General features: G+C 39.4%; 1 protein-coding gene across 1 annotated transcript; it reads left to right on the top strand.

Annotated features, from left to right (window-relative positions):
• The first annotated feature begins 26646 nt into the window (after window positions 1–26646).
• On the top strand, window positions 26647–60707 carry LOC128735414 (uncharacterized). Its single transcript, XM_053829901.1, has 3 exons — window positions 26647–29707; window positions 30851–31291; window positions 60460–60707. Exons 1-3 carry the CDS (start codon window positions 26647–26649, stop codon window positions 60705–60707), a joined length of 3750 nt encoding a protein of 1249 aa, XP_053685876.1.
• The last annotated feature ends 11382 nt before the right edge of the window (window positions 60708–72089 follow it).

The raw sequence follows: 72089 nt of genomic DNA, 5'->3' as shown, positions 1-72089 counted from the left end.
TGCTCAAATTTATAAGAAAAATATCTTTCAAGAAGCTATTTTGTGCTGTGAGATTACGCCAGTTAAAGTCATCCTTAAAATTAAGTTTGCTGCTTTTTGTATTTTTTTGGAATTCCCGTTAATTCACAAGAAAAAACATTCAATACCAATTAACTCGATTTATGAAGTTAAGGATAAGCTCGTAATAGCATGCAGCCTATATCGCCAAACAAATTCCACAACTAGCCTGGGGATCTTTGGCCGACATTCACCGATAAAAAACGAATGAATCATAAGCTTATGAAGTGCTCCCTCTCTAGCGGAGCTTTTCATATCAGGATTTTTCCTGAACCATCGAGAATGCAATTTGGCTAATGAACGTGTTAATCGAAGCGTAGCGGCTCGTTCTCTTGGCAGTCATTCAGCCGGCTCGTTTGACTTACCAACTCCGGCGTTCCTCCATATCGGAGTTGCAATTTTCACTCCGGGGACTGTAGATCGTCGTCCTTTCTCGCCGTGCACGCAGTCAGGCTGCCGCCGTGGTGCTTACCTTCTCTGCAGATGCTCTTTGCGGGCTTCGAATAATGAAAGAATAATGATAAGTATTCTCACTAGCCGTGATGGGGCGCTGCTGTACTGGCTGGCTGGCCTTCAATGGAAATAATGGCGAATAATTCTCTTAATAATTGTAATGGATTATAGGAAAGGAGGATGCTTTTAAATCAAGATTAAATATTTTGCGTCGGCTACCCTTTTCATTAGCTGAAGATCGGCTTTGTAATTATTCATGGATTACAATTTACATAATTAAGAGCATTCAATTTGAAGAAAACGTGTACAGGCTTTTGGTTCCGAGCAGCGTATTAAGAATTGATACAACGGATGGGTAGCACAAAAAGCGCATCATTCGAGGTTCTTCAAACAGTAACAGTTGCGATTTTCCTGATGATGCAAGCAATCCCACTATAAGAGCTCTATTTGCACACTATTCAACTCAACAAGATCTTGATTTACCAGAGCAATAAACCAAAGTGTCTCTAATCCAAATTTATGATATCGACAATATCTTACTCCTTCGTTTTTCTCTGCAGATGTGGCATATATTATCGTATTTACCAAAAAAATCATCCGCCAACCTGAAGTACAGTTGAAATATTAAATATTTCTCCTCAAAATACTAATGCTAATTAGCTCGACTTTCGAAGATTCTCCTGCACAAACTGGTTGCTGTTTGCCTTAAATTTGCCTTATTCTCTAATCCGCTGTTCCAGTCTGGCGCAAAACTTTGCTGACTGCCAAGCCGGACAGAAGAACAACTTAAGCAGATTCCAACCGGTGAACATCTCTTGCACATACCTACGTGTGTTTCCACCATCCACCCCGAAGAATGGGGATGTTTTCGGACTCAATTAACATTGATTGAATTTACTCCTATCGGTCCGGTGACTTTCGCACGGCAACATGCATGCATGCCGCCCCGTTTGTGGTCGGTTTGTTGTAGCGCACTGATTGGGCCCAAGAATACACTGCTTCAGCATGTTGTGTTCAATAATGAACACGGTTTGTTACACAGTTATACTTATTTCGGGCTTCAGCGAATCACATTTCTATTCATGATCACTTGCAACCACCACCGGCAGTTTGGGAAGGAATGTTAATCGAATCACTTTTCGCTTGAAAGCTTCATTGAACATCACACAAATCGGAAAAGTTTTACGTGTTTCGGGTTTGAATCCATGCAACCTTGATGATAAAACAATAATATCGGTTGGTTGTCTGTTCGACAGATTTGAATGAATTTATTTATGATAAACTTTATCTCAACCGTAGCAAATCAATAATCGTAAGCAAAATAAATAAATTTATTAAAGCAAATTATCTTTAGAGTTTAATTATGATTTGGGCTAAAACAAATCACGATGTAACGTCTTTCGTGCGAAGAAGATGGAATTCTTATGTAAACTTTGCTTTAGTTCCTTTACTTGTTCTCTCTTTATTCACCACGTCATGTCAGTTTTTCCCTATTTTGATTGGATACATTTTCGTAAATCGTGACTACAATAACAAAAATTTACAATTTACTGTACTGCACTCGATTTATAGGCTCGATTCATTCGAAAATATTCAAAATAAATTGGGATAGTACCAAATCAGAAACTTGCGAAAAGTAAGATACTGTAAATATTATCCAACAATATTGTAAATAAAAACTAGTTCTACATATAACTTTTCCAAATTTTTCTCGGCTGAGATGGTACTGTCACATGTATCAAAATTGAGTCAAGGTCAACGACCTGCAGCTGGCCATCCGTAACGACAAACAATCGAACAAACTTCTGACAAATAATTGAATCGCAGCGTAATGGCTCGTTCTTTTGGCAGTCATTCAGCCGACTTGTGTGACTTACCAACTCCAACGCTCCTCCATATCGGAGTTACAATTTTCACCCCTGATTGTTGTTTCTCCCCATGCACGCAGTCCCCGTGCCGCCGTTACGCTTACCTTCTTTGCGTGCTTCGTATAATGAAAGAATAAAGATAAGTATTTTCACTAGCAGTGATCCTATTTCATTTGCAGCTGACCATCCGTAACGACAAACAATTGAACATACTTCTGAATGAGATTGCCATTACCGAAGGTGGTGTAACGCGGAACATTGAAGTCATATTGCTGGTAAAGAAAACCGAGAAGAAAGCCCAAATTCTTAACAGTACCTTATCAATTACCAAAAATCGGCTCTTTTTCAGCACGCAACTCAAAATCCATAGTTTTTTATTGGAGTTGATGCGTAAAAGTTTTTCCGATCGATTAATGTAAATATCCCTGAAATCTATTGAAAATTGACTGAATTATAAGCGTGTAAAATATTATCAGTTTGATTATGTCTTTTCCAACCAATCACAAAACGAGGATTTCTTGTTGGACAATGCTTCAATAGAAAGCCCACATTAAGTCGTATGCATGTCATTTTTACACTGGAATCGCATAATGATTAAGGTATGTCACAGCGAAGTGTACAATAAGTTGTTTTGCAGTCGTACGGGTCGTCATATACAACTTATGGCTGTGAATTATAAAGCAGTACAGACGATTGTAACATTTAGTTATATCTTAATCGTATATTGAGGAGTATTAAGTTGCGTGTTCCAAAAACTGTTGTATAGAATACAAGATAGAATTACAAATGCTTGTCAAAATTTCAGTACGTATATTGCCTCTTATGTGATGTGAAATATAACTTTTTCGTGAGGATATGATTTCGTTTCTCAGAGTTACAACCGAGATATACTGGGATATTGCTGGGTAATAACACATTTCGTTGATTCTTCTCGGTGAATAAAAGACTCTTTTCCTTTTCTGCGTGACGTTTCAGGCTAGTACGCTTCGCCTGTCGTCAGATGTATTTTTATTTAATTATTTTCTTCTCAACATCTCTGACGCAGAGATCCACTCGCATGTTGATGAATGATCATCGTCTGTTTGTCCTGTTCCTACTATGTACCATTGCTTCATTATTTTCAATTTATCAAAAATTGTACATAACTAACAATCATTCGTTTTCTTTGCTTGGGTCGAGGCGTAGAAGATTGTCCGATCGATTGACGCTAATATATCGAAAATCGGTCAGGAAAAACACGAATTTCGCGTTAGATTTTTTGGGATGACACCCTATCCAGCCAAACCTACAAACCGGACTCTTATATTCTCTGCCGGAACAAGTTGCGGCAACTTCGAGTGCGGGAAGAAAAGACCTTGGGTTTTAACCGGATTGATTACAATTCTCCAGCTCATAAAATAGTCTGTTAGAGCATTCGAACCTCTCTGAAACTTGACTGCTGTGTCGTCCGTAAATTTAGACAATATACCACCCTCTGGGAGGGGAGAGATATCAGATGTATATATGTTATACAGAATGGGCCCCAGCATACTTCCTTGAGGCACACCTGCAGGGATGTTAAATATTTGCAAACATACACTATTCAGATATACTCTAATACTCTACTCTATAATACTAATACTCTATTGAGTAGCTAAGCTAGGAGGTGCGATGCTGCGTGGTTCCCGGATGCCTGATCTTAAAGCTGAGATTATGGGCAGACGGTTGAGCCGCACAGCCTAGTTATCGGGTAAACCTAATATGTTAATTTTATTATTTGTTTCGTTTTAGCTCATCAAGCACCTATACAGTAGAAATTTGTCCTTAATAAGTTTAAATAATGCACATGGATATCAGATGGAAAAATTAATTTAATTTTTGGATATTAGACGCACTGATGGAAACTCAAATGACGCGATAAATAAGAAAATGTAATATGGACCCAATCAGCAATTTGGTAAGATCGTTTCAAGTCAAATTTTTCTACATGCCACTATATACGGGTCGACTCTTTTGGCAATAACATACCAAACGAGTTGAAAGTCCGAATTTAATAGTATAATCCATATGATTCTAGTATTACCTTCTGGCGGGGCTTGCTGAATAGAAAATGAGTCCGGAATGCGCTGCAAGTACTGTCATTCTTCATGGGTCTTTGGATAGTCAGTAGAGCTAACACCATCTATAACCCGAAACTAAGATAATTGCATAGACTAACCATCAATGCAGTTAGTTTTTTTTCATAATATCGCTGCCGGACAGTGGGAGATAGATAGGTTATACACACACGCACACACACACACCTGGAATACTCTGCGAGACAGATAGTTGTACACCAGGCCGTCGTCGTGCCACGCATTGTCGAATGCCTTTTAGATATCCAAGGGCGCAATTGCTGTCATATTGAACACTGAATTGTACTGCTGGATTATGTTGGTAACTCGATGGAGTTTCCTTGCGGAGCCCAAACTGTTCCTCCAGGAAGACGCAATTCTCATCACCGAATGAAAACATCTGGCTTTAGATTGACCTCTCAAATAGCTTGAAAAGGACAGAGAGCTGATGGTTCGATAACTCTTGAAAACAGCAGGATCTTTCCCCGGTTTCAGCATTGGAATGACTTTAACTAATTCGCATAGTGAAGGGAAGTAGACAAGCTCCCAGCACCTATTGCATAGGTTTGCTACAAAAGTAATTGAGCCGTAGTTTAAGTGCTTGAGCTCGATGCTTCAATATGCTATCAAAACCGGAGGTTTTCATGTTTTTAGGCCCTTGGCAGGGCAGGCGCTAGCCAATTTATCGCTCTACGATAATTCTTAAAATGGCGCCCCCAGAACAAACGGAAAACAGCCGACATTGCTGTATGTGCTGTGACATTTTACTACCTACACACTCGCAAAGGCACAGTCTCGTAGCGTCTTTCTGCATAACCGCTCACGAGGTAAACAACTCGTGAGCAACTAGCTGCCCGTCAGGGCTAGCGGCACACAGGGATACAGATTTTGCATTAATTTTTGTTTTGTTCTTCATCTTACGCCCCCGATTCTACACGCGGGACACGCGGGTGGGAGTGCGAGACCTCGCGAGTGATCCTTATCAGTTGCTCAGGCTGCAATTACGCGCGAGAGCGACGACCGTGGCTGTTAGCAAAATACACACTCGCAAAGGTCGTTGCAGTGCATAAATAAACAAGAGCGGAAGTCCGGAAGGAATGCTCATGCCGCACGATGGGCCAGAAATTAAAATTTAGGTATTTATTTTGAAACGATGATTCTACAATTGATGAAGGGACGGTAAGGGAAAGTGATGAAGAAGGATTTTTTCGGGAATGAAGGGGAAGGGTGGAAAGGAAGGGGGGGGTAATAGGTAGCTATGGTTAACAAGTTGTCGCTGTGACTCCTATCTTTTGTCCAATGCTGGAAGGTGCATGGGTCGAACCAAGCTGTAATCAGAGATTATAACCGGATTACAGCTTGGTTCGACCCATGCACCTTCCAGCATTGGACAAAAGATAGGAGTCACAGCGACAACTTGTTAACCATAGCTACCTATTACCCCCCCCCTTCCTTTCCACCCTTCCCCTTCATTCCCGAAAAAATCCTTCTTCATCACTTTCCCTTACCGTCCCTTCATCAATTGTAGAATCATCGTTTCAAAATAAATATTTATATATGCCTGACCGCATTTCAAGGTCATGACTAAAGTCACGAGTTTGGTCAATAAAATTTAGGGACAAAAATATTTGCGGTTAAACGGCATGTCTCAGCTCAATGTGGTCTTCGGCAACTTTTTGAATAAAATAATGATGCATATTTTGAATGGGTCGTCCAATATTTAAGCGTTACTTAAACAACAATTTAAGTAATAACTTCTTGAGTAAACTTCTTTTCACCTTTTTGGTTTCAAAATATTGAAGATAAACTAATTACAAGTATTTTTTTCTGAATATGTCAAACTTCTACCTTTTACCCATTTTCAGCAATAGATCTTTGTTTATAAACGACCCCTCAAATCACATTTCGTCTTGTAACATGTTTAGTTCAACAGACAACTCAATATAATGTTCTAGAAAATATTTTGCACATAAAAGAGGAATATTTTTACTGAAGACTGTTTTGCTTTATATGCATTAATAATTAAGATATAACTGATTTTAGGTTAAAAACCGTCTGATGAGAAATCCAAATATCTTAGTCATCTGCAAGTATCTGCAATTAGTTTGCATACCAATTTGTAGGGAATTGTTAAAGTTGTAATTGTTAATAAATATGCGTCCTAGCGTCAAACGGTCTTCACAGAAAACAAAAGTTTGTATCACCCTAACAGGTGAATTCATGGTCACCCTAATAGTGCAGGAAGATGCGCTATATTTTATTATTTTACTTCTCCGAAGACACCACCCTTGAAAAAATACACATTTTTCATTAGACAATTTTTAAACTAAAATCAGTTATATCTTTTTAATTAATGCAAAAAAAGCAAAATGACCTTCAGTAAAAATATGCCTCTTTTATGTGCAAAATGTTGCCTAGAACATCACGTTGAGCTGTCTATTGAAACAAACATGTTACAAGACGAAATGTGACTTGAGGGGTCGTTTATAAACAAAGTTCTATTGCTGAAAATGGGTAAAAGGTAGAAGTTTGATATCTTCAGAAAAAATACTTGTAATTGGTTTATCTTTAATATTTTGAAACCAAAAAGGCGAAAAAAAATTCACTCAAAAAGTTATTACTTAAATTGATGTTAAAGTAACACCTAAATATTGGACGACCCTTTCAAAAGATGCATCATTATTTTATTCAAAAAGTTTCCGAAGATTACATTGAAATTTCAGCTAAATCGGACTGGGGTAACTGATGTCGCCCAGCCTTCAAAGTTTGACTTGTATGCAAGTTGAAAAATCACCAAAGGGGGGAGTACGTCAAATCAAGGTTTTCGAAAAAGTCGATTTTTGACAATGATTTTTTTTTTTTTTAGATAATACCAGATCTCGACGTTTCATGCATTTTTAAGTCATTTGGCATCAAAAAGGCGGCTTTGAAGTCCACGAACCAATAATGCGTGGAAACTGTTTGCCTTAGAGAACAAGTGTTCCAATTAACTAAGGGGAGGGTTTCACGGTTCATATTTGCTGATGATGGAGATTACAGCTTGGGGCTGCTTAGCTAAGGTTTTACAGGAACGCTTAATGGTGATTGCTTTCGAGATTAGTTGGACGAGCTTGTCCGTCGTGAGAAGGGTCACCGGCGGGTGCATCTCTAGGACCTTTCCTTACAAAGCTATCGCTTTTGGCTCGTGAAGTTAAGAAAAAATAAAGCTTAATAAGCGATAACCTTGTAAGGAATGGTCCTAGATATTTGCAACCTTCTAGCAAAACATGTGTCTTGAGTCCTTTAATAATCGCCTAGAAGCTTATATTGTTGTAAAATGTAACCAACATGAGCTAATTATGAAAAACTTACTTTCAAAGAATTTCCGAAGAAAATGCTCTTAGCTCTGCACTCGATAGAGATAGAAATGTTATTTCCTTAGCAGATGTGTTTGCCTTTATATTTTATATAACTTTGCCGAAGAAACCATGTGTCTATCTAAGAACACAAAAAAAGTTTTCCTGTATCGAGCCAACAGCGAACGCGCAACACATAAAACGGATGCTTGCCGTTCTCTCATTTGGGTGGGTGGTATCTATACAAGTTTCTAGTATTCGACCTATGCTTTAAGGTGAAGCACTGATTTTTATCCCACAGCTTTTTATCCCAATTTTGTCAGCCTAAATTTTGTTTAAGTTTTGTGGTTTTAAAGATGATTTATAATACTTTTCAACCTGCTTGATACTATTCTGATTCTCTGGAGAGAATTTTTGATTAGGATGATGCCTTCTTGCGAGTAATTCGGGGTCAAAATTAAGGTATTTTTATAGTAAAAGTTCTATAGTTCGTAAACAAGCAAAAATAGAGGTTTACTATATTCAGCAGTGTTGTGTATTTTTACTATTTGTACAACTTTGTAACACAATAAAAAGCCATACAGCAACTACAAAAACAGCTAAAATAGAAAAACTGATTTTAACGACTTTTCATTTATGAGAAATAGAATTTTTCTATATTTGCTGAAGAGATAGAAGGTTACTGTCTTCAGCAAAATTTCTTGTGATAATATGCTGTAATGCCAAGATTCAACATGGGGCTGTCAAAATCGGAACATTGCGATAACTAACTTTTGACACTTTTATAGGTGAAATCAGTCGTCATTGATTCTGCCAATTTCAAAAGCAGTTTTTTTGCTTGAAACAAAAATTCTGTTTATGAAAATATATTCGCTGTGTTCAGATTGGCAAGAAGAATGCAGTACCATGCTGCATCAATATCGGGACACTTAAGCAGGTCATATTTTTAAACAATAATTTCGCAACATTCTAGTATTTGATTAGTACTATAATCAAATATATAGCTTAAATTTGCAATAACACATCAATTTTACAATAAAAACTTAATAAAATACATTAAAATAAGAAAAATAAACAGGCTTGTCGTGTTCATAAATCCGGACACCTCACATCTCAGTGAATCAATATCCGGACACTTTTGAATCGTTTTCCGGACAGGTAAAACTTTATCATATTTTGTCTAAGAAATGTATGCCTATAATTAAACAACTTATCACTTGTTACATGTAGTATTAAATAATAATCCCTCTGCTCATTTTTTACTTTTAATTGCACTTTTGTGTCATTAACGATACGATTCTAGTCAAGTACGACACTGACTCACTGACCTAACCAGAGAATGAAAGTGAATAAGTACTTGTACATTAAATGCCTTAAAGTATTTTGGATTTCCAAATATTTTGCCGGTTCCATGGATCGAGGCTCCTTCTTGTACCACACCTTCTGCCTAGTTCAACGTGTCCTTTCGCATTTTTCAAGAAAAACGTTAGGCAGCTACCATCAATAGTCAAACATGTCCGGATTTAAAAACATGGTTTTGTATCCGAACAGCGTAATTATTTACAAAAATACACCTTATTTCAACACATTAATGAATGACACCGTCTCAATTGATTAAAATTTACCTTCTTTGTTGATGCTAAGTTAAAAAAAATGGTTTCTTTGAATAATAAGTTCCCAAAACCTTAAATTGCGAAAGCACTACTTTTTAGTAATCTAAAAAACTCGCAGAAAAAAACGCTGTTTGACAGCAACGTTACGTTTTGATTTATTAAAGTTATTTCGCTCAGCCTACTTAACCACCGATTATGTTTAAACGATCTTAAACATATTTGCAAAGTAAACCACATAGCTACATCTCATAAATTGGAAAAATTATTACTTAAGGTGAAATTAGCAGTCATCGATTTTACTAATTTCAAAAGCAGTTTTTTTGTTTGAAACAAAAATTCAGTTTATAAAAATATATTAGCTGTGTTCAGATTGGCAAGAAGAATGCTGTTTTTACATTTTTACAAACAGAATCCCGCTTTTGGGCCCAAAAACTGCTTCCGAAATTGGCCTCTCCGACGAAAAGTCAATGATTGCTAATTTCCCGTTAATAAGGATAAATTAGTGAAGGTGTCCGGATATGGGTACCGTCCAAATTTTGATGCAGCATGGTATTTACATTTTAATAAACAGAATCCCGCTTTTGGGCCGAAAAACTGCTTCCGAAATTGAGCTTTCTGACGAAAAGTTAATGACTGCAAGTTCCCCGTTAAGGATTCATACGAACAAAAGTGCTGAAGACCATAAATGAATGAAAGCCATGATGATGATGATTATGCTGATGATGATGCTGATGATGATGCTGATGATGATGCTGATGATGATGCTGATGATGATGCTGATGATGATGCTGATGATGATGCTGATGATGATGATGATGATGATGATGATGATGATGATGATGATGATGATGATGATGATGATGATGATGATGATGATGATGATGATGATGATGATGATGATGATGATGATGATGATGATGATGATGATGATGATGATGATGATGATGATGATGATGATGATGATGATGATGATGATGATGATGATGATGATGATGATGATGATGATGATGATGATGATGATGATGATGATGATGATGATGATGATGATGATGATGATGATGATGATGATGATGATGATGATGACGATGATGATGATGATGATGATGATGATGATGATGATGATGATGATGATGATGACGATGATGATGATGATGATGATGATGATGATGATGATGATGATGATGATGATGATGATGATGATGATGATGATGATGATGATGATGATGATGATGATGATGATGATGATGCTGATGATGATGATGATGATGATGATGATGATGATGATGATGATGATGATGATGATGATGATGATGATGATGATGATGATGATGATGATGATGATGATGATGATGATGATGATGATGATCATGATCATGATGATGATGATGATGATGATGATGATGATGATGATGATGATGATGATGATGATGATGATGATGATGACGATGATGATGATGATGATGATGATGATGATGATGATGATGATGATGATGATGATGATGATGATGATGATGACGATGATGATGATGATGATGATGATGATGATGATGATGATGATGATGATGATGATGATGATGATGATGATGATGATGATGATGATGATGATGATGATGATGATGATGATGATGATGATGATGATGATGATGATGATGATGATGATGATGATGATGATGATGATGATGATGATGATGATGATGATGATGATGATGATGATGATGATGATGATGATGATGATGATGATGATGATGATGATGATGATGATGATGATGATGATGATGATGATGATGATGATGATGATGATGATGATGATGATGATGATGATGATGATGATGATGATGATGATGATGATGATGATGATGACGATGATGATGATGATGATGATGATGATGATGATGATGATGATGATGACGATGATGATGATGATGATGATGATGATGATGATGATGATGATGATGATGATGATGATGATGATGATGACGATGATGATGATGATGATGATGATGATGATGATGATGATGATGATGATGATGATGATGATGATGATGATGATGATGATGATGATGATGATGATGATGATGATGATGACAAAAGAGGCAGGGAGGCCATAACTCCGAAACGCCTGCACGGTTCTTTATCAAACTTGGCACGCATGTTCGTCGATATGAGGGAATCGGCACTAAGGGGTTGGCAAAAGGGGATGGATAAAAGTGGTTGCGTTCCTCTTGCATTGCAGTGGCTCTGAGAAGGAAGAAGAGTTCCACCGAGGAGGGATCCACTCAACTCTTTTTTTACACTGTAAAATAAAACCGTTTAGACAAACCGCATCAATTCGAAAAATCTTGTAAAAAAATCGCGTTAATTCAAAAATCGCCATAAAATAAATCGTGTCAATTCAAAAATCAACGTAAATAAACCGTGTAAAAAAAACTTGAGTATATATGGAAAAGACCTACAGGCGGCCTTACCCGTTAAAGGGTTAAGGTGAAATTAGTCATCATCGATTCTGCAAATTTCAAAGCCAGTTTTTTGTTTAAAACAAGAATTCTATTCATGCAAATATATTCGCTGAGTTCAGATTAGCAAGACGAATGCAGTGAATACATTTCAATAAACAGTACCCCGCTTTTGGGCCCAAAAACTGCTTCCGAAATTGGGGTTTTCGACGAAAAGTTAATGACTGCTAATATCCCGTCAAATATGATTTAAATTCGAGTCTACGGATTTCTTTACATAAACTAGTTAGGTTTACAAGTTTTTTCTCAAATTCTTGCTTGGTGTATCCCAATACGTTTAAATATTGTTAAAACAGATGAAAATAAGCAAAATGAAGAGCTTTCCGTGTTCTTATGTTATGTTACGAGATGTATTTTATTGGCTGGCCGTGCCTGAATCGTATCTGTTTTTAGCTGCTTTTTCTCCACTACACAACAGAATGAGAATCCAATTCACAACCAAATTTACTTTTGGAAAGCCTTACAACCATTTTTGCAGACCTGGCTTTGTTTCTCCAGCCAGGTAACTATATTATAAAATTGCAGTGTTCCTGGCTATAGTCGTATGAAGACACTAACCAGCATATGATATGAGCAGCATCATATTATGTGCTCCTTCTGAGTTTCTTTCCATACACGTGATCATGAATTAATATTCCACACGTATAAATGCAACTGATCTAGCTGACAGTGTCGTAATCCTGCTGGTAAGTCTTTTAACCTTCAACAACAACTCTCTTAAATCATTTTTATGAACAATCGATGTTTTGCGTACACATGTCACTAAGCTTTTTAACTTAGACGTAAAGAATTTTTTTGACATTTTCGTTCCATTTATGATATTAGGAAATATTAGTTTGAAAAAGCTATGCTTTTACAGTAGACAATGATTTATAATAGTTATCAGGACGCTATAAATATCGTTTTCATTTTCCAAACATTTGCTAATAAATGTTATGGTAGTTAATATTTGAATCCTTCTACTAAATTTAGTAAAATTTAAAAAACCTAATAGTATTTTTAAACGAACAGATTGAATTCAATCACCGAAACCCATAAACCAAATTTCCCAAAGAGACCAAACCATCTTCAGTACATTGCATTGCACTATAAGACCGAACACATGATACCCACCAACGAAATTATTATTTCACTTGACTCTATTACTTCGCCGAACTTCCGTGTTCTATTCCGTTCTTTTTTTGTGGTCGGAACCAGATATTTTCTCCGCTTCAGCAAATAAGTTTTCAATCCAACGCTTTCCCCGGCATTGACAACCGGCAACCGGCAACGGTTTTGGTTGTACCTAGATAGGTGCTTGTCACATGTCACAGTTCCCAGCATAAACCTATCTAACCGATTGTCGTACCCGCAAACAAAGTTTCATCGCTCAACTATTGTCTTCCGATAAGTAGGTGTAATCACATAAAATCCGACGGTAAGAATAGAGATCCGAGTGACGGCAAGCAGAAGAAGAAGCAGAAGATGAAGAAGGTACCCTACCAGTCGATGCTGACGAAACTTTTACAAGGAAACCGTTTTTATGTGCCCCGTGTTGTAAATCGGAAAATCCGATCGCTCTCCGTTCGCTGAGTTCCAGTTTGGTCGGTAAGATCCTTGTACGAGCTATGCTATGCGAGCTTGTGTTGCTGATGATGATGATGATGATTGTGATGATGATGACGGTTCAAGAAGTCGAACAAGTTTATTTTTCTTACAGCTGCTTCCGTTGAACAAGCACGGATTGGTACATGGACAACAGCAATTACGACTCTAACTTCTGATGGCAAATTAAAAGTTTGTAATCCCATTCTCTAAATCCCTTTTTCTCTTTGCTTGACTTTGGTTGCATTTATGGTGGAATAAAATCCTTGTTCGAGTTTGATTGGATTCTTGCAGCAGCGAACGAAAGTTAGACAGCATTACTCGGGGTAAGAAGTTTGGACAAAAAACTAGGAGAAAAAAAATGAAAGGAAACAAGTGCCATGAAAGGAATTTTGCGAAAATGAATGTTTCCCGAAATGACAAAAACCCGGTTTCTTGTGCAATTGCTCTCGAATGAACTGCAGTGCAGTTTCGATTTGTTTGGTGGTGCTTTTAGAGGGGCTACTGAAGGCTAAGAAATGAAGCTGGTTAGCTTTCACTCGAACTTGTCGACGTCGATGCTTCTTAGACAATTGAAAGGGTCCCGAAAATTGGATCCTGATGGAAATGAAATTTTCACCGCTCTGAGCTCGGTGCACTACCAACCAAGTGATGGCATGCAGAGCAAAGAGAGCTTTAGCAAAAGAGCTCACTAAACTATTTCAGCTATTTTAATAAGAAACCGGTTGTCGAGAAAATCGAAAATGCAATCAAAGAAAAAGAAAAGAACTGCTATTCTCTGGACTAACGGAAGATGGTGCAGTGTGGTTGCAGTGTCGAAATATAAACGCAACACAGACACCAAAGCGAGCAATTTTATTCCAAACAGCAGACAGTGTCTTGTTGTACCGTACCTATTTATAATCCGTTACTGTTTTCTACTGTTGCCAGACATAGGTGGGCGATAAAACCGAAATTATACTCATTGGTTAACAGTAAAATTGGAAAATGCAGGAGATCCAATTTTTGTTAACTCGCGTCTTAAGAGACAGTCGCAAAGTTTAAATTCTGAAAATAAATTTTGAATAAAATTACAATAAACTTTTCTCTTCCGGTACTAAATTTCACGGTAATCTGAACATGAAAAACCAAATCTACAGTTTTATGAAGAAAATGCACAATCATTTTAAGTGAACAAGGAATAGTTTTACTCTCAACTCCAGTTGACTGCACGTGTAGGTATGATTCACTTTGTTTTGGGGGGAAAAAGCTTCCAGGAAAAGTGTCCTCCAATGCAGGCTAGCATAAAATTATCGACCAACTTCATCTATTCCGCAAGGTGCACCGGGATGCGATGTTGCAAAAAAACACTCTGCCAGCTGCTCTGCTACAGTTCAAGATAGCGCCTCAGATCCATGCAGCAGACAACCACTCTTTTATACACAGCTAAGATGATTTTCTTCAACAGAAATTAAATTCTTATCGTTTGGAACATGTTTCTGATTCGTTTAGTTGATAATAAAATATCCCATATTTGCCTCCTATGGATACTTTTTCTACCGTGTTTTCTTTGCCACATTCGCACTGATACGTTTCTTCAGTAGTCGATGCAGCTATTTCGCTGGGTTTGGCGCTTTTTCCCTCATTTCTTTTGAACCGTTTGGTTCAAATAGTCTATTGCAGAGCTTTTCTAGGCGAAACGAAACTAGAGACCCACCCACACCCGCCTTCTTTTACCCCCATTTGGTAACGCAGAAACGGTTTTCTATTTTCTTTTTTCTTGGAGTGTTGCCAAACGCTTTCAGAAAAGATACTTTTCGATACCCCATTCCCTATCGACACCCTTTTTATCAGCTTCAATTTAAGAAATGGAATTCGAATCTGCTGGCCTTCATTTAACTGATGCCGCGTTTCGGTTCTACAGTTTTGGGGACAGTGACGAATTTGGGGTTTTGCGGAAGCACGCTTTTTGGGTGTCTCCGCAAAAAAATTCCACCAAGTGCAGCACTGTACCTAACCAAAGGGGATGTGTGCAGCCAAACCGAGCCAAACCGTAAGGATCTATGCTAGAGTGACGCCGAAACGGAAACGAAGTGTGAGCGAGCACTGAAGAAAGTTTAATATAAGTTATCTCGGCAATTTCGTAAAGTTTGCCGTACTCTGCTGTGATCGGGGTTCACTCCTTTCGATTGCTCCCACATCCCGTCCGGTTCACTATTGAAATTCAATTTGAACGTTTTTTTTTGCGCTGGATAGAAAAAATATAGATTCTGTTCCAGAAAAATACTACCACCGATATCAGTGCAACCGATGTCACCAACAGGACAGTTGGCTAATTATACCAATTAATTACTTCCCAAGGCATTGCAGTGCGTATCCTTCCAGAGCTAGGAAGTTTTTTGACAAGTTTTTCCATTTATTTATTAGCCTTAAGCGTAGATTAACTCTAATTTTTATGCGTGAAAAATCTTGCGAATAAGATATTTCGGCTTCGTATTAAGGTACCCCGGGGCAAGCGAGTCCTAAAAATTGCAGACAGAAAATTTTGCATGTTATTAAACAGCAACGTGTAGGCATTCACTAGCGTCCCATGAACAAAAATGGGGCACCCGAACATTCAGAAGAATGTTGTAATTGGACTTCAAATCGGGCTTCACATAGGACATCATATTAGACTCAAATTTGTACTAATTTGAGCTAGGAACATTACTTCCTATTGAGCTGGAAACTGGACTTGTAATAAAATTAGACTTATAATAAAATAAAATTAGATAAAGAAATTAGACTTGAAATTGTGCGTAAAATCGGACATGCAATCGAACATGAAATAAAACTTGACATTGGAGATCAAATTAGACTTGAATATAGACTATTTTGAACTTGAAGTTCTATTTCAAACCGATATTTGACCAGAAGTTATGCTTGAAATTAGAATCGTTATTTTTCGTCATATTCTTTCACATACTTTACCTCTTTTCTATTGAATTTTTTCTCGTTTCCAGTCTCGTTTTTTCACTTTTTGATCCATTTGTTGTCCTTTTCTATATCGTTCTTATGGTATTTACTCTCCCGTTCCTTCCATTTTTCTCCTGTTCTCCTTGTTACTTGTCCCATGGTACCGTTTTTCTTCGTTTCCTGTCTATTTTTTCTGGTTTTCAGTGTTGTCTTTCTTTAGTTTTTTGTTACGTTATTTCCCGTTATCGATTTTTTCACTTCTCTTTCCCCCTTTTATTTTCGTTTCTAGTTTTCATATTTTCTAACCCTTCTTTTCCTTCTCGTTTCTCATATTCGTCTGTTCCATTTTTCTTCTTTTTCTGTCCTGTTCTGTCCCGTTTCCATGTTACTTCTGTTTTTGGCTTCCCATTCCTCTCTTACTTTTCTTTTTCATTTCCCGTTTTCGTCTTTTACTCTTTACGTTTTACAAATCCTTTTCCATTTTCCTAGTTTTCTCTCCTGCTTTTTTGTCTCATTTTTCTATTTTTTGTCCCATATTTCTCCTTTAGAATCCAATTTGCCTTTTCCCCCTTTTCTTCGTTCCTCTATCGGGTGTCTCTTTTCCATTTCACTATCCTGATGGTTTCTATCAATGAATATATTGATCCAGTTTCTCTTGGTCGTTCCTGCCAACAAAGTCGTACTGGCGCTTCGGTAGCGGGTGGTGACGAGATCTCCCGTAGACCTTTCTCAGGCAAGCATGCAAGTTCCAGTACCGTCCACCTGCCTAATTCCTTTTTACGTTACATCTGTAACGAACCCGAGCCACCCGACCAAGTCGAGTTTTCCGATACTTCCTGTCTACATATTCGTCAAGTTTCCGATGGTTCCTGCCAACAAAAACCGTCCTGGTCTTTCGGTTGTGGTTGGTGACGGAATCTCCCGACCATCACTCTCTCAGGCAAGTACGGTACCGTTTTGAACGTGACTCCTCCTGATCTTTCGAACGCTTCCAGGTCGTCGCAACTATCTCCTGAACGATCGTCACCTGATGACCATACGGGGCGCATTGAAGCTAACATTATAGAAGCCCTCGAGTTCCTACCGCACCCAACAGTCGTGTTGTTTTTCTCGCATGCAGCTCGGGATCTCCACGTCCTAAAGGAGTAGTATTTTGAAACTCTAAACGGATTACCTACGAATGGCCGAAACACAAATGGCCGAATCACGAATGGCCGAAACACAAATGACCGAAACACGAATGGCCGAATGTCATATTCGACCGAAAATATTCATAGCCTTCAACATGCGCAAACGTTGGGTACATGCTGTCCTTACTCGCTACCACTCGTTCGGACTTAACTAAGGGATAATCCCTAATAGACAGTAAACCTAGGAAAATGCATACACCTAAATAGTAGTGGTTTCTGCGGGGGGGCTGCCCGAGGAAAACCGATGGGATACTATTCAATAAAAACAAGTAGAAGCGGAATGCTTCTTATGCTTTTTTCATTTCACACAAAATATAATAAAACAAATATACGCGGCCCAAGCAGCACACTTTCCTCATTTCTGGTTACAGCAACTTATTTATAACTGAAATTATTCGTTAATCGGTTACCACAACTAGTTTATAAAGCTGTGCTAGACTAAAACAACATTACTCGACCAGCACAGACATATTCATGGCGGTAAAACGGCTGCAGGTTTGTTGATAAAGTACTTTTATTTAGTGTTTTTAATGTAATAAAAATTCCAGGCTTTGTCTTTTCTGCTGCAAAATCGGATACAGGAGGCGTACGACGCGATGGAAGGAACGATGCCTGAAGAATTGGAGAATTTCCTTACATATTTTCGGAATACTTACATAAGTGAGAGGAACCGGAACAACAGGCCATTGTTTCACCCCGCTCTGTGGTCAAATTTTAAGCCTGCCATTGACAAGCTTAGCCTCTTAGCCTCTTATCCAGCAACTCCGATCCCGACCTCCTCGTGGTACCAGCCGGAATACGAGCAACCTTAGCGGAGATCGGGTAACCAATCCCGGTGGAAACTAAGGTCGTATACTAACCGGGAAGGAGGTAGTGAGTCTCGGCACTATAAGATGGCAGCCCCATCACGAGACTCGGTAGTGTTGCCCCAGTACGGCTACACACCTAAACAACACAAACTAACAACATTCAAGCATATTCGGAGCGGAATATTCGGCATCGACCTAGGCGACGAAATAAGGACGACGAATGGAGACTCGGGACTTGGAACTGCAGATCGCTAAATTTCGCAGGTTGCGAGCGGGTGCTGATTGAACAGCTGGAACCCCGCAAACTCGGCATCGTAGCTCTGCAGGAAATCTGTCGCAAAGGGGAGAAGGTATGGAAGATCCGTGGCGGAAAGGCCCAGTTTTACCAGAGCGGTGGCGCTACCAACGAACTGGGAACGGGCTTTGTAGTGCTGGGCGGAATGCAGGATCGCGTGATAGATTGGAAGGCGATCAACGAGAGAATGTGTTTATTGAGGATAAAGGGCCGTTTCTTCAATTATAGCATCATTAACGTGCACTGCCCGCACGAAGGTAGACCCGACGATGAGAAAGAAGCGTTCTACGCGAGGCTGGAGGAAACGTACGACAGCTGCTCGTCACGGGACATCAAGATCGTCATCGGGGATATGAACGCCCAGGTCGGTAGGGAAGAAATGTATAGACCGGTGGTAGGACCCCATAGCCTGCACACCGACACAAACGATAACGGCCAACGATGTATAAACTTCGCAGCTTCCCGAGGCCTGGTGATCCGAAGTACCTTTTTCCCGCGCAAGGATATCCACAAAGCCACCTGGAGATCACCTGACCAACGTACAATGAACCAAATTGACCACGTTCTCATAGAGGGCCGGTTCTTCTCTAACATCACGAACGTACGCTCCCGTCGGGGTGCGGATATTGATTCTGACCATTACCTAGTAGCAGTACATGTTCGCTCAAAGCTGTCCACCGTATACCGGACACGTCAAAGCCGCCCTCCTCGGCTGAACATCAGGCAGCTAGACAACCCACAAGCTGCCGAGAACTACGCGCGAGTACTGAATGAGGCACTGCCTTCTTCCGAGGAGTTAGGTGCTTCAAACCTCGAAGACGGTTGGGGCAGAATACGCTCGGCCATCGGAGAGGCCGCTACCGCGGTACTAGGTATTGAGCCTCGGAGTACACAAAATGATTGGTTTGATGGGGAATGCCAACAAGCGGTGGAGGAGAAAAAAAATGCTTGGAGAAATTATCTAAGTATTGCCACTAGAGAGAACCTGGCCAAGTACCGACGAGCTAGGAACCAGTTGACCACGATCCTGAGGAGAAAAAGCGCCAAAAGGAGGACAGAGATCGTGAAGAATTAGAGCAACTATTCCGAGCTAATGACACGCGCAAGTTTTATGAGAAGGTGAACCAAACTCGGAAGGGCTACACACCGAAACCTGACATGTGTAGGGACGAGGGAGGGAATCTAATTACAAACGAGCGCGAGGTGGTCGACAGGTGGAAGCAGTTCTTCGATGAACACCTCAATGGCGAAGTCGCAGAAGGAGGCGGAACGGAAATTAACCTAGGAGCGCCCATGGAAGATAGTGATGTCCTAGCACCTGATCTCCAAGAAGTCAAACGAGAAATCAGGCTGCTGAAGACCAATAAAGCCGCTGGGAAGGACCACCTACCAGCAGAGCTTTATAAACATGGCGGAGAAACGCTAGCAAAGGCTCTACACTGGGTTATTTCGAGGATTTGGGAGGAGGAAAAGCTACCGGAGGAATGGATGGAAGGAGTGGTTTGTCCCATCTACAAAAAGGGTGATCGGCTAGACTGCTGCAACTATCGTGGTATTACGCTGGTAAACGCCGCCTACAAGGTACTCTCCCAGATCCTGTTACGCCGGCTGTCACCGATAGCACAAGGTTTCGTAGGGAATTATCAGGCGGGTTTCATGGGGGCTCGCGCAACTACGGACCAAATGTTTACTATCCGACAGATCTTGCAGAAATGTCGGGAGTACAACGTGCCCACGCATCACATCTTTGTCGATTTCAAAGCAGCATACGATACAGTCGATCGAGACAAGCTATGGCAGATAATGCACGAATACGGTTTTCCGGACAAACTGACGCGACTGATCAGAGCTACATTGGATCGAGTGATGTGTTTCGTACGCATCTCTGGGACACTCTCGAGTCCCTTCGAGACGCGACGAGGGTTGAGACAAGGTGACGGTCTATCCTGCATGCTGTTCAACATCGCTCTTGAGGGGGTGATCCGACGAGCGGGCATTGAAACGAGAGGCACGATTTTTACCAAGAGTAGCCAACTTCTAGGCTTTGCAGATGACTTCGATATCATTGCCAGGAACTTTGCGACGGCGGAGGCAATCTACGCCAGACTGAAAGCGGAGTCTAGGAGAATTGGGCTAAAAATAAATGCGTCGAAGACCAAATACATGAAAGGAAGAGGCTCAAAGGAAACAAATGCGCGCCTCCCACGGACGGTAACCGTTGACGGCGACGAACTAGAAGTGGTAGAAGAGTTCGTGTATTTGGGATCGCTGGTGACCGCGGACAACAACACTAGTAAGGAGATCCAGCGGCGCATCCAAGCGGGAAATCGGGCCTACTTTGCCCTTCGTAAAACGCTGCGATCAGGAAGCATACGCCGCCGCACGAAGCTAACAATGTACAAAACCATTATTAGACCGGTAGTTCTTTATGGACTTGAAGCCGTGACGCTGCTTACGGAGGACATACGCGCCCTTGCCGTGTTTGAGCGGAAAGTGCTGCGGACGATATTTGGCGGAGTACAAACTGAAAGCGGAGAGTGGCGGAGGCGTATGAATCACGAGCTACAGGCACTGCTTGGGGAGACTCCCATCGTACATCTAGCGAAAGTTAGCAGGCTACGGTGGGCCGGACACGTCGTAAGGATGCCGGACGACAGTGCGACGAAAACGGTCCTCTTCAACAACCCCACCGGCACCAGGAACAGGGGGGCCCAACGTGCACGATGGCTCGATCAGGTCGAAAGCGATTTGCGACTTCTGAGACGACTAGGAAATTGGCGACGAGTGGCCCAAGACCGAGTTGAATGGAGACGAGTGCTTGAAACAGCACGAGCCACCCCGGCTCTATGCTGCTGAAGAAGAAGAAGAATTGACAAGCTACCGCGGATCACAAACAGCTTGGAAGCATGGCACCAACGATGAACAACCATTGTTGGTTCCCATCACCTGTCAATGACCAGGATCATCACAGAGCTGCGGGTGGAGCAAAAGTCGATAGAGGGGAACATCCTTAGAATTCTTCAGGGGGATGTTCCGAATTCGCGCCGAGAAATAGGCGAAAAAATCTACTCGAAATGTGTTAATGCTCACAAAATGAGCAGCAAAAATTTTGTTGACGCAGTTGCGCTTTTATTAAGCGCTAAACAAAGGCGTTCGTAAAGCATGTTTTGTTTGTTTAATAGTAGTAGTTTGTTTTTTGTTTGATTAAAGTTATTTGTTAACTACTTGCCAATTCATGGTTTTTTATTGAGTATTTAGGCATTTCGAAAAATTTCGGCCTTTCGTGATTCGGCCATTCGTGATTCGGCCATTCGTGATTCGGCCTTTCGTGATTCGGCCTTCTGTGACTGTTATTGAAATTCGGCCATTTGGATTTCGGCCATTCGTGATTCGGCCATTCGGTACCAGCCCCTCTAAACACACATCAATGACACGAATGGCATGAGAGCGTACTATCAGAATGTGCGAAGTTTAATGACTAAAGTTGACGACCTATTCCTTGCATTTAATGACTGCAGCTAAGATCTAATCATGTTAACCGAAACCGGATTCGACCTCTACATCAGTTCCCTCGAGCCGTTTGGATCCATCTTCAACGTTTATCGATGTAATCGAAGCTCGAAGAGTAGTCACAAAAGCCTTTTGGTGGCCGTTGATTGCCGTTGCTCAACAGTTTCCTAGTTCGATGGTCGTTCTAAGCCATGGAAGTTACCTCGAACAAGTCTGCGTTTCTACTGTTATCAGAGGCACGAAGTTTTTGCTTGTTACAGTTTACATCCCTCTCGATAGTAACAAGGTATTCAGGTTCATAGACGAGCATATCCTTCTCGGTTCGTGAGTTATGTGAGAAAGAGACCACAGAATTCTGATTTGCGGTAATTACAACCAACCGCTAATTGCTTGGTTTAATGGGGAGAATGGAGTACAATACGACAATTGCCTCCTGCTTCCTGCTGCCAGTGCTGCTGTAATTGATGGATTCGAATTCCTAAACCTTGGACGAACCCTCGACCCCATTTACTGCCTTACTGATCAAGAGATCTCTGTAATTTGCTTTGTCGATCCTCACCATCCTCCACTGGATTTATTTTTGCCTTATTATGTCTATTAGTCTTATGCTGATATAGCTGCGTCGGATGTCCCTGACGGTATTGTTGATCTGGATGTTTTTGACATCACTCCAGATATGGTTATTGCTGATGGCAAGAAATTAAAGAGCTCCTACTCATCTGGTTCCGATGGTATTCCAGCTATTATTCTCTGACGCGGCGCTAGATCCTTGATAAAGGCTACAATACAGAGTCGAAACGTCGGAGAGAGTACAAAATCTGTTTTGTTTCAGTGAGACTGACAGCAAGTAAAAAATTGTATTTCTTCGCTTTTCCGAATAACTTATTTTGAAATGTTATAGAAATTCAGTGTCTTGGAATTTATATCGCACAAATCACAATTGTACGCATAAAAAAGGAATCACCACAATAGATCAAAATAACGGTCGCAGTGGTAAGTCTCCAACACGGGGAAAACAGAAGGAATAGTTTAGGGTAAGCTCTAAAACATCACAGTGTGCCATATGTCATCAACACAAAATTTTCTCTCTTGAAGAATTAATCTTTTATTTTATATGCTTTAAGTTTGAATATAGGTTTCGAATGACAGCTGAAATAAGTTATGAGACAGAATAAAACTTCTCAGCAATTTATTCAATTTATTTATTAATCGTTAAATTTCTGTCAGTGGAAGTGATACAAAACCACTATTTAACACAGTTGACAGACAAAAGAGTTATGTTCCGAAGACGTGTCGATTTCAAACTTGAGAAATAAATGGGTACCGTTCTGATTCAAACTTAGAACAGTCTCAAACTTCGAACGCTTCCGGACGATTCAAATATGACATCCACCAAATTTTTGCATTTTTAGACTCCCTTTCCTCCTCTGTCCGATTGTGTCACAAAACTCAACCTCCCCCTCCCCTCCTTTGGACGTCACACTCAACTCAAAATAAAAAATGAAAAGTGTGTTGAAAGTAAAAAGTGGTTTATAAATATAGCTTAACCTTTTAAGAGTTAGTGTATGATTTAAAAAAATATAGAAAATAACAATTAATAACAAATAATAACTGCGAACAAGGTCTCTAACAATATTCAATTGCAAATTGTGACAAATCAATGAAGAAATGAAGCTTTGGTTTCAATTGAAGTAGCACGGCTCCGCTTCAAAACAAGCTTCAATCTGCGTCGGTGAAGCAGGTTTCACTACATCGTGACGATCGCTTTTAGAGTTCATTGTACTTTTCTATCCAATATTTAGTAAAAAAGCTAGAAACTTTGATTGCATATGTAATGAAATTGATTTACATAAATCCTTCAATGTAACGCGTGGTCTATCTAGTTAACATTGACAAATTGTGCCTGACTTTCAAGCGCCATCAGCTGGAACAATAAGTTCGAAATCGAAATAAATCGATGAGTGATAAATGACTGAGAAACATATTTTTGCTGCCTTTTGATGAAAATGCAATTTCTTTTGACGGATGTCACATTTGCCTAGACCCCCCCCCCCCCTTTGTCACGACCTGTCACAAAATTGACAGCCCCCCCCCCCCATAAGCAATGAACATCATTATTGAATGATCCCTTCAGAGAAAAACGCTCGTAAGTATCGCTAATATGATCAAATATTATGCCTATTGTACATCACCGTGTGCGTTAGAATGTCTTCTATCCGATAAAGTATGACATTGAATTGTAGAACTCATTGTAAGAAAACAGCAGATGCTGGAAAAAAGTGAGAACTCAGATTTTAACTTGGTTCGCAAGATATGTAAGTGCAAGATATGTACGTACTAAAGCATAGTTAAAATACAATATTTCATGCATTATTTCAAAGATATTAGATAAATTAAAGTGTTCGAATTTTGAATCAAGTTTTGAGGAGTGAATCAAACTTTGAACAGCCACGAATAATATCAGATGTTTCCGGGTTTTCTTTTGGGAAAATGAATTGTCTGCATGGTAAAGTTGTGCAAAGTTAACTTGCTTTAGATGTGGTACATGGAGTTCGAAAATATTAGCAATTGACTATAGAAGTATGGATTGAAACTAATTATTGTGTGAAAAATTCAAACTATACTGTTAGGTGGATTTAAAAAGACAGTGTTTAGAAAAAGGATAAAATTTCACTTATTTAGGTTGAATAACATTAAAAACATTAATACTTATCAAAGTAATACAAGTGTTCGATGTCTGAGACTGAAATATTCGAGCTTTGAATGTCGACCATGAAGAGTTCGGAGTTTGAATCAAAACCGAATTGTAGTTTTTTAGTGTTTTTTTAATGTAAATTAACATTTTATCCTCATTTTTAAAATTTTCCCATGAAAATAAATAAATTGTCATGCTATTAAATCATTTAGAGGGGTAGAATAAAGATGTTTTTGAACTTTTTTTTTTTAAGAAAGTTTCAGCATAGCTTAAGTGTTCGAAGTTCAGAACAGAACGGTTATTATCCGTTATTGTTGGATAGTGATGTCACACCCTCGTATGATCGCTACCAACCAAATACACCCTGCGCACCGCAACAGCTATATTCACCACTTTTGATTGATTAGGCAGAAAGAGAAGGAGTGATCAAATGATCGGGTAGATCATCCACTCGATAAGCGATCGGCAGTCGTCTCCAATTACACCACGAGAACACACGGTAACGAATCAATTATACCGTTATACTTTGGCGCGGAAATTAATAGAATTCAATTTATCTTAAGTTAAATACACGTAGTTTATAAATTATTAATAAAGTGTCATTAATTCGCTAAATAAAGTTTACAATAATTAACTCGGTCGAGTCGCGTGTGCTAAATTTGGTTCCTTTCATTTACCTATCCGTGGTCATACGGATAAATCCGGATAAAGGGAATCCGGATAACCCATCGATAACGCCAGCCGGATCAACCCCAGGAAACCGGGTGATCTTCAACCGTTCCTCACCCCAACATCTGGTCCTTCGAGCCGGATCGGTTGAAGACCACCGGTAAAAGGACGGATTTTGGTAAATTCCGCACTGACGCCATCCACCATTGTTAAGGCCACACAATTGGTTACCGCCGCCATTGGGAAATTTGGCGCTAAAAGGCCCGCCATTGCAAACGACCGCCATCGTATCTTCGCGCGTTTTTCGACGCTCGGCTTGGGTTGCATGGAGAGCAACGTTCCTGGAAGGAGACGACGTTTGGTTCCGGCTTAAATAATTTATTTCAAGGCATATTATTTTCGAGAATCACGTGAGTAGCATTCCAAGCTGCTTACGTAATCCGCTGGTGTTTCTCTTTGGTTTTCTTCGGTTTTGGTTCCAGCAAAGATCACTATTGCGTCACGGTTTACTCTCATCCCACCTACTGCACGGAAGTAGGATTTCGGCGGCTCACAATCAACGTTTGTGATAAATAAATACAAGGCATACTATAATTGGTAGCAGGTTAATACCTCTCCAACGCGATAAAGGCGTTTTAGTTGGTGTTACCCTTGGCGTTTTTGCTTTTCGCGAGTTGGTTCGCGGGTTTTCAGTTGGCGTCACTCTACATAGACGGCCATTTTGGAAAAAGGGCCATCATTGGCATATCATCCGACAACTTCTAGCACTATACAGGAGCCAGCGAGGAAGCCTGGTGATCGTTCAGCACATTTGGAAACAATTATTCATTGGCATCTTTATCTCGTCTCATTTGGACATTACATTTATTCAGCGCGTAGGATCGCGCGCTGTGGCAGATTCCCAATTAATTCAAGGCACGAATTTTTTGGGAGAAGGTTAGTACCTCTCCAATACTACACACGTTCCCCACGGGTACTTTTTTGGTTTTTTATTTATTTTCTCGGTCACTGTCATCTGTTGCTGCAATATGTCGAAGCTGCGGGCCAAGCAGACACGGCTGCGAAATTTGATGACATCGTTCAACGTGATCTACACCTTCATGGAAAAATATGAGGCTACAAGTCACTCCAGTGAGCTGGCTTCGCGATTGGAGAAATTGGAGCCTCTGTGGGAGAAGATAAACGAAGCTATTACGGAGGTAGAGTTGGTCGACAATGAGGAAGGGGCGGTAGGCGAGAGGTATGTTAAGGAACTGGTAGAGTTCCAAAATAAATTCTACATTGTGAAAGGTTTCTTAGAGTCTAAACTTCGGGACAATCCCGAGCAAAATGGAGCCTTGCATACGTCTCAGGTGTTGGAGTCCACTATTATACCCCCGCATCATCATGTTAAGCTACCATTGATTAGTCTACCGAAGTTTTCTGGAAAGGTTGAAGAGTGGTTGGCTTTTCGTGACTTGTTCTTATCTCTAATACATTTGTCGACGGAGTTACCAGATATCGAAAAATTCCACTATCTACGGGGTCAGTTGGAAGGTGAGGCATTAGCGGTGATTTCGTCGTTGGCATTAACTCAGGCTAATTATAACATAGCATGGGAGTTGTTGGTGAAACGGTATTCAAACAGCAAGTGTCTAAAAAGGAAACAAGTGCAGACCCTTTTCGAACTTCCAGCTTTAAAAAGGGAGTCGGTTGCGGAATTACACAAATTAGTGGAAGGCTTCGAAAGGGCGACCAAGGTACTAGACCAAGTAGTACCCCCGGAAGATTACAAGGATTTGTTGTTGATTCATCTTTTAGCCTCGCGATTGGATGATAAAACCCGTCGTAGCTGGGAAGAACACTCGTCGACATTGAAGGAGGAAGGTTTCAAGGATATGATCGAGTTTTTGCTTCGTCACATACAAGTTTTAGAGTCTTTACCAAGCAAACCGGCAACAGAAAATCAACTGCCAACCATCAGGAGGTTTAATCCACCCAGGGTTTCTAGCAACGGATTGACTGATTCGAATGAATATAAGTGTATTTCCTGTTCTGGTTCCCATCCGCTCCACACTTGCCCTATCTTCGAACGGTTATCCATCCGTGATCGGGAAGGCATATTGCGTCAACATTCTGTTTGTAGGAATTGCTTTAGGAAAGGGCACATGGCAAAGGACTGCACTTCCAAATTCTCGTGCAGGCGATGCAAGGAACGTCATCACACATTAGTTTGCTACAAACAGGAAAAGCGACAGGACAAGCAAGACGGTAATTCCAATAATAAACCCACGAATACCGTCCATTCCAACGCGGTTGAAAGGGCGGCCACAGCGTCGATAACGGATGCTGCAACCGTAAATAGTAACGTTGGCAGGTCAGGCACTCGAATTCTTTTAGCTACTGCGGTGATTCGAATCATAGATGATTATGGTAACGAAGTGCTAGCAAGAGCGCTCCTAGATTCTGGTTCGGAGTGCAATATTATATCTACTAAGATTTCGCAAAGGTTACACGTGAAGACACATAAAACCAATATCCAAATATCTGGTGTTGGACAAAGTCCCACAAACACACGGCTAAAAATTAAGGCAACAATCAAATCCAGGCTAAGTGATTATTCCCAAGATATGGAGTTTTATGTTTTGTCAAAGATAACAGAAGATCTTCCAACTTCAGTTATAAGACGAGGAGAATGGAACTTGCCAGCTGGAATACAGTTAGCGGATCCGGAGTTTTTCAAAACTAATGCTATCGATGTGCTACTAGGTGGAGAGTTTTTCTTCGACTTTTTCCCGATGAAGCAACGAGTACCACTAGGAAAAGAAATGCCCATGCTCGTTGAATCCGTTTTTGGTTGGTTGGTTACAGGACGTTGCGGTTTGGGCCAAGGTGCGGCATTTACCGTTTGTCAACATTCGGTTATTTCGGAGTCCATGGAGCAGCTGATGAGCAAGTTTTGGGAATGTGAGGAAGGGCATTCAGCCTCGAGTTATTCGGTAGAGGAAACCATGTGCGAGCAGCAATTTGTGGAGACAGTTAAGCGAGGAAACGATGGGCGTTACACGGTTGGATTACCAAAATCTCAAAATTACCTGGCTCGACTTGGCGAGTCCAAATCAATCGCTTTTAGGCGTCTGTTGCTGCTTGAAAGAAGGCTATCCCGAGATGAGGCATTAAAAGACGAGTACCATTCTTTTATGAAGGAGTACGTGGATCGTGGCCACATGAGAAAAATTTCCGTGAACCCAACTGAGGCTGTTGGGAGTTATTATCTTCCTCATCATCCTGTTGTTAAGGAGACAAGCACTACAACCCGCGTCAGAGTGGTGTTTGACGCATCTAGCAAAACTTCTACTGGAACGGCTTTAAATGATATTTTGTTGAACGGACCCGTCATACAGGACGATCTACGCTCTATTATTTTACGAAGTCGAATTTATCCCATTATCCTGGTGGCTGACATCGAAAAAATGTTTCGTCAGATCAGGATGGATACCAACGATCTGCCCTTGCAAAGGATCCTTTGGCGGTTTTCCCCAGAACAACCTGTGGACACATACGAACTCCTCACCGTTACTTACGGTACAAAACCAGCACCCTTTTTGGCCACACGGACCTTGAAGCAGTTGTCGTCAGATGAAGCCGCTAATTTTCCAATAGCGTCTAATCGGATGGTTAAGGACGTTTACATGGATGACGTCATTACCGGAGGAAGAACCGTCAAGGAGGCGAGAATTATCCGGTCCGAGTTGGATGAAATGCTACAGAAGGGAGGCTTCCGTTTACGTAAGTGGGTGTCGAATAATGACAAGGCACTTAATGGCATCGCCGAGGACAATCTGGCACTACCTCGAGGAACAGGTATTGACTTCGATCGTGAACGTACTGTTAAAACTCTCGGTCTGGTATGGGAACCAGAATCGGATACATTGAGATTCAAAATCAATATCGTACTGTTACCGGATGCAGAACTCACCAAACGAAAGGTTCTGTCATGTATTGCGAAGGTGTTTGATCCTTTAGGGTTGATTGGTCCGGTCGTGACAAAGGCAAAAATGTTCATGCAGCAAATTTGGCAGTTTAAGGATAAGGAAAACAAGCCGTTAGGTTGGGACGACTTGTTACCACCAACATTTGTAACGATTTGGAAGGAGTTTTACCATCAATTACCAAAACTAGATGAAATCCGTATACCTCGATACGTATCTTGTCCTGATGCAACATCATTCCAGCTGCATACATTTTGCGATGCCTCGGAAAAGGCTTATGGGGCTAGCATATACTTACGGTCTCAACAAAGTGACGATAAGGTCACAGTCATTCTGCTTTCTTCTAGGTCCCGAGTCGCGCCACTAAAGCGGCAAACGATTCCCCGCTTGGAATTATGCGGAGCCCGGTTGGCAACAGAATTGCATCAAAAGGTCACCATTTCATTGGCAATTAAATGTGAATCATTTTTTTGGACGGATTCTAAAACGGTGCTGCAATGGCTTGCGCAGCCACCGAACACTTGGTCAACATTTGTTGCGCATAGGGTTTCGTTTATCCAGCATAATACTCAAAATTGCCATTGGAATCATGTACCCGGAATACTAAATCCATCCGATCAATTATCCAGAGGCCTGGATCCAGAACAAATAGCAACCGAATCTAGCTGGTGGAATGGGCCAGCGTGGTTAATGAAAAAACAAAGTGACTGGCCGAAACTGCCAGATACCACACTTCATGTAGAAGACGCAGAAGCCGAACGTAGGAGGACACTTGTTACCGTGGCAACTCCGATAGAACCGTTCAACGACTGGATTTTTTCCTTATTTTCAAGTTATTCCAAACTAATACGGGTTACAGCATATTGCAGGAGGTATCTGCATAATTTACAAACAGCGGATTCGACTAGACTCAAATCAGTTCCACTAACAACTTTAGAACTACGTAATGCTGAAATCAGTCTTGTTCGATTAGTACAGCAAGAGGTTTTCCCCAAGGAAATGAAACTTCTTTCTAATAACGAGTCGGTTCATCGTGGCTCTCGACTTCGTTGGTTCAACCCTATCTTAACATCGGAAGGCATCATTCGCATCGGGGGGCGATTAGGTAAATCGGACCTACCAGACGATGCAAAACATCCAATGGTCATTGATGGTAGTCATCAGTTTTCCAAGCTGCTAGCAGAATACTACCACAAGAAATTGTTACACGCTGCTCCTCAGCTTCTTTTGAGCTCTATACGACTTCGATTCTGGCTATTAGGAGGGCGAAGATTGTGTAGACTAACCACCCAACGCTGTCTTACTTGCTACCGAATGAAACCCACACTTCAGCAGCAATTTATGGCTCAACTGCCCGCTCCGAGAATCAAGGCAGCTCGTCCGTTTTCAACAACTGGTGTGGACTATTTTGGTCCAGTGTACATACGCCAGGGATACCGCAAGGGAGCTGCAAAGGCCTATGTAGCAGTGTTCATCTGTTTTTGTACCAAGGCGGTACACCTAGAGTTGGTGTCCGACCTGTCGACAGCTAAATTTATACAGGCTCTTCGCCGCTTCATCGCCCGTAGAGGACCATGTCACGATATTTACTCCGACAACGGGACTAATTTTGTCGGAGCCAGGAACACATTAGCTGAACTTCTACGATCCCTAAAAACCCATGCTCGCAACGAAGAAATTCAGAAGGTGTGCAGTGACGAAGGTATAAATTGGCATTTTAACCCCCCTGCCGCCCCCCACTTTGGTGGATTGTGGGAGGCCGCAGTTCGATCCATTAAGAAACATTTACTTCGAGTCTTAGGCAACTCCCCCGTCTCATACGAAGATTTTAACACTCTCCTCGTACAAATAGAAGGTTGCCTCAATTCTAGGCCCCTCACACAGCTTTCGGACGACCCCCCAGACCTCCAACCGCTCACGCCAGCTCACTTCCTCGTCGGTTCATCGCTCCAAGCACTTCCCGACAAGAACTATAGTGGGATCCCAACCAATCGGCTTTTACACTGGCAGCGTATCCAGCAGCAACTCCAGCATTTCTGGCGACGTTGGCACACCGAGTACCTGTCGCAACTTCAGGCACGTGTAAAAAACTGGCAACCATCTATCAAAGTCGAACCAGGTCGACTTGTCATCATCGTAGACGAAAATCAATCAGTGATGTCACACCCTCGTATGATCGCTACCAACCAAATACACCCTGCGCACCGCAACAGCTATATTCACCACTTTTGATTGATTAGGCAGAAAGAGAAGGAGTGATCAAATGATCGGGTAGATCATCCACTCGATAAGCGATCGGCAGTCGTCTCCAATTACACCACGAGAACACACGGTAACGAATCAATTATACCGTTATACTTTGGCGCGGAAATTAATAGAATTCAATTTATCTTAAGTTAAATACACGTAGTTTATAAATTATTAATAAAGTGTCATTAATTCGCTAAATAAAGTTTACAATAATTAACTCGGTCGAGTCGCGTGTGCTAAATTTGGTTCCTTTCATTTACCTATCCGTGGTCATACGGATAAATCCGGATAAAGGGAATCCGGATAACCCATCGATAACGCCAGCCGGATCAACCCCAGGAAACCGGGTGATCTTCAACCGTTCCTCACCCCAACACAAAGGTTTCTTTCATCAATAACAGGTTAAGACACGTTTTATTGTCGATGATACTATCGCTTTGAATAATAATAGACTTTTTATAATTATTCAATACTATTCATCGTGTTTCATAAATCTAGCTTCGTCCCTGGTAATTCCAATAAGCTGCGGTCAAAATAATCTTTTTGGTACATAACCCCAACGAAAAAATTGATGACTCGCATTTTTCCTTTCCAGTGATGAGCCGGAAATTTATTTTGGTTACAACGGCACTATGTCGTCAGTTAAGATGTGTATCATTATTTAGAGACCACACTGACCCACATTTATCTATCTACTGACCCGTCGTTGGCCAGTCGTGAGGAAATGAAACGATAAATTGATTTCTATCCGGACCGGTATGTCACCCAACTGTTCAACTCACTTCTTTCTAAGAGTAACACAGTGCGGTTTTTGAAGAAGTGCGCATAACACAGTTATGTCACATTCAAAGTATGTTTCAGTTTCATTTTTTACTGTGCGTGATGGAAATTGTATATTATTTCACAAATTATCGAAGACAAATCTGTGCCATTACGCATGGAGTAGTTAATTTTCTTTAATCTCGCTAGTTTTCCTTCTTACAAACGACGCATCTAGAAATGCTTTGCCTCATTTTTCGTTTCCACCAATTATCATGCTGCAACGCTGCTACAAGAATCTCACGGATCATCATCACCAACCAACTCCCGCCCCCTTCCCACGAAGTTTCGGGCGGAAATTGCGGTGTGACGGAAATTGGAATCAATAATAGCCCAGCGTCCTCATTTGCTCCTGTATAGGCAGCGCTGCGCTGTGCTGTGCGTCGCGTCGTCGTTGGTGGGTGCTGATCGACCGCACGAGCCAATGCATTTTCTGCTTTACATTTAGCTGCTTACCGCAAACACGGGCGGCACCACGGTGGGTGCTGTATTCAGATATACGATTTGCGTACTGCCTTTTTTCTCAAAGCCCCCCCAGCACAACAGAACATGGCAGTGCATTTTCCCGTTGGAATTTTTTTTTATTAATATAAATTGGATACGTGACGCAATTTTAATTGGAATTTCATGCTGCGTGCAGTTTTGTGGTTCCAACACTCCGACAGCTTTGCGTCGGAAGTCATTCACGTTATACCTATTACGCGCTATCTGGCCGTTTCGTTTAATTTATCGTTGCTACTGCCAATTTTACTGATTGGCATGAGCTTTAAGATAGCTGTAAGTTGGTGTACAGAATAGGTTAATTTTATTTCCGTTGCCTCCCTTCTACAGAGTTGATTGATTGCTCTCATATAAGTTATTAACTATTATCTAGAATTTCGACTAGGAGGAACTATTAGAGTTGGTAGAATAGCTGTTGAACTGGTCCCGGATTTGTGCTCATATTGCGTCGAAATGTAGCGCCAAGACTTTGCATTGCTTGGTTCTATTGCTGATTGTTTATCTCTATGCTGAACACTTAAGGGGGCATAGTACTTTTTACACCATATTTTTGGCCTTATTTCAAATATTTTTTTCTCGATAACGCGAAAAGTGAATCGATTCGGGTTTATTGCTTGCTAAACATTGCACTTTATACTAATATTTGCAGTTTTGTTTGCATATGTGAACCTCTTCCCCTCTCCCCTACGGCTCCTTGAACATGATCATTCGGAAAAAACATGATTTGCGGTACCATGGATTGGCGCTGGGGGGCTTATTCGAATTGAAAAATTCCAAAACGACATGAAAGAATATTAAATTATCTCGTGTTTGACCCATCCTTTTTTTAAAATTCGAACGCATAACAAAATGGCGGACATTCAAACATAAAAGTAAGGTTTTTAGCCGAAAAAATTGACTTTAAACATTTCTTAAAAATACAAAAATTGTAATATCGAAAAAAGGATGGGTCAAACACTAGATAATTTTGTTAGCTTTGAAACAAAAAAAAAATCATGAGAATTGCTTCAGCCGTTCTTGAGATATTTATGGTACCGACTTTCAAAACTTGGTTTCGAGAAAAACGACGTTGAAGTTTTTATTCGCTGTGTAATCGCTCCAGACATGCGCGGTACAAATAGCTGTAACTTTGTCAATTTTTGGAATTCATCGAAATGACTTGAAACACATATGGTCAAAATGTTAATCTTTCGAAATAATCAATAAAAAAAAATTCGATTTTTTTAAATTGAAAAAGTACTATGCCCCCTTAAACGAAGAGACTTAACGCACTACTAATTTTACAAATGAACGTTGTTGCTTCATGGGAGGTGGGGTGTTTATCTAAGGAAAACTAAGGACTTGCTTTTTGACCCCGCGTTGATCGATCCTGCAATGTGTAATGTGAACCAAACTGCTTAATCGCTTTTTGAACTGCATGAAGGGTAACTACTTTCTGCTTTGCCAATTTTCTCATAGATAAATTAATCATAATCAGTTTACGTTTTTCTGCTGTAAGCCCTCTCATTATTACATTTTGAACAAAAATGATAGCTTTTATGGAGCAATTTAATTATTTACTGCGTCAACAACACACGAAAAATTAAAAACTGTCATCATCCTTTTCACACGGCGATGCAACAAACTTCAACGCAACGCAACATAATTCGGAAGCAGCACAGCGGGGACACGAACCTAACTTATTAACTATGTTCTGCGGTTCTGGTAGATGGTAGCACATGGGCATCACGTTAGGGTGTGTGATCCTAATGGCAACCTTGAGATCAATATTGAGGTGAAAGTAAGTGATAAAATGATTGTTTTATTATGAATTGGTAAAAGACTGCAGAATTTTTTTGATGCTGCTTTCGGACTAGTAAACGTAAAACTTTAACACATCAGGCAAGGCCACTTGATAAATCATTTTCAGATGAAAGAAATTTTTAAAACTTCCCGGGCAACCATTTCTTCATGTTTCTTCATTTTTCGATATATCAGTCTTTAAAGACACCAATAGAGAAAATCGATGGCGATCGTTACCATTTCTAAAAGAAATTTCTACAAACTTAATAGAAAATTAAAGTTTACTTTATAAAGATCTTCACCAAAATATCGATATCAACCGTCATCTTCGAAAATAAATATCAATTTCTGTCGCCAATTCGTTATTAATCTTTACGCATTTTTTTTGTTTTTATTTTTGGCTCGGGCAAGTTTCGAACCCATGCAAATTTCTAAACTGTACCACTAATCCTCAGATCTACGACTACTCTTGGGGAGCTTAGATTAAAATGGCTATCATATTCTAAAGGACCCCATGCATGTATATTAACATATTGGCGAATTCGTCTATGTACGAGAGTCGCGAACTAATTTGGCGAAACTGGCAGAAGAAGATGTTTGGGTTCAGTGCTCAGTTCAAATGATTCGGCCAACATATTGTTAATTTCGGGTTGAACATACATCATATATGCACATGTATACGCATCGATGCCATTCTTCATTATCCTTTATCAATGTTAAAAGATACAATGATATCAAAACAGAAGTAGTTTTAGATAAATATCTGCGAAGAAAATTAAAGTTTTTGCGATACTTTCATACTGAACAAAATTTAGTGTAATATCTTTAAAGATTTTTATCAAATTACTGACAAAGAAAATGTTTTAAATGCGAGTATAGATCTATGAAGAAGTTCAAATATTCGTATCGATATTGTTGAAAATTAAACGTGAAGATTTACCGTCACAAAGCTTTATTTTTGTATAAAGAACTACAAAGGAATTTCACGAGTGGTTGACCGGGTTATATCTGATTTCACAGAGCCTTAAGGTGAAATTAGCAGTCATCGATTCTGCCAATTTCAAAAGCAGTTTTTTGTTTAAAACAAAAATTCTGTTCATGAAAATATATTCGCTGTGTTCAGATTGACAAGAAGAAAGCAGTATTTACATTTTTACAAACAAAACCCCGCGTTCGGGCCCAAAAACTGCTTCAAAAACTGCTCTCCGACGAAAAGTTGATGACTGCTAATTTCCCTGGTTACACTGGTTATGCATTACGAAAGCTCGTAAAGTTTGAAATTATCTGATGACATTAATTTTTTGCAGTAAATAACATAAATAACTTATAGAACATTATGCTCAAGTAATGAGCAGAATGGACGGCATTGGACACGTTTGATAAAAACCAATATTAGTTGATTATTCAATGTTAGCAGTAAAGTTACTCAGCAAAGTAGGTATAATTTCAACAGGTACAACGCGCTTAGTGATACAATTCCCATACTGGAACGGACGTTGTTAGCCAATGTTTTCAGGGACCGAAGAGCTGCTTCCACCGACGCCTGGCGAATAGTTTCAAGTTTCAAGTAGCATAGTAGGACTCATAGAAGGGAAATACGCTACTCGTCATAAAAGATGTTGTGTTGCTTTTCTGCAATCTCTTCTCAGTTTTATGTCTCTTCTCTATTATTTATTGCATTATATGATAGTTGACCGTTTTGAGAATTCATCATGTTATTCAATTAAGAGTTGCTTTAGCCTGAAGTTAGCCTGATGACATAATTAGGCCATTGCAAATTATTTTTGAAGTTTTTGTCCCCCGCCCTTCAAAATTGGCTCTAGAAATCGGCGGGCAAAAAAATTTTCTTAAACTTGAGTAAATTTTTTTTGAATAAAATCAATTATCTGTGGGTTTTACAGCCTAAAGAACTCTAAAAAAAGTGTACGGAGTGTTAACGCTTCTAGAACGAAACAAAAATGCAAGTACAAATAATGTAGCTTCCGAAAACCGGCAAAACCGGGAGTTTTCCGATCACGACTTTATTTTGGAAGGTTTTTGCATAGAAAATAACGACGTATATATCAAAAGCAAGAATAAAGGGTTTAAGGTTTCACGATTAAACTTCAAGCAAGAATTCCTAAAAATCTTAATTTTTTTTTGCTTGATTAAAAAACTCTCTTTGATTTGTTTTTTTTTACTGCCTCTGTGTTGTTCTTCCATTGCATGTTCAACATCGTTTCGTCGTCTTTTTAGCATGTTTTGTCACCTTTTTGAAGCTTTTCATACGACTTTATATTAGACCATTGCAAACAATTCTAAGTTTTTGTCACCCCCCCCCCCCCCCTTGGACATTGGCTTGAAAAATCGTGGGGGGGGGGCAAAAAAATAATTTGTAGGATATGAGTCAAATTTCATTTTATAAAATCAATTGTCTGTGGGCTCTACAGTCTGAAAAACTCGAAAAATGAGTCTCAGAGTTGAATTAACGCTTCTAGCACGAAACTGAAATGGAAATTCAAACAAAGGAATTTCCGAAAATCGTCCAAAAAAATTTTCCTTCGTTTTTGTCTTTTTTCGTATATTTTTGCATAGAAAATAATAACGTATATATTATAAGCAAGAATAGATGCGGTTTTCACGTTTAAACTTTAAATAAAAATTCTTAAAATCCATGTTTTTTTTGCTCGAATAAAAAATTCACTTTATTTTTTTTTCGCCCCCCCCCCCCCCTTCAGTGGCCGAACACCGGAAGGACAAAAACTTTATAAAATATTTGTAATGGCCTAACGTATATGTTAAAAGCAAGAATAGATTTGGTTTTCACGTTTAAACTTAAAGTAAAAATGCCTAAAATCAATATTTTTTTGCTCGATTATAAAAATCTCTTTTTTTTCAGACCGCCCCCCCTTCGGTAGCCAAACACCAGAAGGACAAAAACTTTATTAAATATTTGTAATGGCCTTATTTTTTGTTGTTCTTGTTGCAGACTTTTTTTATCGTCTTTTCGTCATATTTACATCGTAATTTCGTCAACTGTTCGTCGTAATTTGATGCCTGCAATTTTTTTTCCGAAGATTTTTTGTAGTCCGTTTCGTCGTTTTTTCTATCATCAATTTGTCTTTTGGCAGTTTCATCATTTCTTTCGTTTTTTCGTCATTTTTTCCCAGTTTTTCGTTGTTATATTTATGATGTACGGCTCGCTCCAAATACATATTGAATGGCACCATGCAAAAGAAATTAGTACTTGATTGGCTGAAAATGATGAAAAAAGGCGCGTACACTTTTAATACCTCAAAACATCAAACCCTTCGTTCGGCAGGGGCTTGATAGTTTCAAAAAAAGTTAAATTTTTAGCAAACCTAAAGGTGATACGGTACTGAATCCCAACATGACCGGAAAAATGGCGTCCTTGTGAGGATATAGGATATAGGATGTCTGGCCATGTCGGATTCAGTACCGTTTCACCTTAAGATCTGTATCCTGTGCAGAGTTTGAGAAATTCCCAAAATGAACATATACAGCGAGTATCGGCAAGTGGTTTTATCATGAAAAAAACAGAGAAGCGAATGGTTCAATTCGCCTATCTATACCTATAAAGAAGGATTTCTGTCTGTCTGTCTGTCTGTCTGTCTGTCTGTCTGTCTGTCTGTCTGTCTGTCTGTCTGTCTGTCTGTCTGTCTGTCTGTCTGTCTGTCTGTCTGTCTGTCTGTCTGTCTGTCTGTCTGTCTGTCTGTCTGTCTGTCTGTCTGTCTGTCTGTCTGTCTGTCTGTCTGTCTGTCTGTCTGTCTGTCTGTCTGTCTGTCTGTCTGTCTGTCTGTCTGTCTGTCTGTCTGTCTGTCTGTCTGTCTGTCTGTCTGTCTGTCTGTCTGTCTGTCTGTCTGTCTGTCTGTCTGTCTGTCTGTCTGTCTGTCTGTCTGTCTGTCTGTCTGTCTGTCTGTCTGTCTGTCTGTCTGTCTGTCTGTCTGTCTGTCTGTCTGTCTGTCTGTCTGTCTGTCTGTCTGTCTGTCTGTCTGTCTGTCTGTCTGTCTGTCTGTCTGTCTGTCTGTCTGTCTGTCTGTCTGTCTGTCTGTCTGTCTGTCTGTCTGTCTGTCTGTCTGTCTGTCTGTCTGTCTGTCTGTCTGTCTGTCTGTCTGTCTGTCTGTCTGTCTGTCTGTCTGTCTGTCTGTCTGTCTGTCTGTCTGTCTGTCTGTCTGTCTGTCTGTCTGTCTGTCTGTCTGTCTGTCTGTCTGTCTGTCTGTCTGTCTGTCTGTCTGTCTGTCTGTCTGTCTGTCTGTCTGTCTGTCTGTCTGTCTGTCTGTCTGTCTGTCTGTCTGTCTGTCTGTCTGTCTGTCTGTCTGTCTGTCTGTCTGTCTGTCTGTCTGTCTGTCTGTCTGTCTGTCTGTCTGTCTGTCTGTCTGTCTGTCTGTCTGTCTGTCTGTCTGTCTGTCTGTCTGTCTGTCTGTCTGTCTGTCTGTCTGTCTGTCTGTCTGTCTGTCTGTCTGTCTGTCTGTCTGTCTGTCTGTCTGTCTGTCTGTCTGTCTGTCTGTCTGTCTGTCTGTCTGTCTGTCTGTCTGTCTGTCTGTCTGTCTGTCTGTCTGTCTGTCTGTCTGTCTGTCTGTCTGTCTGTCTGTCTGTCTGTCTGTCTGTCTGTCTGTCTGTCTGTCTGTCTGTCTGTCTGTCTGTCTGTCTGTCTGTCTGTCTGTCTGTCTGTCTGTCTGTCTGTCTGTCTGTCTGTCTGTCTGTCTGTCTGTCTGTCTGTCTGTCTGTCTGTCTGTCTGTCTGTCTGTCTGTCTGTCTGTCTGTCTGTCTGTCTGTCTGTCTGTCTGTCTGTCTGTCTGTCTGTCTGTCTGTCTGTCTGTCTGTCTGTCTGTCTGTCTGTCTGTCTGTCTGTCTGTCTGTCTGTCTGTCTGTCTGTCTGTCTGTCTGTCTGTCTGTCTGTCTGTCTGTCTGTCTGTCTGTCTGTCTGTCTGTCTGTCTGTCTGTCTGTCTGTCTGTCTGTCTGTCTGTCTGTCTGTCTGTCTGTCTGTCTGTCTGTCTGTCTGTCTGTCTGTCTGTCTGTCTGTCTGTCTGTCTGTCTGTCTGTCTGTCTGTCTGTCTGTCTGTCTGTCTGTCTGTCTGTCTGTCTGTCTGTCTGTCTGTCTGTCTGTCTGTCTGTCTGTCTGTCTGTCTGTCTGTCTGTCTGTCTGTCTGTCTGTCTGTCTGTCTGTCTGTCTGTCTGTCTGTCTGTCTGTCTGTCTGTCTGTCTGTCTGTCTGTCTGTCTGTCTGTCTGTCTGTCTGTCTGTCTGTCTGTCTGTCTGTCTGTCTGTCTGTCTGTCTGTCTGTCTGTCTGTCTGTCTGTCTGTCTGTCTGTCTGTCTGTCTGTCTGTCTGTCTGTCTGTCTGTCTGTCTGTCTGTCTGTCTGTCTGTCTGTCTGTCTGTCTGTCTGTCTGTCTGTCTGTCTGTCTGTCTGTCTGTCTGTCTGTCTGTCTGTCTGTCTGTCTGTCTGTCTGTCTGTCTGTCTGTCTGTCTGTCTGTCTGTCTGTCTGTCTGTCTGTCTGTCTGTCTGTCTGTCTGTCTGTCTGTCTGTCTGTCTGTCTGTCTGTCTGTCTGTCTGTCTGTCTGTCTGTCTGTCTGTCTGTCTGTCTGTCTGTCTGTCTGTCTGTCTGTCTGTCTGTCTGTCTGTCTGTCTGTCTGTCTGTCTGTCTGTCTGTCTGTCTGTCTGTCTGTCTGTCTGTCTGTCTGTCTGTCTGTCTGTCTGTCTGTCTGTCTGTCTGTCTGTCTGTCTGTCTGTCTGTCTGTCTGTCTGTCTGTCTGTCTGTCTGTCTGTCTGTCTGTCTGTCTGTCTGTCTGTCTGTCTGTCTGTCTGTCTGTCTGTCTGTCTGTCTGTCTGTCTGTCTGTCTGTCTGTCTGTCTGTCTGTCTGTCTGTCTGTCTGTCTGTCTGTCTGTCTGTCTGTCTGTCTGTCTGTCTGTCTGTCTGTCTGTCTGTCTGTCTGTCTGTCTGTCTGTCTGTCTGTCTGTCTGTCTGTCTGTCTGTCTGTCTGTCTGTCTGTCTGTCTGTCTGTCTGTCTGTCTGTCTGTCTGTCTGTCTGTCTGTCTGTCTGTCTGTCTGTCTGTCTGTCTGTCTGTCTGTCTGTCTGTCTGTCTGTCTGTCTGTCTGTCTGTCTGTCTGTCTGTCTGTCTGTCTGTCTGTCTGTCTGTCTGTCTGTCTGTCTGTCTGTCTGTCTGTCTGTCTGTCTGTCTGTCTGTCTGTCTGTCTGTCTGTCTGTCTGTCTGTCTGTCTGTCTGTCTGTCTGTCTGTCTGTCTGTCTGTCTGTCTGTCTGTCTGTCTGTCTGTCTGTCTGTCTGTCTGTCTGTCTGTCTGTCTGTCTGTCTGTCTGTCTGTCTGTCTGTCTGTCTGTCTGTCTGTCTGTCTGTCTGTCTGTCTGTCTGTCTGTCTGTCTGTCTGTCTGTCTGTCTGTCTGTCTGTCTGTCTGTCTGTCTGTCTGTCTGTCTGTCTGTCTGTCTGTCTGTCTGTCTGTCTGTCTGTCTGTCTGTCTGTCTGTCTGTCTGTCTGTCTGTCTGTCTGTCTGTCTGTCTGTCCTATGTTCCTTATAGAATCGAAAACTACTGAACCAATCGGCGTGAAAATTTGCATGTATAGGTTTTTGGGGCCAGGAAAGGTTTTAGTGATGGTTAGAGACCCCTCCCCCCACTAAGAGCGGGGGGCTCCCATACAAATGGAACACAAATTTCTGCATAACTCGAAAACTAATCAAGCAAATAGAACCAAATTTGGCATGTGGGTGTTTTCGGTAACAAGAATATATTCTAGGGTAATTTGAGACCCCTCCCCTCTTTATAAGGGGAATTATAACTCCTCTCCCCTTTAAGAGGGGGGCTTCCATAAAAATTTCCTCATAACTCGAGAACTAATCAAGCAAATGAAACCAAATTTGGCATGTGACGGTTTTCGAGGGCAAGAAAATTTTCTATGTTGAATTAGGACCCCTCCACACTTTAAAAGGGGGGGGGGGGCTCCTGTACAAATGAAATACCAATTTCCTCATAACTCGAGAACTAATCAAGCAAATGGAACCAAATTTGGCATGTGTGTGTTTTGGAGACAAAATTTTTTTCTATGATGAATTGGGACCCCTCCCCACTTTAGGAGGGGGGGGGCTCCTATACAAACGAAATACAAATTTCCTCATAACTCGAGAGCTAATCCAGCAAATGGAACCAAATTTGGCATGTAGGTGTTTTTGGAGGCAAGAATTTTTTCTGTGATGAATAAGAACCTCTCCCCACTTTAGGAGGGGGGACTCCTATACAAACGAAATACAAATTTCCTCATAACTCGAGAACTAATCAAGCAAATAGAACCAAATTTGGCATGTGGGTGTTTTCGGTGACAAGAATTTATCTTAGGGTAATTTGAGACCCCTCCCTCTTTATAAGGGGAATTATAACTCCTCTCCCCTTTAAGAGGGGGGGCTTCCATACAAATTTCCTCATGACTCGAGAACTAATAAAGCGAATTGAACCAAATTTGACATGTGTGTGTTTTTGGCATTGGCGGAACTAGCGCTCATTTCTAGGGGGGGCTATAGCCCCAGAATTTTTTTTCGACCGTTTTATTGGACAGCCAAGTCAATTTTTCTAGGGGGCCCCCCTCTAGTTCCGCCAATGGTTTTTGGAGACAAATTTGTTTTCAATGATGAATTGGGACCCCTCCCCACTTTAGGAGGGGGGTCCTATACAAATGAAATACAAATTTCCTCATAACTCGAGAACTAATCAAGCAAATAGAACCAAATTCGGCATGAGAAGGTTTTTGGAGGCAAAACTATTTCCTATGGTGAATTAGGATCCCTCCACACTTCAAGAGGGGGGGGGGGGCTTCTACACAAATGAAATACAAATTTCCTCATAATTCGAGAACTAATCAAGCAAATGGAACCATATTTGGCATGTGGGTGTTTTTGGAGGCAACCATTTTTTCCATGATGACTTAGGACTTCTTACCTTTTTAGGAGGGGGGGGGGGGCTCCCATACAAACGAAATACAAATTTCCTCATAACTTTAGAACTAATCAAGCAAACGGAACCAAATTTTAGATGGCAGAATTTTTTTCTGTGGTGTATTACGACCCCTTCCCCTTTTAAGAGGGTGAGCTCCCATACAAATCAAATACAAATATACAATAATTTGAGTACTAATCAAGCAAATGGAACCAAGTTTAGCATGTAGGAGATTTTTGAGTCTTGAATTTATTTTATGATAGTTAGAGACCTCTCACCCCTGTGGTAGGGAGATATGGACTCTCATACAAATAAAACAGAAATTTTTGCGAAACTCAAAAACTAATCCAACTCGAGAAATTCGAGACTCTTCCATAAAACATTAATCAATAACAAGACCACAAAAACTATCTATAGTAACACTAGATCATTCAGGACGAGACGGTCGCGTGTGTTGCCGGTGACCCGCCGTCGGAAGCGCCGCCCACTGGGGGGCTTGCAAAACTCGAGATTGTGACAAAGATCATCCGAGATTCATGATTTATGTACAACACAGGTTAATTTGTGGCAATACGAAGTTTGTCGGGTCAGCTAGTAACTTATAAGCCACATACATTCACGCTTCATAGCACCGCTGAATATACGAATATCGTGTGCAACGCAAACTGCGAAATAACACCTGCTGCTGCTTCTAAAGCAACTAACACTACTTTAAACTATTCTCTTTTCATGGTGTTATTATTTTAAATACTTTCCGGCGTCCCCGAGGCATCCTATTCCCACTAAATCGGCCACACTCAATGTTCAATATTCAATTTTAGAACGAATTCTGATGTTCACAATAAGGTTATGTGCGTCATAAAATTCAAAACTAATGGATGCATTATCGGCGAGGCAGGCGAATGTATGTTCATGTTCATGAGGGATGTTCATCGATTCAAATGAACATTTTTTCTCAAATTCAGGTGATATTTCCTGAATTAGAAATAAAACAACTAACAAATGGCATTGTTCTGTATAAGAGAAGAAAAGGGCTTTCACATGCAGTAAATTTTTTTTGGCGGCCAAGCCCCTACCTACCCAAGTAACCATAAGCATTAATCCAAAACCGTATATTGGAAATAATTCTGCATCCCTGATGCCAAACTTTTGTATATTAGCAATCTTAATGCTTATAAAACGTATATTAACATTGTTGATGCATAGAAGCATTAACGTAAATCAGCATTAAAGAAAGCACTATATGCGCATATAACGTCACTATATAATGCATTTAGTCAATTGCATTAATATGCGCCGTAAGTGTTGATAAACGACTTGTACTTGACTTCTTATTTTGCTATTCTACGGCCACTATTTGTGCCCTCTTCCACCTAACGAATGCCGTCTTTTCTACCCTATTGGTAATGCAGGACAAGTAACTATGGTATGAGAGGGAAGATTCACCAAGATTTAAATACGACTAATTTCAACTCACTCAATCACATCCGCTATGGTTTAGATAGCAAAGGTGCAAGGAAACGAATGAGGTTGCATGACTAACTCCCGGTTCGAGCCCTCTCTAGGTGGTAATATTATTCAGCATTTCAAAAAATGTTTCCTGTTTATCTTGCTCCCCTTGAGATGCAGCAAAAAAAATCGCTTTCTTTTTTAGTTTTTTAAATCCCGACCGACACTATTTTTATTTTCCATAACAAGCAAACGATATGCCGTCGATACTTTTTCGACACGTCGATAATGTAGACAAAATGACGTTTCGATTAAGCCTCAAACAAACACTGATAATGTTTATTGAATGCTTGTGGCGTAGCATTTTAATAACCCGCTATTTCGCCTTTTTAGCATTATGTGAGTTCTACAGAAGTGTATAAAGAAAAAATAAGCTTTTAATCATAGTTCTGCATGCTTATACAATGTTGTCGAAGGACTAGTGTTTAATGCTTACTAGTTACTTGGGTAGCGCTTCCACATGACCATACCTTGGAATACTTCAATTTGTATAATTGAGTAGCCAAACTAGATGGTGTGGAGTCGTCTGGTTTTCAGTTCCTAACCTTAAAACTGTAATTTTAGGCCACTATTGAACCACACGACTTTGTTCTCAAATGTAATATTATTTAAACCAATGTTTTTGGTAGACTAATCTATTTTCAGAGAGCGAAATAAGGCGCTATGTCTTTGGCCAATCATTAACTCATCTTTGAAGGCCCGGAGTATTACTTAACCTTTAATGGCAAAGATACTCCCAACGACTGTAAATAAAACATTATCTATATGGCAAGCGTTTGTTATGGGAAGTCCACGCCTTTTTAATTCCCCTAGATTTTAAAGAGATTAATGGAATTAGGTATTACTTCTGGTTCCACTTGGATCCTTGGAATTATCTCTGCGGTACATGCTGCGCAATTGGCCAGGATTCTTTCAAGAATTGACCGCGTTAGTGTGAGATTAGATTAGATAAGCACACTTACCGATTTTAATTTGAAGCTGGAAAGCTGAGAAAAAATATGATATACGGATCATTCATTGATTTTTTTCGCTAACGAAAGTTCCACTGTTTCGAGGTATCAAAAGTGCACTTTTCATTTTTAAACCATTTCCAACCAATCCAGTACAAAAGTTCCAATATTTGAGGACCTCGTGTCAGTAGACGCACCGTTTCAACGGGAATTGCTCATAGGAAGTCGGTATAATGCACCGAAATCGAGAAATTGTTAACTATGTGCAGTTCAAAACATTTTAATAAATTTCCAAAACCAAATTCAAAATTTTCAGATTATTCAATTTTATTTTAATCACTAAAATGTTGATTTAATTTTTCTTCCTTAAAGTCAATTGTAGATGCGTGGATAAATTAAACATTGGTTAATCGTAATTGTGGAAATTCTGATTTAAAGGTAATGTTTTTGATGATAAAGAAAGTATCAATTTGGGAAGCTTACTAGTAGATGTTGCGGTCATATCAAGCCTAAATTGATGCTTTGGTTAGTATAGAAATTGCCATCATAAGCTATATTTTAGTAGTTATCGAATGTTACCCTCAAGGTGTTCGTCTTAATCCCTCTCCCCCTACAAAGAAAGTTTCATCAACCGAATGCAGGGCTAACCAAGCACTTAGTACTTCTCAAAACCCCAGAAGACTGACTTTTAATGAAGACAACTGTTCGACCGTCCCGGTTGGTAACCGTTTTGTTGAAGAGCCAGTCAAACGAAATGCAATGAAATGCATTTCACGAACGCACAATCAAAACATAATTAATAAATACGAATGTTTTGCACCACTCACTCCTCTGAGCAACAGTCTGGTTGATGTCAGATCGTTGGAATAATATGATCCTGAAATTTATACCATTCTCTGTATTTTTGCATGTGCGATGTTTTTCTTATTGGTTTAATTCATATGAGTAATCATCTGGGAAAAACAGTCCATGGAATGGTTCCCAATATATTTAGTCTAAATATAAATGCTGCCTACATAGGTTATCAAATCATCTCTGATCAAGCTTTTGATACACCCCTTTTAAGCGCGGATCAAAAACAAGCAGATTGTCCTCTGTTGGGTCGCCAACGAGCTATCTTCCTCGCTTTATATTCAGATGAGGATTTCACATATCGTTCAGCCGAATCTCAACCATAAGCCACACAGGACTTAAGCAGAAAAAGCGTAGTTTCCTCTTTAGGGCACAGCGCCATTATCCAATGAGCAGTAAAATTTGAATTTCACTTTCGCGATATGGGCCGGTATCGATAAACAAAACAAAACGAAACTCCAAAAAGCTTCCCGTGGGTAGGTAGTGGACACGGTCGGGCGGGGTTTCTCTTTATCAACCGCGTCAACCTTTGTTGTCGTTCTGCGGCAGCGTGTGTCACGCGTCAGCATACCTCCGAGTGTGTGTGCGCGTTTTGTTTATACCCGAAATGCAAACGGCCAATCAGGGTTTCAAGCCACACCGAGTGAGTGTCGGGTGTGAAGTGAAAACGAAAGTGGTGTCCCATTCCGGTTGTAGTTATTGATGCCACCGCCGCCGACGCCGCCACCCGGTAAATCCATTTCCAGCGGTGTGGCGATGTGTTGCTATGGGCAGCCAAACCGACGAACCGTCCGTCTCTAACGAACGTTTGGATTTCATTCACAGTGTATTATTGTCACACCTTGACCGGTTAGCGGTTTACGATGCAAAAAGAAACAGTTTATTGTGCTGGTGCCAGCAAAGATTTTAACTAAAACTCCATTAGCACAATACGAATTGAAGTAAACTGCAAAGGACAGAGGTTTTTTGTTCATTCTCACGTTTTTGCTCGGTTTGTGAACTGTTTTTGTATTACACAACAATAACATTTTGAAATCATGTTTCAAATCCACTAATTTCTTGATTTGAAGTAATAATACTCCAGGAATTGTTCGCTCTTCTTCACACTGAAAACATCGTGTGGAGTCCCCTGGTTATGAACACTCAAATTTACTTTGTTGGCAACTGCATAAGTCCCCAAATTGTTTACATTTATTTTAGTTGATTTTTGGTAAATGAGAAACTAATGATAGACCTCAACAATATACCAAAAACCAGCTGTAGACTCGCAGGGCATAATACCTTCAAGTTTAAACGTCAACCATTAAATAGCTATCGTTACACGTGACGTCATATGGTTGCACGTAATTCGTTCAGCATTCGTCTAATTACAAAATAGCGCAACTATTATGAAGCATTAACTTCACTTTTCTTTCCCATCCAGCTTCCGCCATCATCTGACGAGCGTTCGTGGTTCAATCAAAGACTTCATCGCAGTTATCTCGTGTTTCCTTTTCTCTACTTTCCTCAAGGTTAAACGTATAAGTTTTCATTTCTCCTGGCCACCCTCTCGTCGAATCACCCACAGCCGCAGCCGCATTTAATACACTCGAATCGCGAATTCGGCCAGTCATTATGAACAGCAAGAAAAGGGAAAAGACAGGAGAGGGAAAACCACGATCGCGACGACGATGATGCGATGACGACGACGAAAGGCCAGGTAATGCTCCATGTAAGAAAAGAGAGAGAGAAAAAAAACCAGCGACCGCCAAGAAACGCACAAGAAATTAACATCACGCGGCATATTTTCACGCCGGATCTGGGTCGATCTTTTATATAATGGTTATAACCGTGTTGATACAAGTCCGAGATGCGCACGACAGCGTTTCAGTGCCAGCAGTCACCGGCACCGCACCGTACCACCGACCGGGGCCACTGCATCGCGCCGTACGAAGCTGAACCGATTACGTGATTCATGTCCTGTTTTACGCTCGCTGGCAAGACGAGACCTTCCATTGCCACTGCCAACCAACCGAAGCCCCGCGTGCGTTGTTTTGCCTATGCCACCATAGTGGCACTATTAGTAGTTTCGATGGACCTCTTCTTGGTCTGGGTCACAGAACCGGTATTCGGTTGGTGGTGCCGCTTAAGCACCGGTACCGTGTCCGTAAACAGCGCTCTTCCCCTGTACCTGTACCAGGGCAGCAGTGGGGGGGAGGGTCGATTCCTTAATGGGGTGGTAAAAGCCTGATTAAGCATCCGCGAATGAGTGCAAGTATGTTGAATGTGGAACGGTTCGATCACGCGCATGTCATCGCAGCTTGTGAAATATATCCAGGAATTCCGAACGATTAGTCACGGTTTTTGAGGCGAAGGATACATGACAAAGAATGTCCGAATAGTTCATCACATAAGCGCTGGAGAAGGTTAAAATTAATAGAGGTAAAGTAAAAATTAATCGACAGCACGCAATCAATTGATTATTTGCCCAAAGTGTATTTTCAATGTACGAAACCCATGGTTTTTATTCGCTTAAAGTACATTATAAATCATCAAAAGGGAAAGTACGTAACATCAGGATTTCAGAAAAAAAAAATTTTTTTTGATGCTAAACTTTAAAGACTTTGAATTATCGCATAATTGATACTTCTACGCAACTTCTTTTTCCGCGGGACTGGATGGGATTCCTGCATTTGCATTGCATTTGAAAAGAGTCTTATATATTTCCGGTTTTCAAAAATGGTGACTGACAATACATTAGAAACACGGCGTAACTATGCCACTCAACGTTGTGCAAACTATTCGTGGGTAGATGTACCAGTGATTGTGGGTGTACCAGTAATAGTGGAAACTCGAAACATTTCATAATTTTGGCGGATTTTAGAATAATTTCGATAGAATATCAATTTTCTATTGCTAAATATGTGTTTGTTAACAGTTTTAGCTAAGATACATAGTTAAAATTTCGAATATTGGTGCGAAAATTACAAATTCCTTTTGAGTAGACCAATTCGGTGCAATTACTTAAGAAATTCGTAACAAACCATAGCATTTTAACAAGCCTACTTTGTTATCCACCTGCTGCCATGCTCACTGCAAGTGTTACTAAGGGCGGTAAATAAAATTCCACTATTATAGGGAAATTATCCACTATTAGAGGAACATTACCACTACTTTAGGAGCACAAACTAATGTCAGAAAAGCAATATTTTAGATATATTAACCAACAGAATGGTATATTTTGATATGTATTTAAAGCCAACATTATGGTGCACTGTATTTTATTATTACTATATATAGTTTCCTTGTGTCTGACTGTAACGTTAGATCCAAGCAAGCAGTTGAATAAAAATAATTCTGGACTCCACACGCGTTGTGAAGGTAACAATGATTTCAGTGGGTGGGTGGGTGAAATAGGCAATTTAATAAGCTGCCCCATAATGCGAAACTGATTTCAACAAGTCCTGCGCTTGAATAAAAACATTTGATTTTAAAACAAATTTTTGAAGCAAAAGTCAACCGTTTGAGATTGATGGAGCAATCTAAACAATGGATTTGGCACGTGGCAATAAGGATAGCCAACGATTTAATCAAGCTGCCAAGGTAGCGCATAATCAATATAAAGCGCGAAAACGCATATCCCGTTGATTATTTTTATATCTACATTTATTGTATGTTTGTCGACTGTTGGGATTTAATTCTCGGATTTTTTTCTCGGCTTCATCAGTCTCAAAAGAGACTGATAAAGCCGAGAAAAAAATCCGAGTATCTACATTTACTTCTTCCGGAGTTCCTTACGAGAATGGTAGTAGTTACATAGTCTGGTGTTTTATCAAGGACACATGGTTGGTATTAAGTCACATTGTACCAAGTGACAAAACCATGGTTTATTTATGTGGAACGTATTGTTCCCTGATTTTGTTGTTAAATTGATTTACGAACGTGACCTGAAATATCTCAATATAAAGTGACATAAATATTTAGGTTCTAACTTTAAGAATTTAGTAGAAGTAGCATTAGATATTTTCTTTAAGTGTTTCAAAAGTATTCTAATTTTTTATGAGACTGGGCCGCAAAAAAGCCGTTGAGATCTGAAATATCCAAGGATTTTGTATTGTACTGGTGCGATTTCAGGCCAATAACTAATCCAAAAGTTTGTCCGGTTTACTAAAACGAAGAATGTTTTTATAGTTGTGGTCCAACCAGGGGTAGCGAATTAGATAGCAAGCGTCTGCCCGGTATAATGCAATCAATATTTTCTGCAATCATAGTTCAGGCGGGACTGATTTTAAATTTTGCATCGGTTCTAGACTTGAGTACTTTTTCAAAATGTTCTCCCTCGAGCAGCACGTTCTTTACAATTTGTAGATTTTTGCCCTTTTATCTAAACCCCGTTTGCTTCGTTTGTAGTTTACACGTGTTTTAATTAATAGAAGGTTGCCAATTTTTCACTAATCAATTTTAATACGCGCTATTGAATTGTAAATCGTAATACAACTTTCAAGAATACCAAAGTATCGTGGCTAGTCACGTCGGGTCAACCTAGTTATCATATAGGTCATTCGAAAACTGGTAAATTGAGCATTCTAATAGTCTTTAAGTACTTTCCCCTGGCATAATCCCTCCATTACTGGAGCATCTACCCTATGCTATCGAACGCGTACGCGTACAGCTCAATTCCTACCTTTCCTCACCATTCACTAACAAATCCGGGACGTACCAAAAAGCAGCAATGTAAATCCTTTGCTTTTTCGTTGTATTTTAATGTAGCATTACTTCTGGGAAGCGAATGTAAGATGATGTACATGAACGATCTGAAATTGTACTCAGCTGTATGGTCAATTCAAAATTGTCAAAAGTTGTTGAATATTTTCGTAAACGCCGCGAAAATTGATTGATCGTTGGTACTGCAAAGTGTCAGACCATGACATTTCATCGCATTGTTAGCCCAATTATATTCGAATACCAAATTTATGATCAAAAGGGTTGAACATGGCAACGATCTTGGTGTTATTCTCGATGCCAAGCTTAATTTCTAAAGCAACTTGCCAGGTCGGTTTTGACTCGAGAACTGGACGAGATTTTAAAGATCCATACTGTTTAAAGGACTTATACTACTCTTTAGTACGACCACTATTGGAAAACACGTATTTGATCCTGATTCCCTATCAACTAGCTTGGAATTTGAGAATTGAACGAGGGTAGAAGCGATTCGTTCGTTTTGTCGGCGTGATCCTTTGAATCTGCCTCCGTATGCTGAACGGCGTCGCCTAATCGGTCTTGACACCATAGAACGTCATAGGAAAATTCAGCAAACTGTATTTATTTCTAAGGTGCTGAATGGAGAAATTCATTAACAGAACATTCTATCTCTACTAAACTTACGTGCTTCTCAACGTTCTCTCCGTTCTGTCATCTTTTGGCATTCGCCCATAACTTTCGTTTCAAAAGGGATTTCGGAAATCTAAATACATCGTTGCAAAGGTCTATGAATAAGGTATATTTCTGCAAAATGGTAAACTGGTTGCTTGAAAAATAATTAAGTTATAGGCATTTACGGGAAGATAAAAAATCAGAGGGGTTGTGCACAAGACACGACCGCATAGGTGACGTAGGACCACGTAAGTCTCTTTGTAGCGGTAGCAGGATGTATCCGTGTATGTAATAATAAGATTCTTCTCATTATGTCTAGGACAAAAGGTAGGAGTCAAAATGACTACTTGTCAAGCATAGCTACCAATTCCCCCCTCTTCCTTTCCGCTCTTCCCCTCCTTCACCAAAAATTTTCATTTTCTTTCCCCTACCGTCCCTTCATCAATTGTAGAACCATCGTTTTAAAAAAATATAAGATTCTTCATGTATACAAGCTACATCCGTAACGTTTATCAAAGTAGAAACATTGTATACATTCAATCCTCAACCGATTTTGGAGTTATATCCATGAATTAATTGAATCTATTTTAATAAAACGAAACCAAGTTAGTAACTAAGCCAAACAGTAAATAAATTTGTACGATATGTTTCTACGTTGAATAGTGCTTTTCTTCTGGTAATCGGTAGACGGTACGCGCGAGTTTTCAAAAAGTTGAAAATTTTGCGCAACTTTTCTGCGGCTTACAAAAGAACACTGATAAAGCATTTACAACCTGCAGACGTTTTGGAAGTCGCAGAAAATATCGCCTGTGACCAGAAAACTTATTTCCGTCGTTTGTTGGCCGTCCTCAATGGCAAAAATTCAACTTTTCCCTCATTGCCTCGCTAACTGGGCAAGAAAATATAATAAACTCTTCAATCGTTGTGTGGCCCTTGAAAGGACCGATTGTTTGATTAACATAACTGCAGCTTGCAATAAACTTACACTAACGCACTTAACGTAATTCTCTGTTCGGTAAATTGGAGTACCGATAATCGCTAACCAGGCACGGCTTGTTGCAACCGACCAGCCGGAAAGCTTCAGCAGCTATTCGATCAACGAAGCCGTTCGTGTATGGTCCTGAATCATGATAAAATACCACTCCAAGTGGGATGCTTCTGGTGCGTGCAGCATATTTCCGGCCAATTCCAGAACTTCAGCAGCCAGATATTTCATGACGGCAGCGAAACCAGTGCTCCAGCTTCAACACACTGCACTGCACACACACTGCAAAAGTGCACGAGTCGAGCGTGACTTGGCAGTATGTTGGCAGTAGCTCAGCTAGCGTTTGAATAACGCTGTTCGCCGGCTTTCCTCGTGTTATGTACCAGAGCAAGCGACAAGAATCGGCCACACCTATTTTTCATGGTCCTTCATTCTATCATGTACGTAAAATAAAATAGAGCGTTTCAATTTCAGTCTCAACAAAAGAGCAAAGTTACTAGTGAGCCGTTCGCCTTTTGCTGCTAAAGAAAAATTGCGCTACGTATCGAGTGAAAAGCCCTAAGTTCCAAGTTTTCTAGGTTTCATCAATTACTGAAAGTGGCTAACGTTATTGTGTTAGAGCGACACACACTGTACTGTACATCTCATGTGTTCGTTAAAAACCTAAACGTTTATTTGAATGTTGCATTGGTATTGGTAATATACCTAAAAATAAGAAAATAAGAAAACTTATCCAATTTAATTCTACTATGTGTATTTTATTCAATGACAGATACGTATTTTGCCTACGACTTGCAGGCTTCCTCAGTGTCTGTTTTCGAACTCGAAAACAGTTCGAAAACAGACACTGAGGAAGCCTGCAAGTCGTAGGCAAAATACGTATCTGTCATTGAATAAAATACACATAGTAGAATTAAATTGGATAAGTTTTCTTATTTTTTATTTTTAGGTTTCGTATTCTACTAAGACGCTCCAAAAACTTCAGTCAATTGGTAATATATGTCAAATGGCAGAGCTTGCAAACATAAACACAGTTTATCCGCAGCCAACCGCACCGACTACGAACATCCCGAAATATGGTTTATTTTCTTTATCAAGACATTCCAATTCATCCAAGATTTGCAGCAGCAATCCTATTGATCCTATGCATTCAATAGAATGGCTAATTAATCCGTTTGCATTGAAGGCGAGTTTTTGATTGCTGGTCAGCTGTTAGTTTGTTTACATTCTTTAAGCTTATCAATGCGGCAAAAGCAGAAAGCTCTTTAAAAGCTCATTGATGTGGCGAAACTTTGAGACCGTGGTGCTGTTTTTTCGGAAAGCGCTAGTGCATCGAAATATGTGCGCAACCAAATATCTATTAACCAATTCCAGATTATACGTTTTTTGAACACGTAATGAGCTATATGATCCATTGAATTTATTTTCCATTAGTAATTACGTTTTGTTGAGCGTTTGTTGATATATACCGGGTCGATAAATGGAATGACAAGGTTTAGGAAATTCTAACAGCACTAGGAACACTGATTACGTGCTCTGCCAATACATATACATTTTTAGGCACAAAACAATACATGCATCGAACGGTAGGCATTTATCCAGCCATCTTTGAGCCATTTTCGGTTTCCCCTTAAAAGAACGGTTTTTCGACGTGATATGTTGAAAATTTAAGCCTTCTTTTCCGTCTTCTTGGGCAGCAACAAAACACTCTGGATGTTCGGAAAGACACTTCTCTGAGCAATGGTGACACCGGACAGAAATTTGTTCAACTCTTCGTTGTTGCGGATGGCCAGCTGCAAGTGACGATAATTCTGGTCATTTTGTTGACGCGTGCAGCATATTTCCTGCCAATTCCAGAACTTCAGCAGCCAGATATTTCTTCACGGCAGCGAAACTAGTGCTCCAGCTCCAACACACTGCACTGCACACACACTGCAAACGTGCACGAGTATAGCGTGACTTTCGTTTGCCCTGACAAACGATGTTGGCAATAGCTCAGCTAGCGTTTGAATAATGCTGTTCGCCGGCTTACCACGTGTTATGTACCAGAGCAAGCGACAAGAATCGGCCACACCTATTTTTCATGGTCCTTCATTCTATCATCTACGTGAAACAAACTGGAACATTTCAATTTTAGTCTGAATAAAAGAGCAAAGTTACCAGTGAGCCGTTCGCCTTTTGCTGCCAAAGAAAAATTACACTACGTATTATTACTGTAGCATTGGTGATGGATAAATTTGTGTTGCTAAAGAAAACCGAGTGAAAAGCCCAAAGTTCCAAGTTTCTTAGGTTTCATCAATTACCAAAAACCGTTCTTCGAAGAACGAACAAATTCTTATATAAAGATGCAAAAGATGTTACTAAAACTATTTCATTTTATTAAACCTATGGTTTTATGCATTTTGATGCTTGATCGAATACATTTACTTGAAGCTGGAATATTTATAGGCTGCTTTGGTACATTCCGAGACAGCCAACTCAACCAGCAGCAATAAGCGAACTGAGGTGATCGGTTAAAATTATGTGATAAGATGCGAACAATCAAATTAAATCAATCTAAATTAAATAGAATTAAAATCAGTGAGCGAAAATTCCTCAAATCTTCATGAATATTATGTTTTGTGCTTAAAAGAACATTTTATCGACGTGATATGTTGGAAATTTAAGCCTTCTTTTCAGTCTTCTTGGGCAGTAACAAAACAGTCTGGATATTCGGAAAGACACTTCTCTGAGCAGTGGTGACACAGAACAGCAATTTGTTCAACTCTTCGTTGTTTCTGATGGCCATCTGCAAGTGACAATAATTCTGATCGTTTTGTTGTCGCGAGCAGCATATTTCCTGCCAATTCCAGAACTTCAGCAGCCAGATATTCCTTTACGGCAACAAAACGAGTGCACCAGTTCCAACACCTCGCTTGGTGAATTTGCATGTCTTCCTTGCCTTATCCGTGGGAAGCAGCAACTGCTGAAGCTCAACAATTTTCGATCGAATTCTATAGGGTGTAAATTAAATACAATCATAAGGAAGCTTAACCCATAGCTTATATAGTATATATTTCTATCATCCGTGCTAGGGAAGCACTGAAGTGGGAAGGCAAAAATATGAAAATAATTCAATTTTTCAGTGACGCGCATTGAAAATCAATAGTTTTCTGTATTTTCAATATTTTCAATCGATTTTCCGATCAATTGGTGTAAATATCTTGGAAATCTATTGAAAATTGACTGAATTATAAGTCGAAGTGTGAAAACGTGTTTCTACTTTGAAGACGTCATTTCCAACAATCAATCACGAAGCGAGAATTCTGGTAAAACATAGGTTCATTATTTTCAATTTTTCAATAGTTCAACATCAAGAATCCATACTTTCCTTCATTTGGGCCAATTCTTAAAAGATTACGTCAATATAAAAATATTTTTGACGTAGGACTACGTCTTGTGGCAAGTTTTGAGATAGGGTGTCATTCCAAAAAATCGAAAAATGCGAGCGTCACGAAAAATGATAAGTTTTGAGCGCTAATAGTTCAGTGGTTTTCCGATCGATTTTCAATATTCTTACACTAATCGATTGGAAAATCTTCTAAGAATTGGCCCAAATGGAGAAAAGTATGGATTCTTGTTGTTGAACTATTGAAAAATTGAAAATGATGAACCTATGTTTTACCAGAATTCTCGTTTCGTGGTTGGTTGGAAGATTCTTTAGGATGATCTAAACCTATACCAATTTGATATATGTGGGTTTGGGGTTTGATTGGGATTGGGGTTTGGTGGGTCTGATGTCTGTGTTAGGGAAGTGTGCCAGAAAAAATGACACAAGTTCGTTGTCCCAACATATCGCAAATTCTTTACTGCGATTCTTTATCTGTGTTGGAAAAATGTGCTACAACTGTAGTGTTCGGTTATAATATGACTCTGTATGAATACGCATGCTTGCCGGTTCATTAGAAGTGTAGTGAAAAGTTGTGCTGTTGATAAAATAGCATTGAATTGATAAAATCCCTTCGACGTGGTCAACCATAGGTAATAAAACCCGAATTAATCCACCTAGCGGCGTGACCTAGCCTTTCTACTGCCACAATAATCATTATTTAATTTCTCAGGAACTTAATTGTAGATGTATAGATGTTATATTAGACTATATTTTTAAATATCCGTTCCGTATTCCTCAAAATACTTATTTGCCAGTAAAATTCACAACGTATTGTGTAGAATTATATTTTCTTTCCTTGGGTGCGTAAATACATGTAAGCGTCATTTATGTTACTTGATGAACCCCTTATTTAGTTTTATAATATTTAAAGAAAAATAATGTAAACACAAAAGATAATTTTTACAGACTTGAATGGATATGTATAGAAAATTAGAAATTAACCCTCTAACGGGTCTACAGACGGCCTTAACTTTCGGGCTTCAGAGCCACATACGAAACTTGTTTTGAATTGACAATATGAAGTATTTGTTCATAGCAGATTTTTTGATATTTTGATATTAATACCATGCATTCGAAAGTTAGCATCTTTGAAAAACAAGAGTTCAGAAAAATTATTATTATATTTCGCTTTTGAAGAAAAAGGATATCTACAACAAAATGATTGATCTCAAAATTTTACTATTGGTTTGCTTGGCTTCAATTTTGCAATATATCTGAATTAAAAAAAAAATACTGAATAGAGCATTAGATATGAAAACGAGAAATGGAACTATTTCTTAGCTAGCGCTCCTTCAGATAATTATTTTTGCATGAAAATCAAAACTTAAGCTTCTTTTGAATGTACTTTCATGAAAAGATAGTCATTAGCTTGATCGCATCGTTTTTACAATGTTAGAGGGTTAGGAAAACAAGATGAGGTCGAAAAATAGTGCCAAAGCTGCGCCATAAACATGCTTGAGAATGGGAAATACGATCGATATGATTCCCAGTGCTTGTCTTTTTTTGATTTATTTATTAAAACATGACATCTGTCCTTTAAAATATCACTATCGAAAACAAATCTTACAAAATTTCTACCGTGCAACGTTTACTTCCTATTTTTCATATAACATTTCTAAGCTCTAGTATCTATTGATTGAAAAGAGCATCTATTGATGCGCAGAACTTGTTTGAAATTTGTACAAATTTATTTGGAAAAATCAACTCACTAGTATTTTTGATTCTATACACCCCTATACCTACATGCTTAAATAAACTGCTTTTCTTCGCTTTTTGCTTTTCTTGTACAATTGTGAGTAACAGCAAGTGAAGAAAATGACAATTGAAATCTGAAATCAAAGAAAAGAAAAAACTTTTCGATTGAATCCCACTATTTAATATTTATTTGCAACAGATACGTAGTTCACCTACGACGTGCAGGCTTCATCAGTGTCTTATTTCAAAGCGTATACGTATCTGTCGCGAATAAATATTAAATAGTGGAATTTAGTCGGTAAAAGTTTTTTCTTTTCTTTAATTTCAGAGTTCGTATTCCACTAAGAGGCTTCAAAAACTTAAGACAATTGACATGTTTCTCACTTTTCTTGAATTTCATTGCAAATTTTAAAATTGCAAATTGTCATCACATACATACATACATACATACATACATACATACATACATACATACATACATACATACATACATACATACATACATACATACATACATACATATATACATACATACATCACATACATCACACACATTGAATACAATCAACATTTGATTGATATGTTTTGATTTCACACGTTTTAACGGTTTAATATACGGTGCTTAAGTGTTAAAGTTTGAATAACTTTTGAATGAACCGTCCGATTTTAAATAACTTGGTTTCGTTTGATAGATCTCAGCAGTAATTTTCAAATAATCATAAAATGTGTGATGTTTTTCATTAAATTAATGCTTATATGTTACATAAATATGTTTTAATTACTATTTTTTCACATTTCTTTATGTAACTTTTAAACTACAAGTCCAATCGTCATGAAATTTGGAAGTTAAGGGTTTGCAAGGCTCTTCTTTCATATGCAATCAATTTTGTTCAAATCGGTTAAGAGACCTATGAAATAATGAAGTCCCATATTTTTCGTATTTTTATACATAACTTTTGAACTAAAAGTCCGATCAGTATGAAATTCAATAGCGACCAATGGGACACCTAGACCTTTCATTTGACACTAAGAACATTAAAATCGGTCCAGCCATCTCCGAGAAAAGTGAGTGAGATTAAAAGCGTCACATACACACACACACACACACATACACACACACACACACACACACACACACACACACACATACATACACACACACAGAAAATGCTCAGTTTTCGAAACTGAGTCGAATGGTATATAACATTCGGCCCGCAGGACCTTCTTTCCATTTCCGGTTTTCCAAGTGATTTCTATACCTTTATACTATATATTTATATAGTAGAAAGGCAAAACAATCTTTAATTTCAGTAAGGTAGCAGGAAAGCAATAGTTTGTGTTCTTGATTTTGTTAAATTGTTTCTACATGCACATTGAAATAATTCTTTTGACTCTTTGATAAATGTTGCATACAACGTATGTAGCATGTATGAATGTTGCATATAGCATGTGCACATGAAGAAACGAATGATTACAAGCATGGATACATGCTGCTATCACTAAAAAGAGACTTACGTAGTCCTGCGTCACCAATATATGCGGTCGTGTCTTGTACACAACCCCTCTGATTTTTTACAATTTATTTTCTCTGCACATCCGCCACTGCATAAAATCAAGTTGTCAGTTTATGTTTATCATATAATGTCAAAATATATTGACTTTAATACATTTATTTTAACTCGACTTCTTTATATTTCACCATTTCAGATTCGATGGTCAGAACAAAATTACGAATTCCTGCGTTCGCGGGATTATTAATTTGGCAATCGGACGGCTCTTAACAAGGTAGAAGACATTCAAAGAAAACACTTTCCTAGCCCAATGGACAGACGCCATCCGGACAACGGACTATTACGTGTTTACGTTGGACTGTAAATTAAACTCGTAAATGCACTCCTCTGCGCATAAGCAGCCCGTGCCGCGTGTAGCTATGATTGACACTCATTAAAACACAATTTGGTCAGTAGTTTCGCCCACTTGCAGAGGCCTAGTACTTTATGGCACAGTGCCGTACTGCACTACACCCGTACCCGTAGTACCCCTGCCTGCAAATTGTTCAAGTAGCTATTAACCTACAGAGTAAGAGGCGAAAAAAAAACACTTCTTCGAGTTGTTATTCATGGTACTTCACTGAAAGAATCGATTGAATATTGTTTGGAAGAGGAAGCAGAAAATTGTCTCCAATCATTTCGAGTAGAGGTGAAGGGACACCGTCGTAGAAAACCGTGGGTAGTAAGTGCAATTAGGATAAATTGATTGAAGGGAGCTAATTTTCTTAATGTGACAGGTGGGAATAGGAGGTGTAGGTAATAAAGCTAAAACGATTGTCGCATTCGTAGAAAGATTTACGTCCTTCGATTGAGGGCAAGATATAATTCGAACGATTGCTTCATAGAGCAAACTGGAAATAACTTTGATTTGAACACTATTAAATGATCGTTAAAGGAACATTCGACAAATAAATGCATATATGTACAAAGAAACTCTCTTTTTTATGAATTTGTCTAATAACAAAAGGTGATGGCTTGCACAATCAGATAACAATCTTAAGAGCCTCACCCTTAGCGACGATACCGAACGTGGTATGTTGTCACACAGCAAGGATGCTCAACTCTTAATCTGCATCATACGACGACGATAGCCACCATCAATGCTCCGGCATTTGTTGAGCCATCAATCAATCGAAAGGAAAAGTTGACATCGTTTTCGATCAATTTACAATACGCGAGGAACCGGAGAGATTTTATGGGTTTGAATTGACCCGCCTAACGATAGTTTTTCTCACGCTGGGCTTACGCACAGGTGGAACTCTGTGGGAACGAACGGTACCGCTTTATGTGGGTACCGATGTGTCGCTTTTCCTTTTTGCTAATGACGTTACCTCCGGGTATCGCGACTTGTGGCGTCTGCTATCTGGATGTATTAATTCGGCTGATAAGAACCTTGAATCGTTGACGACGACGGACGGTGGTTACGTGTCCGCTTACGTGATCAAAGGCCTCTCCCAAAGAGCTTACGTTGTGCATTCAGTAGATATGCAGGGACGATGAGTCAAAACAATGATGTACAAAATCTCCTCAGCAGGTGAGCTTACTTTTTACCGAATCATTTTACTATGGAAATGCTTCTTTCCGGTTGGAAATGAGTATTGATAAGAGGATCGTTATCTTTTCCCAGAATTGGTGGTAGCTATAGGAATTTAGATCGAACCTTGCTAGATTAGCATGGTACATATTTTATCGGCGCTACTTAGACTTGTTATTGAATTGGTACTTCCCTTTGCTAATAGAGCAGGCAAACCCGTATCTATCATTATAAAATTTATGGTGGGAAATGGTTTTATTATTTTACTCAATGGACTTACGAGTTCAACTTGTGAATGGTCTTGATCAAGTCAGTGCTAATAGCATCCTTTATGAATCTATGACATAATAGATCGATTTTTCATAATAAATTTATATAATGCTAGGAAAAATCAAAGGGTAATAAACAAAGAATAACAAACTGTCATTGCATAATAAGATTTATTACTGCACTTCTTCTAAATTCATATAATAATGATGACGACCTGCTTTTAACCTTCAACTGAAGCCTGAAATTTAAAAAATCTGGCTACTAATCTTGCATTGTCTAACGATGACAATTAAGCACGTACATGCAAGTCTTTAATCATGATAAAAGCACGATTTAGTCCACCTAATGGTAAAAAAGCTTTATCATACTGTCAAATCACTTCAATGTTTCAACCGGAACTTTCTTTTTAAGAATTAGGCAGCAGTCGTGTTATCTCCCTTAGTATGTTTTTCTAATGAGCGATTTCGTTTAGCTTTAAACTATGATTAATTATAATCGGTTTGGCCACTTTATCAGCAACAACAACAACAAAGGGTGGAACGGCCAATAATTGACCGAATCTAATGTGGAGCATTTTTTCAATCGTCCCCCTTTTGTCAACCACCGAGGTGCTGATTTCCTTATGTCAAGAAACATGTACCAAGTTTGGTGGAGAACGGTTAAGACGTTCTGGAGTTATGGCGGAACATACAAAAAAAACTCACAAAATTGATAATTAATTTTATCCGCCGATCATACCGTGCTTTGATTTTATCCGCCTATCATACAAATATGAACGATAAAATTTAATGCGCATATGCTGCACAACTGCGGAGACTGCAGAAAATTTATTATTTTTTCTATCGGATATTTTGAATTATAGTCGCTATAAACCAAATCGATCAGGATGATCTGTTAGTAAAACTTTAACTGTGCTGCTCACGGATACATGTTCTCAAGCGAAAAGTGAAAAGCTTTATTAAATTATGACAATGGCAATGGCTTCATTGCAGCTTTCAGCTAAACGTGATACGCTTACTGGAACTTATAACCTAATTCTTAAAGAGTTTATAAAACCGTCTAAAGAGTGGGCCACTTGGTTGGAAGGCAATTTTATAGCGGTCTTTATAAAGATCAGGTGGAGCTTATAATTTTATTACTGGTTTCATGAAATGGGTGATGAAACCACTAAAGGAACGTAATAAAACTTTAAATTGTTACTGTTATGCAAAAGGTTTTTGGTCGGAGCAAGGAAAGGGACGATGCATAAAACAATTGAACAGCGCTTTTCCTATGGTCAGCGGCAGACGGTACGCGCGAGTTGTCGAAAAGCTGAAAATTTTACGCAAGCCTTTTCTGCGACTTACAAAAGAAGAACACTGATAATAAAGCATTTACAAGCTGCAGACGTTTTGGAAGTAGCAGAAAATGCCGTCCGTGACCAGAAAACTTATTCCCGCCATTTGTTGGTCGGCGAAAAATTCAACTTTTGCCTCGTTGCATGTGTTATTATGGTATTAACTGAACAAAAAAATATAATAAACGCTTCAATCATTATGTGGCCCTTAAAAGGACCGATTGTTATCATAACTCCAGCTTGCAATAAACTAGCACTAACGCACTCAGCGTAATTTTTTTTTTTTTTTTGGTAAATCGGAGTATCGATAACCGCAAATAGGCACGGTTTCTTGCAACGAGCCAACCGGAAAGATTTATGCGATCTAAAATATCGATGTAGCCGCACGATGAAATACCAATCCGGGGGGCCAGCTGCATATGCAGTAGGATAATTCCGGTCTTTTGTTGTTGCGAGTATCATTTTCTGCCAGCCAGATAAACTGGAGCTCCAGCTCCAATACGCTCAGTATAGTTTCCTTTCATCAGGAGACGGTGAATGCGACCGACCGGGAGCTGTAGACCTGCATGACTCGAGCGTGACTTTGCATTGCCCTTGGGTTTTCCTCCTTTGCCGCGTCCAGACATGTCAATAAGATGTTGACAGTAACTCAGCTAGCGTTTGAATAATGCTGTTCGCCGGCTTACCTCTTGTTATGTATCAGAATAACTATGCCAAGCACCAAGCCGTTTTATTCGAATTTAAAGTGTATCTTCGGCCAGCCCTTTTTTCGTGGTTCGTCATTCCTGCTTTTCGTAGTTATCACCTTTTCAGCCGCTCGTTACTTTAGTATATAACAAAGGGTAGTCGAAAATCGGCTTCATTTTCATCAGTTTGTTTGCCACTTCAAACGTTTCGTTTGACATCCATCTGACGATCTGGCAAAGCGGAATGTAAAAGTGCCGCTGGTCTGTCTGCAGTTTGCTAAGAAAGCAAAATTACGTGCGCCCATCAACCAGCAGCAGCAATTTCGCAACTGAAATTTTGGATTTAACCGCACGCAGGCGAGCAAATAGTGTGGTGACGAGAAGACCAGTCTGCAGCTGGTTGTCCGTATTGACGAAAAAATGAACAAACTTTTCTTCGGAGTTACTGGAGGTGTTCTGCTAAACATTCAAGCTACTGTATTGCCCAAGAAAAGTGAGTTGTGTCAGTTGTATCAATTGCCAGACACCGTCCTATTAAGGTTGAAAACATGCTTATATGAAGATATAAAAGATTGTTGTTCTCCGCTGATCAAAATAAAGTTTATTAGGCCAGCAATAATTGTTGAAATAAAACATTGGGTTTGGTTTAAATTTATTTTCAAATTTCATTCAAATTCATCGCTATCACTTGTTCGCGGCAGGCAATGTTTCAATGTGACGATTTTTGAAATTAAAATGTCTGCGGCACCGCTCGTGTTTCCGTTGGAGGCCCAGCAGAAAAAGGAATTATCAAAGCAAATAGCAATCAACGAGAAAGGGTAAGATTCCATTTAGTTCTCCTGTAACTTTGTTATAGTAGAATTAAATGAAATATTTGGAATGACCCCCTATACCAGCTACCTCCCTGAAAGACGTAGTCCTTCGTCAAAATTGTTATGAAAATCAGAAATTTGGTAAACGGCAATGCTGCGGTACAGATGGGATCTCAACTGAGTTCGTGAAGAGGCATCTTCAGGTTTTTGTAATACTCCTACAAGATTCTTTCAATAAATGTGTCCAGCGCCTCTTTGGTTCAAAGGTACAAGTACCAGCGAACCACATGCCCTGGCGGGTGTTGTGGGTTCGAATCCGGTTATAATCTCAGATTACAGCTTGGTTCGACTCATGCACCTTCCAGCATTGGACAAAAGGTGGGAGTGAAAATGACTACTTGTCAAGCATAGCTACCAATACCCCCCCCCCCCCCTTCCTTTCCGCTCTTCCCCTCCTTCACCAAAAAATTTTCATTTCTTTCCCCTACCGTCCCTTCATCAATTGTAGAACCATCGTTTCAAAAAAAAAATATTAATATATATGTATGACCGCACTTCAAGGTCAAGACTAAAAACTTGAGATTAGTCTAATAAATGTGTGTCAGCTGGATGTTTCCTGTATTCTTTGAAGAATGCTTCCCTATCCATAAAGTAGCAGCAAGTTAACCCATTTCCTCCCAGCGTTGCGAAAACGCAACGTACTTTCATTCGATTCTAGAGAAGGCCCGGTTTAAGATATCAACTTGGACCCTGAGAAACAAAGAAAGACTGGCAAAAAATCTAATCGATCTGTTTTTGCTCGAAGGTCAGATATTACATGTAACATAATTACAGCTGTTACAAAACAACAGGTTTTGCTATTTTTCAGATAGTTGAAAAAATGCTCATAAAATTCGATTTTACCTCTATTAACGCCTGACCTATCAATCAGTGTTAGTAAGAATCGGTTGCTTACCAAAAAAAACTTTGTTTCATAATTTTGATTATTTTTGTAATTTTAGGATAGGTTTGAAGCTTTAAAGCTAGGAAGAAACGATATTCAAAATTTGCAATGGAAACGTTTGTTTTCGTTCGTTCGCTGCGGTGTTTCATTTGATGTCGTTGCTTTTTAGTAAACAAATGAATGTAAATCTTATATCCCGGAAACATTATAAAAGTTTACATAACAGAATTCGCAGCTTCAAACACTGATGGCAGATGGAGAAGCCGTTGTGATAAGAGCGTAATAAAATTGTTAAAGTACCTTTGCCTCCGGAATATCTGAAGGAATTGAGTGATGGCAATGACAGTTTCACGGACCCAAATTTACTGTTACAAGTTACAACCTTTCCTTAACGTGTTGGTAGGCATTTAATCATCTGCGATGACATGCATTTAGCATTCAAATTGCATACTATGCGCATAGTGCAAAGATAGTCTCCAACCCAAATGTTTCGATATCTATCATAAAACATAACATGTAATACTCTAAGTCGTTCATTTAATCTTTATTAATACTCAAAATTACAAAAAAAGACCCAAATTTGATTTAACGGCAAAAAAGGATGAAGCATTTATATGCATAAATGAAGGCATGCAAAAACGGTATACCCTTAACGCCCAGCATTGCGTTTTCGCAACGTAGCGTTACGGGACACAGGGTCAAAATTAAAAATACATGTCAGCAGCTTTTTCTTAGTTGACCTAAAAGAGAATTTTCCTGAAAGTTTCAACTTTCTATCCCTGCTGGGAAAAGTGTGGGGCTTAATGGGTTAATAACTTTCGGCCGATTTCAACTTTGTTTATATCGAACTTTGATATAACCAGGTATACATTTAAGTAATAAATCAACCAAAAATATAATACAGTATTGTTCCGATTATATCAGCCCCTCCGTGAATTTTAGGCTGGTGTAATTGGAAAATTGATATAATCGGAAAAAATTGTTAAATATGTTCTTTTTTTTGCAGTATTAGGGTCCTCATGTTTCTACATATTAGAGTGATCCAAAAAAAAAGTTTTAAATGCGTACCAAAAATACGATATCTTTACAAAAGTTGTAGAACATATAGAACATACTAAAATAAGTAACTTTGTCGAATATAGTAACTATCTATCTCTTACGGTTTTCGAAATATAATGATTTGTATGTGAAAAGTACTTTTTAAATTAACTAACTTTTCAGGGTACAATCAGATGCAGACAACTGACCCTTGCTTTTACAGGTTTTTTGTTGTACTTTTATGTGTGAGTTATTTGATTTGCCACCAACTACCACCTTGGGAAACATTAGAGCTCAAAGAAACACTACTTTTTAACCGAAAAGCTTAATATCTTGGAAAATTTAGAAAATAACGTATAATGATGTTCTACTAAAACGTGGATTTTAGTAAGACAAATAACTTTCTAGAACACTATGAACAGGTAAAAATTGACTAGAATAAGTTAGGGGCAAAAAAACTGTTTTTGGGGTTTGTTTACAAATAATGCTTCATAGTTACTTTATATGAAGAGATACAGCTATGATGTCTTTGACAAAGTTGTTTGTATTGATATTTCTTACATCTTTGCTGAACACATCAAACCTGTATCTTGAATATGTGAGAAAATAAATTTTATATTTCAGTTTTAAGGGGATTAATCACACAACGGTTCCTGTCAAATAAAGAGATTTTTTGCGAAAAATCTCGCGTTTCGGCATAATCTCATGCGGTTACGTATTTCGTTGTTTGGACCACTGTTCAGGCTGACCCATAAAGGGTTAAAACGCCTGAAACACTCAATTGGTTGTTCATAGGACCTCAAAGGAATCATTAAATAACTTAAAAGGAACAAACAAAAAATTTATTTTTAGAGCTGATATAATCGAAAAAAACTGACATGATCGGGAGTAGATATAACCGGAACCATACTGTATTCGATTTTCGTCGGGGCAGACTTTGGGAGCTTAAAAGCATTCAAAATTACCGGGTATGGTCGATTCACACTACTTAATTATTTTTAAAGTTTTTATCATCATCCGCCACCCCCCCTAAGAATTTACTTGAAAAATTGGGAGGCAAAAAAATAATTTGTAGGATATGAGTTAAATTTTTTTTATAAAATCAATTGTCTGTGGGCTCTATAACCTGAAAAACTCGAAAAATGAGTGTACGAGTTGAGTTAACGCTTCTAGCACGAAGCAGAAATAGTAAATCAAACAATGGAATTTCCGAAAATCGTCCAAAAAAATTTTCTTTCGTTTTTGTCTTTTTTTTGTAGATTTTTGTTTGGAAAATAATTCCGTATATATTAAAAACAAGAATAGATTTGGTTTTCATACTTAAACTTAAAGTATAAATGCTTAAAACCCATTTTTTTCACCCCCCTTCAGTGGCCCAACGCGATTTTTGGCCAAAATTATTTTTTAGTTTCAAATTAATTCTAGATTATTTTTGTTACAAAAGAAATGACTTAAACTTATAAGAACTTACATTTAGGGTGATTTGGGGAAAAATGATCAAATGTTTCCGATACAAATATTTCTTTGACAAAAAAAAATTTTCTTGCTCGCGGGGATTCTCCCATTTTCTCATTGAAACTCTCTTCAGATACTAAATAAATTTAGTAACAAAGATAATCAAATTTGTTGGAAGAGTACTTAAAATTTTAAAGATTTGCTAAAAATATGACAAATTTAAAATTATTTTTTTTCGGAAAACGTCAAATTATAGCAAACTTTTAATTCATGTTTTGATACAACATACTTCGAACTTTCAGACGCACTATAAGAAACTGCGGCGACAAGAGGCGACAAGAGTTGTTTTATTAATCAAAATTTATAAGAATTTCATTTTTATTATAAGTAGCCTATTGCGAATCTCATTGAGTTTAAATCTGTTTTCATTTCATTTTTTAATAGGCTAAGATATCAGTTTTAAAATGATATATAACAATAATATTTACATCCGCGATAAGTATTTAATTTTTTTACTTTTTTAAAATGACTTATTTTTCAAACTTTTGGAATGGGCAACTTTGGCGGTTTATTTCTACATGATATTATTTTTCTATCGAAATTTTATTCGCGGATCATAAAAATATAGACAGTTTACTACAAAACCGCGTTTAAGCATGTGTTAAAATGTGAAATTTTACATTCGGCAATTTTGGCCGCTACTTTATATGGAGCCCTTCTTATGTGCAACGCCGGAAGGACAAAAACTTTTTAAAATATTTGTAACTAGCTGAGTGCCCGGTTTTACTCGGGACGCCTTTATCTCACAGCCAATTGTACATCAGTTATTGTAATCGAAATGCTTATAATGCAAAAATATAACGATTGTTCTCTTTTGGACGTTCCTTCCCATTTGTCAGCTCCCACTCTTTTGTCTACCCGGCCACTTACACATCTTTTTTGTTTATGGAAATCCCTATAAAACCCAAGGACAAGGAAAGAGAAACAAAGACATTTATCATATTTGCACTTTCCGCTAATAATGGCCACCCCAATGAATAGTTCTGGTAATGAATAGTTCTGCCATTGTACTTTTCAAAAAAAGTAGAAGGTCAAGGCGTTTCGGAGTTATTGTCTCCCCCCTATTAATCCCACCCCTCCCCTTTGTCAATCCCCGGTGCTGATTCCCTAATGTCAACACGGTGTTCAAAATACGGTCATTAAAAAATAAAATATGCCAGGTAAACGGAAAATGCCAGTTGGTTTGTATTGCCATCCTACACTCCAGAACCAAATTTTAAAAAAATCGATCGACGAATTTTCGAGTTGCGCCCTTTTGAAGTTTTAAAGGGCAGATTGCTCATATAAAGTAAATAAAAATCTTCAATGCCACTTCCAAAGTGAACGTAAATCACAGCCGGTATTGATTTTTTATACAACATATGCCCATCGCCGAACATTTTAGGAGTTTTACGCTGTATTGGGATTAACCGGAAATGTTCCGGATTAAGTTATTGCTGTGGAAAATAGCCAGAATCGAACATGAACAAATACTTATCATGCGACACTTCAAATTACGCCAGAATTCAAAAACTAGATCACTGACAGTCAGATCAACTACCTAGCGCCACGCCAAAGATCAATAGAAGCCAAATCTGCCATCTAGGGTTAGATTTGGTCATATCTGGACATATTTGGGAAACCCCGGGAACCCCTGGGAAGTCAAAAAACAATGGGGTACATTTTTGATAATAAAGACATGTTCGCAATTGGCCATTGTGGTTCTTGGTACTCAATTTGGCTTACTTGGATCTATTTTAAAAGTTTTAGTGTGATTTAAGGTGTCGTATGATGAGTTTTTGTTTATGTTCGAAATTGGTCACTTTCTAGGGTTTTCCGGAGTCCGCCAAAAAGGTACTTCGGACAACCCCCCAGTGCTGATTCTTTTATATCAAGGAACATGTGTGCCAAGTTTGGTGGAGGTCGGTCAAGGCGTTCTGGAGTTATGGTGGCACATATAAACATACAAACATACTCACGCTCACTTTTATATATATAGATGGCCTTACTACACACTTAAAAAAAATACCGAGCTCGGCAAAATTTTGCCAAAATCTCCAGCCGAGTGTTTGGCAAATTTTTTTATGTTACCAAACGTGACTAAAGATCCGTAAACGTCGATTTGCACCTTCGACATTTTTGGCGAACGTTCGGCAAAATTTTGCCGAATTCGGTACTTTTTTTAAGTGTGTATGTTGTTCAGAGGAAATTTTATAACCCTGTTAATATGAAATAAACAAGCAAACAATACAAGTGCATCAAGGGAAGAGCCCCACGATAAAGACAATATGCATTTTAATAAAAGGACCCATCTTGACAGCTGGTCATCAAACATTTTTCTCAAGCGAAAGAGTATGTCACACGGCGGCAGCTGCAATTATGTCAGGTTTTGTTTCCACTTCTTCGTTTGGCTAAGCTTCGACCGGCCGGCGGTCGGTGGAGTGCCGCCGTTGACTTGGCTGGGTGGCTGGCGAGCGGGAAAAACGTGTTTAATGGAGGCGGTTTCATAATAACTTTTATTGACTTGCCATCAAGCGAACGGGTCTAATGTGCCACTTTTTCGGGCACTATTTGTCTCCTCTAGCTGTCATAAAACTTGTCCGCATGTGTGCACATGCACTGGTCTCGCTGTCATACGAAGTACGTACATACTTCTGTTTGATTCGACCGAATACAAGACGCAATCAAAAACCAATTAGAAAAGCCATTTAGTACCAGCAAAATCGCACTAACTATTCTCTGCGGCCAAAATAATACCGTCGGCAAGTGGAAATATCAAAATTCACGAGGCACTGAAAAATTTATATTCCACCGACTTCGAGGTACAATACCAAATGATCAAGTAAATCACAAACGTAAGTAAGTTTATTGTTCTATTCGCTAATCACATACTACGAAACCTATCGATGAGAAAGATTCATGTCTTAAAAGCGCAGAAACTCAAGGCTTTGCATTTTGCCCATCTGCGAAAGTATGCGGATTTTTATTGATACGCGGGAACAACTTCAATCTGCATGATGGGAAAAAATAATTCACGATTTCAAGATCCTAGTGTATTTTGCATGAAAAATACACCATGAATAATAATTATAATATCAACCATTTCCTGCGAATCGAAAACAACTCAAGATCATAAATAGTATGCATTATCTTATGTTGTCTGGTATGTCTATTCAGTCATATAATCATAAGTTATGGTAATGTTTTCATCGAATCCCAAACGAATAATAAATCATGATTTGATTCATGGAAAAATGGTATCGCATTTTTCCGTCCAGTATAATGAACTTGTGATTTTTACTGTACATATGTGAAGAAATCTGCAAAGACGCACACAAGATTTAATATATTTTGGACCGAAGGGTGCCAGAATTGAAATTTTGTACACGTTGTTTTGATAGAATTTCCAGAAATTCGATTTTTCTGAACATTTTAGTAATTCAAAACTTCATTTCTCTGGAAACAATCATGATAGTGCCAATATTTGTAGATTTTGTTTCACCTTGCAGTGACTCAATTAAATCCACAATGCAAGTCTCAAAACTAACTGAACAAATAATATTTACAATAAAAGCTTGACGTATTCAGTAACATTTTGCGCGTTGCCTGTTTGCTTGGCTTGTACAGTTCAAACACAACCAACCAACAAAAAGGGCAGTTTCCAATCGATGCGTGTCGCGCTATCTAAGGAATTCACTTGTCATTGAAAAGCGAAAAAATATGTGTCATTCCATCAATCACCTGTAGGTAATTTCTCGTTCGCCGCTATGCTCGCATAAGCTGGAATGTATGCCAACTAATGTACGATTCGGGGTAGGAAAAACTTAAATTAATATTTGTCCTATCCAACGCTTTCTCATCGGGTTTCTTATCACTCGGAGCGAATAAGCGCAGCAAAACAAAATTTACAGCACCAGAGCAAACATACGCGACATAACTGATGGCGGCTGAGCTGTTGGGTACTTCTGGTCGGTCGCGCAAATCCTGTGCCATCGTCCGTCGCGAACTGGACAAAGCTGCCCGCAGTGCCCACTGAATCCGGAGACTGGTCACACCTTAGTTAGTATTTGAACACTTGCCCTTATCGACGTCTTTTTCTCTAAGCAGCAGTAAAAAATCCAACCATGCTACAATCTCCGAGCAACATTCGTCATGGTTGCCGATAAAATCTACCGAAGCAAAACTGCAAGCATAATCAAATTTGTGCAGAGCAAGCTCCAACTCCAGCAAACTGATAACAGGTTGGGTTTGTTGACAAAAGAGAAAACAATTTAAAACGTTCTGCGACTGGTCGCACCTGTATGGAGGACGTGTTTACGTATAGATAAGGTACCGCTGCTGTCGCACTGCGGGGTGGTTTTCGACCTGCCGCCGTACAACAATCCGTTAATTGATCGATGCCGGACCGAGACGTCATCTAATCGTACTATGAAGTTTATTGTTTCAATGAATGAATCAGACTAAAACGCAAGATAAAAAACAATATCGCGTGCTGTTTCGCACGTCATCGTTTTGGTCTGATGATTTGGCACGGGACTCAATTCGCAGAAAACTGTTCATCACGATTGATAAGATAGTGTGGGAAAGTTGAATTAAGACCCACCACCTGAAACAGTCCATTATCTACAAATACTAATCCGTATGCCCTTTTTGTTTGAAATTTTGTGTTTTTCTGTAATATCTTCTAATTTTTTTTTAATTTTTTAAATATTTGTTAAACATGATTACCCAAATATGCAATAATATGGTGAATTTTTGAGTCTATAAGG

Source organism: Sabethes cyaneus, chromosome 2, assembly GCF_943734655.1.
Source record: "Sabethes cyaneus chromosome 2, idSabCyanKW18_F2, whole genome shotgun sequence".
Lineage (NCBI taxonomy): Eukaryota > Metazoa > Arthropoda > Insecta > Diptera > Culicidae > Sabethes > Sabethes cyaneus.
Note: the sequence above shows the minus strand (reverse complement) of the source record. Positions and strands in the feature narration are given on the sequence as shown.

Excerpts from the sequence above, each read along its gene's own strand:
- LOC128735414 (XM_053829901.1), top strand. The coding sequence starts at position 26,647 with ATGTCGAAGCTGCGGGCCAAGCAGACACGGCTGCGAAATTTGATGACA. Across the intron at positions 29,708-30,850 it reads TAAGGAAAACAAGCCGTTAG|GAGGGCGAAGATTGTGTAGA; the intron begins GTTGGGACGACT and ends TCTGGCTATTAG. Across the intron at positions 31,292-60,459 it reads GAAGGTGTGCAGTGACGAAG|GTGGAACTCTGTGGGAACGA; the intron begins GTATAAATTGGC and ends GCTTACGCACAG.